This window comes from Eucyclogobius newberryi, unplaced genomic scaffold (assembly GCF_026437365.1).
Source record: "Eucyclogobius newberryi isolate DKJ021-1_F unplaced genomic scaffold, fEucNew1.0.hap1 SCAF_320, whole genome shotgun sequence".
NCBI lineage: Eukaryota > Metazoa > Chordata > Actinopteri > Gobiiformes > Gobiidae > Eucyclogobius > Eucyclogobius newberryi.
In genome coordinates, this window is record NW_027315969.1 from 10,945 (window position 1) to 80,520 (window position 69,576).

General features: G+C 42.5%; 7 protein-coding genes across 7 annotated transcripts; 2 read left to right on the forward strand and 5 right to left on the reverse strand.

Moving 5' to 3' along the window:
* The first annotated feature begins 16,431 nt into the window (after positions 1 to 16,431).
* LOC140375535 (uncharacterized) lies at positions 16,432 to 19,570 on the forward strand. Its single transcript, XM_072461844.1, has 6 exons — positions 16,432 to 17,246; positions 17,361 to 17,644; positions 17,734 to 18,068; positions 18,284 to 18,703; positions 18,808 to 18,962; positions 19,074 to 19,570. The coding sequence occupies exons 1-6, from the start codon at positions 16,627 to 16,629 to the stop codon at positions 19,336 to 19,338; spliced, it is 2,079 nt and encodes a 692-aa protein (XP_072317945.1). The 5' UTR covers positions 16,432 to 16,626; the 3' UTR covers positions 19,339 to 19,570.
* Positions 19,571 to 31,398: 11,828 nt separating this feature from the next.
* LOC140375533 (histone H4) lies at positions 31,399 to 31,731 on the reverse strand. Its single transcript, XM_072461843.1, has one exon. It carries the CDS (start codon positions 31,725 to 31,727, stop codon positions 31,416 to 31,418), a length of 312 nt encoding a protein of 103 aa, XP_072317944.1. The 5' UTR covers positions 31,728 to 31,731; the 3' UTR covers positions 31,399 to 31,415.
* A 635-nt stretch (positions 31,732 to 32,366) lies between these two features.
* On the reverse strand, positions 32,367 to 32,826 carry LOC140375538 (histone H2B 1/2). The gene has a single exon (XM_072461848.1). The coding sequence runs from the start codon at positions 32,808 to 32,810 to the stop codon at positions 32,436 to 32,438; it is 375 nt and encodes a 124-aa protein (XP_072317949.1). The 5' UTR covers positions 32,811 to 32,826; the 3' UTR covers positions 32,367 to 32,435.
* Positions 32,827 to 34,566: 1,740 nt separating this feature from the next.
* On the reverse strand, positions 34,567 to 35,022 carry LOC140375531 (histone H2A-like). The gene has a single exon (XM_072461841.1). The coding sequence runs from the start codon at positions 34,989 to 34,991 to the stop codon at positions 34,614 to 34,616; it is 378 nt and encodes a 125-aa protein (XP_072317942.1). The 5' UTR covers positions 34,992 to 35,022; the 3' UTR covers positions 34,567 to 34,613.
* A 1,173-nt stretch (positions 35,023 to 36,195) lies between these two features.
* On the reverse strand, positions 36,196 to 36,631 carry LOC140375532 (histone H3). Its single transcript, XM_072461842.1, has one exon. It carries the CDS (start codon positions 36,620 to 36,622, stop codon positions 36,212 to 36,214), a length of 411 nt encoding a protein of 136 aa, XP_072317943.1. The 5' UTR covers positions 36,623 to 36,631; the 3' UTR covers positions 36,196 to 36,211.
* A 1,313-nt stretch (positions 36,632 to 37,944) lies between these two features.
* LOC140375537 (histone H1-like) lies at positions 37,945 to 38,639 on the reverse strand. Its single transcript, XM_072461846.1, has one exon. The coding sequence runs from the start codon at positions 38,572 to 38,574 to the stop codon at positions 37,960 to 37,962; it is 615 nt and encodes a 204-aa protein (XP_072317947.1). The 5' UTR covers positions 38,575 to 38,639; the 3' UTR covers positions 37,945 to 37,959.
* A 7,939-nt stretch (positions 38,640 to 46,578) lies between these two features.
* Positions 46,579 to 49,717, forward strand: LOC140375536 (uncharacterized). The gene is made up of 6 exons (XM_072461845.1): positions 46,579 to 47,393; positions 47,508 to 47,791; positions 47,881 to 48,215; positions 48,431 to 48,850; positions 48,955 to 49,109; positions 49,221 to 49,717. The coding sequence occupies exons 1-6, from the start codon at positions 46,774 to 46,776 to the stop codon at positions 49,483 to 49,485; spliced, it is 2,079 nt and encodes a 692-aa protein (XP_072317946.1). The 5' UTR covers positions 46,579 to 46,773; the 3' UTR covers positions 49,486 to 49,717.
* Positions 49,718 to 69,576: the final 19,859 nt, after the last annotated feature.

Genomic DNA, 69,576 nt, shown 5'->3' on the forward strand with positions numbered 1-69,576 from the left:
CTGGTTTAGTCCTGATTTAGTCCTGGTTTAGTCCTGGTTTAGTCCTGGTTTAGTCCTGGTTTAGACCTGGTTTTGACCTGGTTTAGTCCTGGTTTAGTCCTTGTTTAGACCTGGTTTAGTCCTGGTTTAGACCTGGTTTAGTCCTGGTTTAGACCTGGTTTAGTCCTGGTTTAGACCTGGTTTAGACCTGGTTTAGTCCTGGTTTAGTCCTGGTTTAGACCTGGTTTAGTCCTGGTTTAGACCTGGTTTAGTCCTGGTTTAGTCCTGGTTTCGAACTGGTTTAGTACTGGTTTAGTCCTGGTTTAGACCTGGTTTAGACCTGGTTTAGTCCTGGTTTAGTCCTGGTTTAGTCCTGGTTTAGTCCTGTTTAGACCTGGTTTAGTCCTTGTTTAGACCAGGTTTAGTCCTGGTTTTGACCTGGTTTAGTCCTGGTTTAGTCCTGGTTTAGAACTGGTTTAGTCCTGGTTTAGTCCTGGTTTAGTCCTGGTTTAGACCTGGTTTAGACCTGGTTTAGTCCTGGTTTAGTCCTGGTGTTTGACCTGGTTTAGTCCTGGTTTAGTCCTGGTTTAGTCCTGGTTTAGTCCTGGTTTAGACCTGGTTTAGTCCTGGTTTAGTCCTGGTTTAGTCCTGGTTTAGTCCTTGTTTAGACCTGGTTTAGACCTGGTTTAGACCTGGTTTTGACCTGGTTTAGTCCTGGTTTAGTCCTGGTTTAGACCTGGTTTAGACCTGGTTTAGTCCTGGTTTAGACCTGGTTTAGTCCTGGTTTAGTCCTTGTTTAGTCCTGGTTTTGACCTGGTTTAGTCCTGGTTTAGTCCTGGTTTAGAACTGGTTTAGTCCTGGTTTAGTCCTGGTTTAGTCCTGGTTTAGTCCTTGTTTAGTCCTGGTTTTGACCTGGTTTAGTCCTGGTTTAGACCTGGTTTTGACCTGGTTTAGTCCTGGTTTAGTCCTGGTTTAGTCCTGGTTTAGACCTGGTTTAGACCTGGTTTAGTCCTGGTTTAGTCCTGGTTTAGTCCTGGTTTTGACCTGGTTTAGTCCTGGTTTAGTCCTGGTTTAGTCCTGGTTTAGACCTGGTTTAGTCCTGGTTTAGACCTGGTTTAGTCCTGGTTTAGACCTGGTTTAGTCCTGGTTTAGACCTGGTTTAGTCCTGGTTTAGTCCTGGTTTAGACCTGGTTTTGACCTGGTTTAGTCCTGGTTTAGACCTGGTTTAGTCCTGGTTTAGTCCTGGTTTAGTCCTGGTTTAGTCCTGGTTTAGACCTGGTTTAGTCCTGGTTTAGACCGGGTTTAGTCCTTGTTTAGACCTGGTTTAGACCTGGTTTAGTCCTGGTTTAGTCCTGGTTTAGTCCTGATTTAGTCCTGGTTTAGTCCTGGTTTAGTCCTGGTTTAGTCCTGGTTTAGTCCTGGTTTAGACCTGGTTTTGACCTGGTTTAGTCCTGGTTTAGTCCTTGTTTAGACCTGGTTTAGTCCTGGTTTAGACCTGGTTTAGTCCTGGTTTAGACCTGGTTTAGTCCTGGTTTAGACCTGGTTTAGACCTGGTTTAGTCCTGGTTTAGTCCTGGTTTAGACCTGGTTTAGTCCTGGTTTAGACCTGGTTTAGTCCTGGTTTAGTCCTGGTTTCGAACTGGTTTAGTCCTGGTTTAGTCCTGGTTTAGACCTGGTTTAGACCTGGTTTAGTCCTGGTTTAGTCCTGGTTTAGTCCTGGTTTAGTCCTGGTTTAGACCTGGTTTAGTCCTTGTTTAGACCAGGTTTAGTCCTGGTTTTGACCTGGTTTAGTCCTGGTTTAGTCCTGGTTTAGAACTGGTTTAGTCCTGGTTTAGTCCTGGTTTAGTCCTGGTTTAGACCTGGTTTAGACCTGGTTTAGTCCTGGTTTAGTCCTGGTGTTTGACCTGGTTTAGTCCTGGTTTAGTCCTGGTTTAGTCCTGGTTTAGTCCTGGTTTAGACCTGGTTTAGTCCTGGTTTAGTCCTGGTTTAGTCCTGGTTTAGTCCTTGTTTAGACCTGGTTTAGACCTGGTTTAGACCTGGTTTTGACCTGGTTTAGTCCTGGTTTAGTCCTGGTTTAGACCTGGTTTAGACCTGGTTTAGTCCTGGTTTAGACCTGGTTTAGTCCTGGTTTAGTCCTTGTTTAGTCCTGGTTTTGACCTGGTTTAGTCCTGGTTTAGTCCTGGTTTAGAACTGGTTTAGTCCTGGTTTAGTCCTGGTTTAGTCCTGGTTTAGTCCTTGTTTAGTCCTGGTTTTGACCTGGTTTAGTCCTGGTTTAGACCTGGTTTTGACCTGGTTTAGTCCTGGTTTAGTCCTGGTTTAGACCTGGTTTAGACCTGGTTTAGACCTGGTTTAGTCCTGGTTTAGTCCTGGTTTAGTCCTGGTTTTGACCTGGTTTAGTCCTGGTTTAGTCCTGGTTTAGTCCTGGTTTAGTCCTGGTTTAGACCTGGTTTAGTCCTGGTTTAGACCTGGTTTAGTCCTGGTTTAGTCCTGGTTTAGTCCTGGTTTAGACCTGGTTTAGTCCTGGTTTAGTCCTGGTTTAGACCTGGTTTTGACCTGGTTTAGTCCTGGTTTAGACCTGGTTTAGTCCTGGTTTAGTCCTGGTTTAGTCCTGGTTTAGTCCTGGTTTAGACCTGGTTTAGTCCTGGTTTAGACCGGGTTTAGTCCTTGTTTAGACCTGGTTTAGACCTGGTTTAGTCCTGGTTTAGACCTGGTTTAGTCCTGGTTTAGACCTGGTTTAGGCCTGGTTTAGTCCTGGTTTAGTCCTGGTTTAGACCTGGTTTAGTCCGGGTTTAGACCTGGTTTAGTCCTGGTTTAGACCTGGTTTAGACCTGGTTTAGTCCTGGTTTATTCCTGGTTTAAACCTGGTTTAGTCCTGGTTTAGTCCTGGTTTAGTCCTGGTTTAGACCTGGTTTAGTCCTGGTTTAGACCTGGTTTAGACCTGGTTTAGTCCTGGTTTAGTCCTGGTTTAGTCCTGGTTTAGACCTGGTTTAGTCCTGGTTTAGTCCTGGTTTAGACCTGGTTTTGACCTGGTTTAGTCCTGGTTTAGACCTGGTTTAGTCCTGGTTTAGTCCTGGTTTAGTCCTGGTTTAGACCTGGTTTAGTCCTGGTTTAGACCGGGTTTAGTCCTTGTTTAGACCTGGTTTAGACCTGGTTTAGTCCTGGTTTAGACCTGGTTTAGTCCTGGTTTAGACCTGGTTTAGTCCTGGTTTAGACCGGGTTTAGTCCTTGTTTAGACCTGGTTTAGACCTGGTTTAGTCCTGGTTTAGACCTGGTTTAGTCCTGGTTTAGTCCTGGTTTAGTCCTGGTTTAGACCTGGTTTAGTCCTGGTTTAGACCTGGTTTAGTCCTGGTTTAGACCTGGTTTAGTCCTGGTTTAGTCCTGGTTTAGTCCTGGTTTAGACCTGGTTTAGTCCTGGTTTAGTCCTGGTTTAGACCTGGTTTTGACCTGGTTTAGTCCTGGTTTAGACCTGGTTTAGTCCTGGTTTAGTCCTGGTTTAGTCCTGGTTTAGTCCTGGTTTAGACCTGGTTTAGTCCTGGTTTAGACCGGGTTTAGTCCTTGTTTAGACCTGGTTTAGACCTGGTTTAGTCCTGGTTTAGACCTGGTTTAGTCCTGGTTTAGACCTGGTTTAGGCCTGGTTTAGTCCTGGTTTAGTCCTGGTTTAGACCTGGTTTAGTCCGGGTTTAGACCTGGTTTAGTCCTGGTTTAGACCTGGTTTAGACCTGGTTTAGTCCTGGTTTATTCCTGGTTTAAACCTGGTTTAGTCCTGGTTTAGTCCTGGTTTAGTCCTGGTTTAGACCTGGTTTAGTCCTGGTTTAGACCTGGTTTAGTCCTGGTTTAGTCCTGGTTTAGTCCTGGTTTAGACCTGGTTTAGTCCTGGTTTAGTCCTGGTTTAGACCTGGTTTTGACCTGGTTTAGTCCTGGTTTAGACCTGGTTTAGTCCTGGTTTAGTCCTGGTTTAGTCCTGGTTTAGACCTGGTTTAGTCCTGGTTTAGACCGGGTTTAGTCCTTGTTTAGACCTGGTTTAGACCTGGTTTAGTCCTGGTTTAGACCTGGTTTAGTCCTGGTTTAGACCTGGTTTAGGCCTGGTTTAGTCCTGGTTTAGTCCTGGTTTAGACCTGGTTTAGTCCGGGTTTAGACCTGGTTTAGTCCTGGTTTAGTCCTGGTTTATTCCTGGTTTAAACCTGGTTTAGTCCTTGTTTAGTCCTTGTTTAGACCTGGTTTAGTCCTGGTTTAGTCCTGGTTTAGACCTGGTTTATTCCTTGTTTAGTCCTGGTTTAGTCCTGGTTTAGTCCTGGTTTAGACCTGGTTTAGTCCTGGTTTATTGCTGGTTTAGACCTGGTTTTGACCTGGTTTAGTCCTGGTTTAGACCTGGTTTATACCTGGTTTAGTCCTGGTTTAGTCCTGGTTTAGACCTGGTTTAGTCCTGGTTTAGTCCTGGTTTAGTCCTGGTTTAGACCTGGTTTAGTCCTGGTTTAGTCCTGGTTTAGTCCTGGTTTGGACCTGGTTTAGACCTGGTTTAGTCCTGTTTTAGTCCTGGTTTAGTCCTGGTTTAGACCTGGTTTAGTCCTGGTTTAGACCTGGTTTAGACCTGGTTTGGACCTGGTTTAGTCCCTGTTTAGTCCTTGTTTAGACCTGGTATAGTCCTGGTTTAGTCCTGGTTTAGACCTGGTTTAGTCCTGGTTTAGTCCTGGTTTAGCCCTGGTTTAGACCTGATTTAGTCCTGGTTTAGACCTGGTTTAGTCCTGATTTATTCCTGGTTTAGACCTGGTTTAGACCTGGTTTAGACCTGCTTTAGTCCTGGTTCAGTCCTAGTTTAGACCTGGTTTAGTCCTGGTTTATTGCTGGTTTAGACCTGGTTTTGACCTGGTTTAGTCCTGGTTTAGTCCTGGTTTAGACCTGGTTTAGTCCTGGTTTAGACCTGGTTTAGACCTGGTTTAGACCTGGTTTAGTCCTGGTTTAGTCCTGGTTTAGACCTGGTTTAGACCTGGTTTAGTCCTGGTTTAGTCCAGGTTTAGTCCTGGTTTAGACCTGGTTTAGTCCTGGTTTAGACCTGGTTTAGTCCTGGTTTAGAACTGGTTTAGTCCTGGTTTAGTCCTGGTTTAGACCTGGTTTAGTCCTGGTTTAGACCTGGTTTAGACCTGGTTTAGTCCTGGTTTATTCCTGGTTTAGTCCTGGTTTAGACCTGGTTTAGTCCTTGTTTAGTCCTGGTTTAGTCCTGGTTTAGTCCTGATTTAGTCCTGGTTTAGTCCTGGTTTAGTCCTGGTTTAGACCTGGTTTAGTCCTGGTTTAGACCTGGTTTAGTCCTGGTTTAGTCCTGGTTTAGACCTGGTTTAGTCCTGGTTTAGACCTGGTTTAGACCTGGTTTTGACCTTGTTTAGACCTGGTTTAGTCCTGGTTTAGTCCTGGTTTAGACCTGGTTTAGTCCTGGTTTAGACCTGGTTTAGTCCTGGTTTAGTCCTGGTTTCGAACTGGTTTAGTCCTGGTTTAGTCCTGGTTTAGACCTGGTTTAGACCTGGTTTAGTCCTGGTTTAGTCCTGGTTTAGTCCTGGTTTAGTCCTGTTTAGACCTGGTTTAGTCCTTGTTTAGACCAGGTTTAGTCCTGGTTTAGTTCTGGTTTAGACGTGGTTTAGTCCTGGTTTAGTCCTGGTTTAGAACTGGTTTAGTCCTGGTTTAGTCCTGGTTTAGTCCTGGTTTAGTCCTGGTTTAGTCCTGGTTTAGTCCTGGTTTAGACTTGGTTTAGTCCTGGTTTAGTCCTGGTTTAGTCCTGGTTTAGACCTGGTTTTGACCTGGTTTTGACCTGGTTTAGACCTGGTTTTGACCTGGTTTAGTCCTGGTTTAGACCTGGTTTAGTCCTGGTTTAGTCCTGGTTTAGTCCTGGTTTAGACCTGGTTTAGTCCTTGTTTAGACCTGGTTTAGTCCTGGTTTAGTCCTGGTTTAGACCTGGTTTAGTCCTGGTTTAGACCTGGTTTAGACCTGGTTTAGACCTGGTTTTGACCTGGTTTAGTCCTGGTTTAGTCCTGGTTTAGTCCTGGTTTAGACCTGGTTTAGACCTGGTTTAGACCTGGTTTAGTCCTGGTTTAGTCCTGGTTTAGTCCTGGTTTAGACCTGGTTTAGTCCTGGTTTAGACCTGGTTTAGTCCTGGTTTGGACCTGGTTTATACCTGGTTTAGTCCTGGTTTAGTCCTGGTTTAGACCTGCTTTAGTCCTGGTTTAGTCCTGGTTTAGACCTGGTTTAGACCTGGTTTAGACCTGGTTTAGTCCTGGTTTAGACCTGCTTTAGTCCTGGTTTAGACCTGGTTTAGACCTGGTTTAGACCTGGTTTAGTCCTGGTTTAGTCCTGGTTTAGTCCTGGTTTAGTTCTGGTTTAGTCCTGGTTTAGTCCTGGTTTAGACCTGCTTTAGTCCTGGTTTAGTCCTGGTTTAGTCCTGGTTTAGACCTGGTTTAGTCCTGGTTTAGACCTGGTTTAGACCTGGTTTAGTCCTGGTTTTGACCTGGTTTAGAGCTCCTTCTGAACATCACTCACATGGAAGTACAAGGCCTGTGATGTGGCTCTCTGTCATTTTGGACAGAAACTGTTGTAGCACAAATAGAAAAACGCCTGTGGATTTAGCAACTTTTTATTGTAAATAGTTGTTTATTGCTTGTATATATCACAAGAATACTTTTATATGTTCATATTTGCACCTTGTGGTTCACTTTGAACCTTTTTAAACGCTTGGTTGAGCATGTTTGAGGGTTTTACAATGAAAAAAACATAATTTTTCTAGACTTTGTGTTTTCTGTGTGTGTTTAGGTCCAGTATGTTGAAATAGTATGTCAAAGTGAAAAACTAACTGAACATATTGATGAGGTTGTGCTGGAAAAAAGATACCCAACATTGGTCTGGTAAACATTTCTTAATGTAGTATATCAGGGCAAAATTGAAGGTACCCAAGAACGGCCAAAAAAGCTTCGGACCCCGAAGGGTTAAAGTATATTTAGCAACGGTAACTGAAAAAATACACTAAATGTCAGGAAAACTATTTAATGACAACAATGAAGAAGCACTGCAGACATACAAACCGTGTAAGAGAAGGCAGGTAAATAACACAACAGTTATGTTAAAACAACACAACAGTTATGTTAAAATAACACAACAGTTATGTTAAAACAACACAACAGTTATGTTAAAATAACACAACAGTTATGTTAAAATAACACAACAGTTATGTTAAAATAACACAACAGTTATGTTAAAATAACACAACAGTTATGTTAAAATAACACAACAGTTATGTTAAAATAACACAACAGTTAAGTTAAAATAACACAACAGTTATGTTAAAATAACACAACAGTTATGTTAAAATAACACAACAGTTATGTTAAAATAACACAACAGTTATGTTAAAATAACACAACAGTTATGTTAAAATAACACAACAGTTATCCTTAACACAGACAATAACAGTAGAGAACAAACCTGGAAGTGTGAGCTAAAGCTGGTACATTCTACATCACAATTATCTCTAACACAGATACTGTACTGCTCTCAGATCTGCTCTCTACGCGTTGAATAGTTGTGTATTTGAAACGCAGATCAAGACAGCTTACAATGATTTACAATTGTGGTGTGAAAAGTTCGAATGAAACTGAAAAACAAACATAAATAAGTCTACATTAGCATCATAAGTGTATCGACAAATACACCAGGAAGTAGCCAGCGCCACAAAATGCTAAACATGATGCTTATTATGTCGTAAATACGTGTGAATAAAGTTATGGTCGGCACCAGATCATCATGCATGGATCTATTATAATATCTGGATAGGGCGTGGCTCGCTGCAGCATGTCGCAGACTCCCCCAGTGGCCATTTTGTATTGTTTTATTTTGTACATAATATTTGGCCCACGATTTGAGAAAGAGTTTGGTTTGATGGAAACTGTGGCTCATGCAACTTATTCTATATTTTCAAGGCCTGAGGCGAAACTTAACCTCCTTAAACGCTCCACGTGTGTTTGTGTTTAATGGTGAGTCAGTTCAGGTGTAAAGAGAACTACAGAGAACTACAGAGAACTACAGAGAACTACAGAGGACTACAGAGGACTACAGATGACTACAGAGAACTACAGAGAACTACAGAGAACTACAGAGAACTACAGATGACTACAGAGAACTACAGAGAACTACAGAGAACTACAGATGACTACAGAGAACTACAGAGAACTACAGATGACTACAGAGAACTACAGAGAACTACAGAGAACTACAGAGAACTACAGATGACTACAGAGAACTACAGAGAACTACAGAGAACTACAGAGGACTACAGAGGACTACAGAGAACTACAGAGAACTACAGAGAACTACAAATGACTACAGAGAACTACAGAGGACTACAGAGGACTACAGAGAACTACAGAGGACTACAGAGAACTACAGAGGACTACAGAGGACTACAGAGGACTACAGAGAACTACAGATAACTACAGAGAACTACAGAGGACTACAGAGGACTACAGAGAACTACAGAGGACTACAGAGGACTACAGAGAACTACAGAGAACTACAGATGACTACAGAGAACTACAGAGGACTACAGAGGACTACAGATGACTACAGAGAACTACAGAGAACTACAGAGAACTACAGAGGAATACAGAGAACTACAGAGAACTACAGAGGACTACAGAGAACTACAGAGGACTACAGAGGACTACAGAGAACTACAAAGGACTACAGATGATACAGAGAACTACAGAGAACTACAGAGGACTACAGATGACTACAGAGAACTACAGAGAACTACAGAGAACTACAGATGACTACAGAGAACTACAGAGAACTACATATGACTACAGAGAACTACAGATGACTACAGAGAACTACAGAGGACTAGAGAGAACTACAGAGAACTACAGAGAACTACAGAGAACTACAGAGGACTACAGAGAACTACAGAGAACTACAGATGACTACAGATGACTACAGATAACTACAGAGAACTACATATGACTACAGAGAACTACAGAGGACTACAGATGACTACAGAGAACTACAGAGGACTACAGAGAACTACAGAGAACTACAGAGGACTACAGAGAACTACAGAGGACTACAGATGACTACAGAGGACTACAGAGAACTACAGAGAACTACAGATGACTACAGAGAACTACAGAGGACTACAGATGACTACAGAGAACTACAGAGGACTACAGATGACTACAGAGAACTACAGAGGACTACAGATGACTACAGAGAACTACAGATGACTACAGAGAACTACAGAGAACTACAGAGGACTACAGAGGACTACAGATGACTACAGAGAACTACAGAGGACTACAGATGACTACAGAGAACTACAGAGGACTAGAGAGGACTACAGATGACTACAGAGAACTACAGAGAACTACAGATGACTACAGAGAACTACAGAGGACTACAGATGACTACAGAGAACTACAGATGACTACAGAGAACTACAGAGAACTACAGATGACTACAGAGAACTACAGAGGACTACAGATGACTACAGAGAACTACAGAGAACTACAGAGAACTACAGAGGACTACAGAGGACTACAGAGAACTACAGAGAACTACAGAGGACTACAGAGAACTACAGAGAACTACAGATGACTACAGAGAACTACAGAGAACTACAGAGAACTACACAGAAGTGGAAATGTTACTTAGTACTTTTAAAAGGTTTTTTTAGATCTTGAGAAGTTTATTTTGTTAATTCAAATACAATATTTAACTATATTTAACAATAGACTAAATGTTTATCTCTGTAGATCAACTCTGAAGTTGTGATGCTCATAAACTGAAGCTCAGAGTTGGTGAAATGACACTTGTTTTTCTAAATACATTTCAGTTTATGAGAACAAACGTGTTTGTAATTTCTTTTAATTGATCCAGTAATTGCTTGAAAAACAGCGTAGGCTTTATAAAGCTATTTATTTCTTATATTTTGCATTGTTTTATTTTTTACGTTGTGTTCGGCCCGCGACCCAATTGAGTTTGACCCCCCTGGTCTAGACCAATCAGAGCGCGTGTAGGTGACGTGAACGGGCGAGGTGCCGTGGGTGAGCCCAAATGCCTCGAATAACCTACAGGCGTAAAACTATGATCCATGAGTTTAATAACTGAACATATCATCAAACTGATGACCACCACGGGCCTGAGGGCCGTGGGTCTGAGGGCCTCTGAGGGCCTCTGAGGGCCGTGGGTCTGAGGGCCTCTGAGGGCCTCTGAGGGCCGTGGATCTGAGGGCCGTGGGTCTGAGGGCCGTGTAATAAATGCTATGGAAATGGAATGTTTTGCCAGGTATAAACTAATCGATGTTACGTCCCGTGCTCCACACTCTCTGCTCGCCCGTCCTCAGGTCTTTTACTCGGCTCCCTGAGCTTGGACTATACAGGCCTCTAGTGGCCGGTTGTAAACTCTGCATCCTCACAGTCTGCAAACATATAAACATGATCGATTGACGGACTCAGGCCCGTATCCAACGGCCAGTCTCAGGTTCATAACGTTTGGGCGGGTTCATACTTCCCAACTTATTTACCATCCCGGGGGGAGATAATGCATAAAGAAGCAGAAGATTGTTTTGAGCAGAGGGGGTTGTCTGGGCTGTGACAGCTCTGGATGTGGACTAAAGACAACAGAAAGATGTTACAATGTCTTGGACTCATTTTGGGCCCAAAATCAAGTTATGATTTTGTTCTAATACATTTAGTTGACCAGTACATTCAATATTACCTCCAAGTGCCCATTTTCAGGTTCACTGCTAAAGTTGGTCTTTTCATTTTGTAAATGTCCAGTTACTTCAGTTCAGTCCATTTCATCCATATAATCACCATATAAATGATAAAGGGCTGTGATTTCAGGTACTCTTGAGTCTTGTTTTGTCTTTATATCCAGAAGTTAAAACTGTCTATATCCAGTTAAATCCCATATTATCTTCACTCTCTGGTGGTGGATGTGATCACTGGTCATTTATCTGTGAATTTAAGTCACAGATAGAGCTCCCATTTATATATTTATATATATATATATATATATATATATATATATATATATATATATATATATATATATATATATATATATATATATATATATATATATATATATATATATATATATATATATATATATATATATATATATATATATATATATATATATATATATATATATATATATATATATATATATATATATATATATATATATATATATATATATATATATATATATATATAAAATACAATATATATCTGAGACAGTTCATAGCCACGCTGTAGATCTAAGGTTTTATTCTACTTTTTCCAGTTTTAATAATTTAGGATCAAACGAGGTGTAACCATGAGAAAAGATAATGCTCTTCTGCACATGTGTGTGGCTCTTAAAAGAGCCGTTGTTGTTGTTGTCGTGTTCAGTCAAGTGTCGTTTAACCTCCGAAGCCGTACAGAGTGCGGCCCTGTCTCTTCAGGGCGTACACCACGTCCATGGCGGTCACGGTCTTCCTCTTGGCGTGCTCGGTGTAGGTGACGGCGTCACGGATCACGTTCTCCAGGAAAACCTTGAGCACTCCGCGGGTCTCCTCGTAGATCAGACCGGAGATACGCTTCACGCCGCCGCGGCGAGCCAGACGGCGGATAGCGGGCTTGGTGATGCCCTGGATGTTGTCACGGAGAACTTTGCGGTGGCGCTTGGCGCCTCCTTTACCGAGTCCTTTTCCTCCTTTGCGTTTTTAAACAACTTTATTAAAGTTTCACATGTTTACATAAATTTACAGTGTATACAAAATTTCAGAAGTACATATCTATATACAAATACAATTATAAATTCAAGATGTCCCAGGAAAAGGACGTGTTGAGTGTCCTTCGTCTCTTGAGTTCAGTGATTATCTGTCTGAATACAGTTGAACTGTTAATAAAAGTTTGTTGAAAGATACACTTTGTCCGTGTTTTCCAGATCTGAATTGTACAGATGGAGATGATGAGCTGAAAAAGTTCTGTTCGCTTTGGGGTGAAGGATTCCTGTAAGTGAGCGTACACCACGGAGCAGTAATTCAAGTGGAAATTGAGTCCTATTGTTTTTAGACGGTCCCATATTTCCTTAGTTCTATAACAGTCCATGAGAAGGTGCTCCAGAGTCTCTTCCTCTTCACAATTGGGCATGGGACATAATTTAGTTGTCACATAACAGCTCCACGACACAACAGCTCGCACAGGGAGTCTGTTCACTGCCATTAGCCACCTTTTGTCTCTGATGCTTTGATCAGAGCATTTATTTAGTCGTTTTATTACATTTATAGATTGATTTTCGGTTAATTGTTTAAAAATCAGCATGTCCCCAAAAAGTGTTTCTATTATTAAATTGTACAGCATTTTAGAAGTTAATCCATTAAAATCCAGTTTATGTTTGTCAGTAAAATCACCGTATAGAAGTTTGTAAACGGGGCCTTTACGTGCCCTCCCAATCCGCCTTTTCCACAGTTTGAGGTCCCCCACCCAAGGAGCACCTCGGGCAATGGCCAGAGAAGTGTTTTTTATGAAGGTTATTGTAAATTTAACTTCCAAATTAGTTGCTCCTAAACCGCCGACACTTTTATCTTTAAATAATAAATGTCGTTTTGTCACTTCACGAGTCGTGCCCCAGATGAAGTTTACACACAGTTTAGTTAGATGTTGTACAGTTTGTTTTGGAGGAGGAAAGATTGTAGCTAGGAATATTAGTTTTGAGAGAATAAACATTTTAATTATATTTATTCTTAGTTGGTAAGTCGTCTTTTTGTTTTCCCATTTTTTAAATTCTTCTTTCGTTTGATCAGTTTTTAGTTTCCAGTTTCTGTCAGAGCTGTTGTTGCATATGATTAGTCCTAATACTCTGATTTCTTCTTGAGGGTTTATGTTTATAATGACTTTTCTGTTTTCCTCTCCGATCCAGACGGCTTCAGTTTTATTGAGATTTAGTTTCGCGCCTGAAGCATTTTCATAGATTTTAAGAATTGAGTTTAAGTGTTCTACTTCCGTTTGGTTTTGAATAATCACAGTGATGTCATCTGCATAGGCCATGGCTTTAACTTTAAACGAGTCATGAAGATCTATTCCTTCGATATTTGTACATTTATTGATAGTGGATATTAGTGGATTAATGGCTATAATGTAAAGTGCTGCACTCAGAGGACATCCCTGTTTTACCCCACGACACACATTGAACGATTTAGTTAAAACACCATTTACGTTAATACATACAGTGGATTTAAAGTACAAACATTTGATCATATTAATAAATTCTGTGGGAAAACCATATCTAGACAATACGTTCCATAAATATTCCTGTGACACAAAATCAAAGGCTTTTTTTTGGTCTAGGCCTAAAACATAAAAATTCTGGTCTTCCTTATTTAAATTCAAAACTTCTCTTAAAGTGCATAGATTGTCCCACATGACTCGCCCTTTAATCGCACACGTTTGTTCCTTTTCAATTATTTCTTCGAGTACATCGTTCATTCTCGTTACAATAATTTTTGCCAGTATTTTATAATCAGTATTCATAATTGTTAAGTGCCTGTAGTTACTGATATCACATTTATCTCCTTTTTTATACAATAAATTCATGACCCCTTCGTAGAGAGTGTCCCCCAAACAGCCCCGGGACAGACCCTCATTATACACACGAGTTAAAAGTTCACTTATATCATTTACAAATAATTGATAAAATTCGGAGGAAAGTCCATCTGGACCAGGACATTTTCCTCGATTTAGTTGTAAAATTGCCTGTTTGACTTCTGACTCTTGTATTTCTTGAGTGAGCGGGTTGACGTCCAGGTGGCTGTACGTGGGGACGTCTCTTAATATTGTTTGAACATCGAAATCATTTGGGTTTATTCTTTTGTAGTTTTCTGCACATATTAGTTTTATTGTTTCACGTTTTTCTTTCTCTTCTGAAATAATGGAGCCATTTGGGGCTTGGACAGAAGCAATAAATTTATCTTTTAATTCTTTGGTGTAATTTAAAACAGCTTGATCAATATTTCCGTTATTGTCAATATTTGTTGTTTTAGTTATGTTAAATAATAATTCAGAATTAATATGTTTAATATGAGATTTTATTTCTTTGATCTTAGTTATATCATCATCATTATTATCAGGATTGTGTTTCAGATTTATGTACTCAGTAATTAAATTATCATAATATGCATTTTTTATTTTGTTTAATTCTTTACTTTGATTTTTAAGAAAACGTTTAATCTTGATTTAAACATTTCCCAGAGAGAGATGTAGGAGTTGGTTAAACATTTTAAAGAGATTATTCTATGGATTTCTAGTTTTATTTCATTTATTGCATGTACATTTTGAAAACATTGATTATTAACTTTCCAGTATCCTTTCTGTTCAGACGGGCCGTGAGTGAGTGACGTCTGGACGATCAAGTGGTCAGAGAATTCAGTTAATATTGTTTTGTAGTTAAAAGCTTTAATATTTGAAGAAGTATAAATACGATCAATTGGAGTTTTGGTTTTGGTGTCGAAACGTGTAAAAATCAATATTATTGGGGTACAGTGCTCTGTAAACATCAATTAAATCTTCAGTGACATCTTTTAAAAGTTTTCCCTCTTTGGTCATTTGTGTTGGAGTGTTTGCTATTCTGTCTTTCACGTCTGTCACAGTATTAAAATTACCACATAAAATTACATTATAACTAACAAGTAAACATTCTTTTAACTTCCGGAATAATGTACATTTGCTATTTCTTGCCTGTGCAGTGTAAACATTGATAATTCTATATTTGTTATTTCTATAAAAACAGTCTACCAACAGGAGCCTTCCAGGCATTAGGACCCTTTGTTTTATCATTTCAACGTCATCATTTTTAAAAAATATCCCAACACCATCAGCACTTTCCTCCCCAATGGACACAACAGATTTCCCTTTTTTCCAAAGATTATTGACATCTTCCACGTCATTTGGAGTTTTTAGGCGCAACTCTTGTAAACACAATACATCATAGTTTGTTTTTAACAGGAAGTCTATTTTAGGTTGTCTGTATTTGGTCGACTGGATCCCTCTCAGGTTCCATGTGGCCTCTGAGGCGGAGCTGATCTCAGAGCTCGGGCTCTCACTCGCACTCTCGTATTGCTGCTCATGATCACTTTCAGAAATACTTAGTGAAGACTCCTCACCTTCACCCTGGGGGTCGTGGGAGTCGTCTGAGGATGGTAACGGGGGCATATTTGAGTGCGTAGAGTCGGAGTCATCAATTATTAGTGGTTCAGAGTGTAAATCCTGCTCCGGACAGTTGGAGGGCGGGTCAGGAGGCCGGCTTGGAGATGGTTGTATTTACGTTGGCTCCAGGAGGGAGCTTAGTAGAAGCGGGTCGGGAGCTGGTCTCCGGCGGCTTGGTTTTACCAGGCTGCGCACCGATCACAGGCGGCGGTTTTTTAGGCCGGGCACTGCGTTCAGGCGAATTCACGGTGCCACTGGTCGCAGTCGGCGGCTGTTCGGACCGGTTACTGCGCACAGTGGAGGCGCCTCGAGAGAGCCCTGGCTGGCGCTGCACCTCCGAGCCTCTAGAGGGCGGCAGAGGCGGGCGGGGGTCAGGGTGCTCAGATGTGGAGCTGGGCTTAGGTCTGGGTTGTTTGCTGTGGAGTGGCTTTGTAACAGGCTGCTCTGTGGTCAGATTGGATGGCTGGACTGTTGCGGCTTGTGCATAAGACATCCGGGTGTTATCAGTGTCTGCTTGTGTATTTGTGGACGGTGCTCTGGACTTATTGTAGTGTGAGCTGGGGCAGGTGAAATATGTGTGACCATGTTCCCCACACAGGGAGCACAGAGCTTCAGACTCACAGTCCTTGGCCTTGTGTCCATTATTCCCACATCTCCAGCACTTCACCAGTGGACATTGTCTCACCTGATGGTCGAGGGACTGACAGATGAAGCAGGAGTTGATCTGTCCGGGGTAGATGATGCGGCCGTTGTAGGGACCGAGTGAGATGGAGTTAGGAATATTAACATACTGTCCATTAGTCTTTCAACAGTTTAACTTTATATTTACGTATTCCGTAACATATGCCAAATTTATCCACAGAATTTTGGGCGCACCCAGAACTGTCCAGGGTTCTGACTGAACATTTCCTCCTTTGCCGCGTCCACTCATGTTTACTGTTTCGTAGTAGAAGAGTCGGATGTGGCACCAGTGGCCGCTCTATGGGATTTAAACTGCTTTTCCGAACGTAGGTGAAGACAGTCTGTGGCGGGGCAGTTCTTCCACCAATAGGAACGGGCGAAGGGGAGATGTCCCGGAACAAACAATACTTTTGCTTTTTTCGACAATGCACTGTTCACAGCATAAATTAACTTCACATTAATATTAATATGCTGAACTGTGTTACCGGCCTGGCTGACCCTTTAAGAGAGAGCGGGGCATTGTGGGTAACCGGAAGTGTGCTGTTGTTTTTGGTCGTGTTTTTCGGCGCGCGTATTACTATCACAGTGTACGCCTCATTATAAACGTGTTACCTAATTTCCATATGAACTGCTGCAGCGCTTTTGTTATTTTTCGACCAATCAGCTGCACAAAGCGATACACATGGCTACTTATTCTGGCTCACGCTCTGGCTTTAGCACTACTATAGAAGCATTGAACCGAGATGGATCAAGCAAGCTGTATTGCAGAGGAGCTCAAACGTGGTTCTCACAGCACAACTCTGTGGGAGTACTTCTGCGACAAGCCGGATGCTTCAGGTTATCCAGATGGTAATCTAACTTCTGAATCTGAAGATGAGTGCACGGATGATGAGAGCGATTTCATCAAACTGGAGAACATCCCTAATCTACAGCTGACCTTAGACGACGACGAAGACGAGGAAGAAACTTTCGGCCTCGCAGCAGAGGCGCTGGAGCGTGACATATCAGACGCTATCTCTACTGTAACATTTGAAGGGGAGAAAGACGAAATGGAGAAAATCCGTAACTTTGACTGCAAATGCTACGCAAGAAGAAAGGAGGAGTCTCTCCTCGGGAGACATTCGTGTAGCGACAGACTTTCCCCAGAGCTTATGTACAACCTAAGGAGTGATTCTTTAGCAGCCGCAAAAGAGTGGCAGGACATGCGAATCATTGGACATCTTGAGGCAAACAGACGTACAGTAGCTACTTCGGAGATGACCACATCCACCAACAAGCCTCAGGTGAAAAGAAAGTGCCCCCGGACCACGTATTTCATCGGAGGCAATGAAGTCTGCAGAAATACTTTCCTGTTCCTCATGGCGTAAGTAGTCATAAGATACATTGCAATCCCTGCTACATGCTAAAATGATATGCACATCTAAACTATGCTGTTGGCATGACTCATTATGTGAAACTTCTTTGTTTTCCTTTTCAGAATTGGCAAAGACACCCTGACTGATATAACTAAACACTATGAGGACAATGGGGCGAGACCACGGTTTTTGAGGAAGAAGCGCTCTCAGCCACATAAAGCCAGGTTCATCAGCCGCAAAGTAATCCACACAGTTGTGGATTTCATCAAAAACTATGCAGAAGTCCATTCCATCATGTTGCCGGGCCGACATCCGGGCCATAAGGACTGGCATGTGAAGTTGCTCCCAACCCATGTGACTAAGGCCTCAGTTTGGCGTCTCTACATGAAGTCTGCTAAGGAGCTTGGTAAGTGTAAAACATTATTTCAGTGATTTTCATGAGTTAATGATTAGCAATTACAGTTTAATTAACCATAAGCAACATCTGTTTTTCAGGTGAGCCTGTAGTTTGTAAATCAAGCTTCAGATCACTGTGGAACCAGCTTCTCCCACACATCAGAAGCTGCAGGCCACGTGCAGATCTCTGTTGGCGGTGTCAGAGCAACAACGAGCAGCTGATACAAAGTGCAAACTTTCCAGATGAAAGAAAATCTGAAGTGGTCCAGAAGCAAGTGCATCATCTTGCCCTTGTGCAAAATGAGAGGACTTTCTACAACTCTTTGATTGCTGCCTGCAGACAGACAACAGAATCTAATGTGCTGTCTTTCGGACCCTCACCGCCAGCAAGCAAAGACATCAGGATGCATTACAGCTTCGACTTTGCACAGCAGGTACTATTTATCACACATCATTTACTTCACTTTATTAAATGTCCCCTAGAAGGGTGATTTTGTCACTGTACAATAAAAGTGCTCAGAGAATAAGTCGCAGAATAATAGTGCAAATGCAGAATCACAACTATATTAGACAGTTACTGTATGAATAAACACAAATGTCTTAATCAAATGTCACATGTCTTAATCTAATCTCTCTCTGTCTTCTACAGATGCACTTTCCCTCAAACCCTCTGCAGCCGGGGCCAATGTATTTCCTGTCTCCACGACAATGTGGCCTTTTTGGTGTCTCCTGTGAAGGGATGCAGAAGCAGGTCAATTTCCTGATCGATGAAGGCATGTCGTCAAGTAAGGGAAGCAATGAAGTCATAAGCTACATGCATCATTTCTTCAACAACTTTGGTGTTGGAGAAAAATACGTGGATCTTCATTGTGACAACTGCAGTGGCCAAAACAAAAACAGTTTCATGTTGTGGTATGCTGCCTGGCGTGTTGGACACAAGCTTCACCACACAATGGACATCCACTTCCCCATTGCTGGACACACCAAATTCTCCCCTGATTGTGGCTTTGGACTTATCAAGCGAGCATACATGAAGACCAGGGTCGACACTCTGGAAGACATCGCTCAGGTTAGTTTATATTATTTGACTACTATAATGTGTAAACATTAGCCTGGCAAAACTTATTTTTCTTCTGTTCTCATTTTTTTTACATTTGTCGCTCTTGTCATCAGGTAGTGGAAAACAGCTCTCCTGAGTCTCACCTCAATATCCCACAGCTTGTTGGAACGGCGGATGGCAAAGTGTTTGTCAAGAACTTGGACTGGCAGAAGCATCTGAGTCCCTTCTTCAGACGGCTTCCAAAGATCAAGAGTTATCAGCACTTCAGGTGTTTATATTGAAACTCTCATATTGTGTTCATATAAAATTAATTGGTTAATGATGGTGTTTTATGATAAATAGTTTGCTATTTCTTAAATGTCCTGTTAATTGTTTACAGCTTTGATGCCGAGAGACCAGGTGTGGTGCTTGCAAAAAGTCACTGTGAAGCAGAACCTGTGGAATTTCAGCTACTGCGCAATTCAGCTGATCTGCCTCCGGTTGACTGTCTTCCTGTCCTGGTCCCACCTGGACTGAACTTTGACAGGCAGACCTATCTGCATGAAAAAATCAGGCCTTTCTGTGCTGACCAGGCTAAAGACATCACATGCCCAGCTCCAAGAGTCACTACAGAGAAGAATATGCGGAAGAGGATGCGGATGTGATCTCTGATGTAATTGGACTCTCCTTCACAACCTCTTGCTTGCTATGTTAGCCCTTATGCACAGCCTCTCCCTCCAACAGCCTGGACTAAATTCACTTTACTCTAGTTCTGACTTATTGTGTTGCCTCCAAAGTCTACTGACTTAAAACTGCACTGTGTATTAATGCATGTTATTCAATCAAAGCATTTCCATTTTAATAAAGTACCTTGTAATTCTGATTCAAGTCCTAATGAAAATAACACTACATCAATATTAACAACACTACAATTCTTGAGTCTTCAGTGACACCTGTAGAGGGAAGAACTACAGATACCAGATGTCAGTGTGACTAATGACAGTAGTCACAGTTTACACTGACTAACTGTTCAAACCTATAATGTACTCACGGTCTTCAGAGGTGGAACAGACTTCTCTGGCCACTAGGAGTTTGAGTCTTTGGTAGTGACTGTGCTTGGATGAATGCCTCTGTATTTGTACTTTATCACCCAGAGAATCACTGGCTCTATCACTGCTGCCCTGGTCCTTTCACCTGCACAGAGCCTTTTGCTTGGAACATGTTGCAGAAAAACTGAACATGGACAGTATTCCTGTCCATTAGAGACGGCCTCGATCATGTCCAGAATATGAATAATCTGTGATCGATCAAGTTATTAATTTAAAGTAATCCCAAGGGACCCCTCAAATAAAGATGAAGAAATAGAATAAGAAGCTTTGTGTTACGTGTACGTGGCCCATTCTGAGCAGTATATTTAGAGTCCTGTATATTCTATTTATTCTAGACTTAGTAATTTGAATTGAAAAAAAATAATTCTAGCTATTTTGATCAATTAAACAGTTCTCTAAAAAAACGTCAGTCAAATCCTCTGAGATCACTTTTAAAAGTTTACCTTCATCATTATCAATCTTATACATTCAAGTCTGCAGCGTGTGTGAAACTTACTCTGTTCTGCCACAAGAGGGCGACATCCACCAGACCCTCTGCAAATGTCCTCAATAAGACCACAAAATATGACAATCACCATTTGATTCGGCACAATTATCAAATCGCAAAGGCTGACATTATTTAGATGGAATTTTATCTTCAAACAACAAAATGTCTCAATCTACAGTCAAATCTGAATCTAACTTACTGCAGCGAAACAACAATAGAACAGACATTTCTGATTCAAACCACAAGGAGGCGCAGACAGAAGGTGAAGATGTTTTTGATGAGCACGATCCAGATCTCATGTTTTAGACCTAAACTGTCTCTTCTGCTGTAAACATATTCTAAATTATATGTGTGAGTGAATTCAGCAAATTCAAAGTCGACAAAAAATATCCCTTTTTCCCTCCAATAAAGGGATAAAACAATCAACTTCATTAAATACATTTTAATTGTTTCGGATTTGAGTGACACTATTGAATCACTGAAAATGTGCAGTATAGAAATAAACACATGGCATAAGAAAAAAAAAACTTTTTGGCGTACAGCTCCTACCAATAAATCCACCTTTACAAAATATATATAAACTAGATATTGTGCAATGGTTGAAGCCATTGAGAGTGTCTGCATTCTTGCATAAAAGTACTACATGTGTAGTAAAGACTTTATTCTTGTTCGGCTCGAGCCATGGAATGAGCATTGAGGATGAGGAGGAAGAGGATGTTATAACGTGCTTTGAACTCATGGGCTTTGAAACACCAAAGTAATGGAAGGCGATGTAACGCTTGGAAACCAACCGCCATAAAACAACAACAACAACAAAACTGAAAGGATCAGGATCATTGCTAAAGCTACAGGAAGATTCCTTGGAACAAAAGAGCTGGATTGGGCAGAAATAAAAAACAGGCTAAAGGTGCTAAATGGGAGTCGGAGTGATGGAGGTTCTACTTTTGGGGAGTCAGAGTGATCAGAGTGAAGAACTGGGCGTGGTCTCCTGTCCTCGCCCAGTCTCGTAGATGCACGGCTGCCAAGCAACGACATCAGTGGAAATATCAAAGCCTAAAGAATAAAGCTGTGGCAGAAGCACCGAACGTCAAAGGAGAGGAAGATGAAGGAGTCAGTCCTGGAATAAAGCCGGTCGGACTCTGACAAATGAAGTCGAAAGAATAAAGTCTGGCGGTGATGCAACACTTGGATACCAACCGCCAAAAAAACAACAACAACAACAACATGTAGTTTAGTTGTGACACGTGTGTCAGAGTACTACATGAGTTGTTGAACATTTTCAATATTTGCTGATATATATTCGGCCTGCCGCCCGTCCATGTTTTCTGCTGCGTTTTGTGACATACCAAACGACGCTCAGTAATTCACAGATTGCGTAGTTTGCGACTCAAATAGTAGTTTGTCCTGACAAATTGCAAGATCGTGCTGAACGCAGACCTGAGCAGGGAGAAAGAGAGAGCCTCTGTGACCCGGCTGCACCCCCTCCTCCCTGTAGAGACGCTTAGCATTAGCAATTTACTTTTGCAAATACTGAAAAATATTCTGGTATGTAAAAAATGTCTAAAGCAACAGCCCCTAAGACGGTGAAAGTGTGAAGGAGCTGAAACGCGTCAAAAAACCTACAATGAACATATAGTGTCTGTTTATGATAATCATAATAATATGATAATCATAAGCAGACACTCATTATAATACATTTGTGACATATTCCAGTGTCATTCTGAACGAGGTCGTAAAACGTGCGGATATTTATATTTTTTATGAAAGAAACTTGAGCCGGTCGAAGTGTTTAGCGTCGCGTCTGTAAAGATTCCACCTGTCACATATAAAGTGTTAAACATGTGTCACATATAAAGTGTTAAACACGTGTCACATATAAAGTGTTAAACATGTGTCACATATAAAGTGTTAAACATGTGTCACATATAAAGTGTTAAACATGTGTCACATATAAAGTGTTAAACATGTGTCACATATAAAGTGTTAAACACGTGTCACATATAAAGTGTTAAACATGTGTCACATATAAAGTGTTTAACACTTTATATGTGACACATGTTTAACATGTGTCACATATAAAGTGTTAAACATGTGTCACATATAAACTGTTAAACACGTGTCACATATAAAGTGTTAAACATGTGTCACATATAAAGTGTTAAACACGTGTCACATATAAAGTGTTAAACACGTGTCACATATAAAGTGTTAAACACGTGTCACATATAAAGTGTTAAACATGTGTCACATATAAAGTGTTAAACACGTGTCACATATAAAGTGTTAAACATGTGTCACATATAAAGTGTTAAACATGCCCCGTGTGGTGAGGAGGTGCTCTGCTGAGAGCGAGGAGACTCTGAGGGACTGCTTCAGCACCACTGTCTGGACTGAGCTCTATGGCCCACATGGGGAGGACATCAGCACCATCACAGAGCATCAGGACTACATCAACTTCTGTTTTGAGAACACTGTTCCCTCCGGACGGTGTTTTCCATACAACAAGCCGCGGAACATGAGCCTGAAGCTGAGGGTGGTACCACAGGTCTGAAGACCTCTTGTCTGGTACCTGTGCCCAAGACACCACACGCCAAAGACCTCAACAGCTTCAGGCCGGTGGGTCTCACGTCCTGATGAAGACACTGGATCTGGTCCTGGACCACCTCCGCTCCACCGTGAGCCCAGCCATGGACCCGCTGCAGTTTGCATATCGGCCTGACATCGGAGTGGAGGACGCCGTCATCTCCTGCTGCACCGCTCTCTCTCTCACCTGGAGAAGCCTGGCAGCTCTGTGAGGATCCTGTTCTTTCATCTCTCCAGCGCCTTCAACACCATCAGCTCCTGAGGGACAAGCTGGAGACGGCTGGTGTGGAGTACGACCTGCAGAGTGGATCCTGGACGACCTCACAGACCGACCCCAGTTTGTGAGAGCCCGGGACTGTGTGTCTGACACTCGGACCTGCAGTGTGGGACCTGCAGTGTGGGGGCCCTGCAGTGTGGGGGCGCCCCAGGGCACCATCCTTGCGCCCTTTCTCTTCACCCTCTACACTGCAGACCTCAGACACGACACGGACAGCTGTGTCCTGCAGAAGTTCTCTGACCACTCTGCCATCATCGGACTCATCACGGACGATGATGATGTGGAGGACAGAGGACTGGAGCAGGACTTTGTGGACTGGTGTCAGCGGAACCACCTCCTCATCAACGCGGGGAAGACCAAGGAGATGGTGGTGGACTTCCACAGAGGCCACGCCCCCCTCACCAGAGAACATCCAGGGACGGGACATTGAGAGAGTGACTCATACAAGGACCTGGTGTTCATCTGAACCACAAACTGGACTGGACTCATAACACAGACTGTACAGGAAGAGCCAGAGTGGGCTCTACCTCCTGAGGAGACTCAGGTCTTTTGGAGTGACAGGGCCACTCCTGACAGGGCCACTCCTGAAGACCTTCTCTGACTCTGTGGTGCATCAGCTCCTGTAGGTGTGGTCTGCTGGAGCAGCAGCATCACAGAGAGGGAGAGGAAGAAGCTGGACAAAGCTCCGTCCTGGGCTGTCCTTTGGACTCGGTGCAGGAGGTGGGGGACAGAAGGGTCCTGGCTAAACTCACATCTATGCTGGACCATGAGTGTCGCCCCCTGCAGGACACTCTGCCCCCTGCAGGACACTCTGTCCACTCTGGAGAGCACCTTCAGTGACTGATCCACCCTCGCTGTGTGAAGGAGACGTTTCACAGTCTGTCCTTCTGCTGCTGTCACACTCTTCAACACACACTGTCATACCCATGTGCAATACTGTCATACCCATGTGCAATACTGTCATACACATGTGCAATACTGTCATACCCATGTGCAATACTGTCACACCCATGTGCAATACTGTCATACCCATGTGCAATACTGTCACACCCATGTGCAATACTGTCATACCCATGTGCAATACGGTCACACCCATGTGCAATACGGTCACACCCATGTGCAATACTGTCATACTCATGTGCAATACTGTCACACCCATGTGCAATACTGTCATACCCATGTGCAATACTGTCAGACCCATGTGCAATACTGTCACACCCATGTGCAATACTGTCATACCCATGTGCAATACTGTCACACCCATGTGCAATACTGACATACTCATGTGCAATACTGTCATACCCATGTGCAATACTGTCACACCCATGTGCAATACTATCATACCCATGTGCAATCCTGTCATACCCATGTCCAATCCTGTCATACCCATGTGCAATACTGTCACACCCATGTGCAATACTGACATACTCATGTGCAATACTGTCATACCCATGTGCAATACTGTCACACCCATGTGCAATACTATCATACCCATGTGCAATCCTGTCATACCCATGTCCAATCCTGTCATACCCATGTGCAATACTGACATACCCATGTGCAATACTGTCATACCCATGTGCAATACTGTCATACCCATGTGCAATACTGTCATACCCATGTGCAATGCTGTCATACCCATGTGCAATACTGTCATACCCATGTGCATATAACTGATGTAAATAAGAGTGTTTACTTTACCATTATTATTAGTATTATTTGTCTAATGCCAGCTATTATTATTATTATTATTATTATTATTATTGAGATTTTTTATAAGAGATCTTCTACTGAGAGTGTTTTTCAAACTTTCTATAAGTTATTTGTTCTTTTCTTCTGTATCTACCTCTGTATCTACCTGCGTTGCATCAATGGAATTTCCCCATGTGGGACAATAAAGGATTATCTTATCTTATCTTATCTTATCTTATCTTATTTTATCTTTATTTTTATTTTCTTCCCTCCATTCCCTATTAAGATATGAGAGGACCTGTTTACAGGAGTTTTGTTAATAAGAGTTTTTTTTTTTTTCTTTATAAGAATTCTTCTATTAAGAGTGTTTTTTTTTAACTTCCTATAAGTTTTCTGTTCTTTACCCCTGTATCTACTGCGTTGCAACATCAAAATTTCCCCATGTGTGGACAATAAAGGCTTATCTTACCTTATCTTATGTGGGACAGAGCATGAAAGACTGTGGCATGTTTACAGCGTCATGAACATGCTCCGCCCACCAACTCACACTCATGAACATGCTCCGCCCACCAACTCACTCATGAACATGCTCCGCCCACCAACTCACACTCATGAACATGCTCCGCCCACCAACTCACTCATGAACATGCTCCGCCCACCAACTCACACTCATGAACATGCTCCGCCCACCAACTCACACTCATGAACATGCTCCGCCCACCAACTCACTCATGAACATGCTCCGCCCACCAACTCACACTCATGAACATGCTCCGCCCACCAACTCACTCATGAACATGCTCCGCCCACCAACTCACACTCATGAACATGCTCCGCCCACCAACTCACACTCATGAACATGCTCCGCCCACCAACTCACACTCATGAACATGCTACGTCTGAGTAAAGTTTTGTGTAAATCCACCTAATAAAACCGAAGTAATGATCATTTCAATTCCATTAAAAATGTGCGGAAAAATATGCACTCTTTTATGCGCGCGTTGCATTTATTATAATAACTTTGTCGTCTTTTGTGAGAAAAAGGATCTGAAAAAAACGTTAGCTTGTGCTAACCCGGATGTTCAGGACGCACACGAGTAATGTAAACATTAGTCACATGACAAATAGTCAAAGAGGAAGAACGAACGAGAGGAATCATGCTGTTTTTGAGTAGTTTTGAAGAGTTTTAGTATTTCAAGTATTTCATTGCCAGTAATATAGTTGTTGTGAAGCAAAATGAGGGGCACACTTCATGTTGATCAAGTTTAGACCTGGTTTAGACCTGGTTTAGACCTGGTTTAGACCTGCTTTAGTCCTGGTTTAGACCTGGTTTAGTCCTGGTTTAGTCCTGGTTTAGTCCTGGTTTAGACCTGGTTTAGACCTGGTTTAGACCTGGTTTAGTCCTGGTTTAGACCTGGTTTAGTCCTGGTTTAGACCTGGTTTAGACCTGGTTTAGACCTGGTTTAGTCCTGGTTTAGTCCTGGTTTAGTCCTGGTTTAGACCTGGTTTAGTCCTGGTTTAGTCCTGGTTTAGTCCTGGTTTAGACCTGGTTTAGACCTGGTTTAGACCTGGTTTAGTCCTGGTTTAGACCTGGTTTAGTCCTGGTTTAGACCTGGTTTAGACCTGGTTTAGACCTGGTTTAGTCCTGGTTTAGTCCTGGTTTAGTCCTGGTTTAGACCTGGTTTAGTCCTGGTTTAGTCCTGGTTTAGTCCTGGTTTAGTCCTGGTTTAGTCCTGGTTTAGAGCTCCTTCTGAACATCACTCACATGGAAGTACAAGGCCTGTGATGTGGCTCTCTGTCATTTTGGACAGAAACTGTTGTAGCACAAATAGAAAAACGCCTGTGGATTTAGCAACTTTTTATTGTAAATAGTTGTTTATTGCTTGTATATATCACAAGAATACTTTTATATGTTCATATTTGCACCTTGTGGTTCACTTTGAACCTTTTTAAACGCTTGGTTGAGCATGTTTGAGGGTTTTATAATGAAAAAAACATAATTTTTCTAGACTTTGTGTTTTCTGTGTGTGTTTAGGTCCAGTATGTTGAAATAGTATGTCAAAGTGAAAAACTAACTGAACATATTGATGAGGTTGTGCTGGAAAAAAGATACCCAACATTGGTCTGGTAAACATTTCTTAATGTAGTATATCAGGGCAAAATTGAAGGTACCCAAGAACGGCCAAAAAAGCTTCGGACCCCGAAGGGTTAAAGTATATTTAGCAACGTTAACTGAAGAAATACACTAAATGTCAGGAAAACTATTTAATGACAACAATGAAGAAGCACTGCAGACATACAAACCGTGTAAGAGAAGGCAGGTAAATAACACAACAGTTATGGTAAAATAACACAACAGTTATGTTAAAATAACACAACAGTTATGTTAAAATAACACAACAGTTATGTTAAAATAACACAACAGTTATGTTAAAATAACACAACAGTTATGTTAAAATAACACAACAGTTGTGTTAAAATAACACAACAGTTATCCTTAACACAGACAATAACAGTAGAGAACAAACCTGGAAGTGTGAGCTAAAGCTGGTACATTCTACATCACAATTATCTCTAACACAGATACTGTACTGCTCTCAGATCTGCTCTCTACGCGTTGAATAGTTGTGTATTTGAAACGCAGATCAAGACAGCTTACAATGATTTACAATTGTGGTGTGAAAAGTTCGAATGAAACTGAAAAACAAACATAAATAAGTCTACATTAGCATCATAAGTGTATCGACAAATACACCAGGAAGTAGCCAGCGCCACAAAATGCTAAACATGATGCTTATTATGTCGTAAATACGTGTGAATAAAGTTATGGTCGGCACCAGATCATCATGCATGGATCTATTATAATATCTGGATAGGGCGTGGCTCGCTGCAGCATGTCGCAGACTCCCCCAGTGGCCATTTTGTATTGTTTTATTTTGTACATAATATTTGGCCCACGATTTGAAAAAGAGTTTGGTTTGATGGAAACTGTGGCTCATGCAACTTATTCTATATTTTCAAGGCCTGAGGCGAAACTTAACCTCCTTAAACGCTCCACGTGTGTTTGTGTTTAATGGTGAGTCAGTTCAGGTGTAAAGAGAACTACAGAGAACTACAGAGAACTACAGATGACTACAGAGAACTACAGAGAACTACAGAGAACTACAGATGACTACAGAGAACTACAGAGAACTACAGAGAACTACAGAGAACTACAGATGACTACAGAGAACTACAGAGGACTACAGAGGACTACAGAGAACTACAGAGGACTACAGAGAACTACAGAGGACTACAGAGGACTACAGAGGACTACAGAGAACTACAGAGAACTACAGAGAACTACAGATGACTACAGAGAACTACAGATAACTACAGAGAACTACAGAGAACTACAGATGACTACAGAGAACTACAGAGGACTACAGAGGACTACAGAGAACTACAGAGGACTACAGAGAACTACAGATAACTACAGAGAACTACAGAGGACTACAGAGAACTACAGAGGACTACAGAGGACTACAGAGAACTACAGAGAACTACAGATGACTACAGAGAACTACAGAGGACTACAGAGGACTACAGATGACTACAGAGAACTACAGAGAACTACAGAGAACTACAGAGAACTACAGAGGAATACAGAGAACTACAGAGAACTACAGAGGACTACAGAGAACTACAGAGGACTACAGAGGACTACAGAGAACTACAAAGGACTACAGATGATACAGAGAACTACAGAGAACTACAGAGGACTACAGATGACTACAGAGAACTACAGAGAACTACAGAGGACTACAGAGAACTACAGAGGACTACAGAGAACTACAGAGAACTACAGAGAACTACAGAGGACTACAGAGAACTACAGAGAACTACAGAGAACTACAGAGGACTACAGAGAACTACAGAGAACTACAGATGACTACAGAGAACTACAGAGAACTACAGAGAACTACAGATAACTACATATGACTACAGAGAACTACAGAGGACTACAGAGAACTACAGAGGACTACAGAGGACTACAGAGAACTACAGAGGACTACAGAGAACTACAGAGAACTACATAGGACTACAGATGACTACAGCGAACTACAGAGGACTACAGAGAACTACAGAGGACTACAGAGAACTACAGAGAACTACAGAGAACTACAGAGAACTACAGATGACTACAGAGAACTACAGAGAACTACAGAGAACTACATATGACTACAGAGAACTACAGATGACTACAGAGAACTACAGAGGACTAGAGAGAACTACAGAGAACTACAGAGAACTACAGCGAACTACAGAGGACTACAGAGAACTACAGAGAACTACAGAGAACTACAGATGACTACAGATAACTACAGAGAACTACATATGACTACAGAGAACTACAGAGGACTACAGATGACTACAGAGAACTACAGAGGACTACAGAGAACTACAGAGAACTACAGAGGACTACAGAGAACTACAGAGGACTACAGATGACTACAGAGGACTACAGAGAACTACAGAGAACTACAGATGACTACAGAGAACTACAGAGGACTACAGATGACTACAGAGAACTACAGATGACTACAGAGAACTACAGAGAACTACAGAGGACTACAGAGGACTACAGATGACTACAGAGAACTACAGAGGACTACAGATGACTACAGAGAACTACAGAGGACTAGAGAGGACTACAGATGACTACAGAGAACTACAGAGAACTACAGATGACTACAGAGAACTACAGAGGACTACAGATGACTACAGAGAACTACAGATGACTACAGAGAACTACAGAGAACTACAGATGACTACAGAGAACTACAGAGGACTACAGATGACTACAGAGAACTACAGAGAACTACAGAGAACTACAGAGGACTACAGAGGACTACAGATGACTACAGAGAACTACAGAGAACTACAGAGGACTACAGAGAACTACAGAGAACTACAGATGACTACAGAGAACTACAGAGAACTACAGAGAACTACACAGAAGTGGAAATGTTACTTAGTACTTTTAAAAGGTTTTTTTAGATCTTGAGAAGTTTATTTTGTTAATTCAAATACAATATTTAACTATATTTAACAATAGACTAAATGTTTATCTCTGTAGATCAACTCTGAAGTTGTGATGCTCATAAACTGAAGCTCAGAGTTGGTGAAATGACACTTGTTTTTCTAAATACATTTCAGTTTATGAGAACAAACGTGTTTGTAATTTCTTTTAATTGAGCCAGTAATTGCTTGAAAAACAGCGTAGGCTTTATAAAGCTATTTATTTCTTATATTTTGTATTGTTTTATTTTTTACGTTGTGTTCGGCCCGCGACCCAATTGAGTTTGACCCCCCTGGTCTAGACCAATCAGAGCGCGTGTAGGTGACGTGAACGGGCGAGGTGCCGTGGGTGAGCCCAAATGCCTCGAATAACCTACAGGCGTAAAACTATGATCCATGAGTTTAATAACTGAACATATCATCAAACTGATGACCACCACGGGCCTGAGGGCCGTGGGTCTGAGGGCCTCTGAGGGCCTCTGAGGGCCGTGGGTCTGAGGGCCTCTGCGGGCCGTGGGTCTGAGGGCCTCTGAGGGCCTCTGAGGGCCGTGGATCTGAGGGCCGTGGGTCTGAGGGCCGTGTAATAAATGCTATGGAAATGGAATGTTTTGCCAGGTATAAACTAATCGATGTTACGTCCCGTGCTCCACACTCTCTGCTCGCCCGTCCTCAGGTCTTTTACTCGGCTCCCTGAGCTTGGACTATACAGGCCTCTAGTGGCCGGTTGTAAACTCTGCATCCTCACAGTCTGCAAACATATAAACATGATCGATTGACGGACTCAGGCCCGTATCCAACGGCCAGTCTCAGGTTCATAACGTTTGGGCGGGTTCATACTTCCCAACTTATTTACCATCCCGGGGGGAGATAATGCATAAAGAAGCAGAAGATTGTTTTGAGCAGAGGGGGTTGTCTGGGCTGTGACAGCTCTGGATGTGGACTAAAGACAACAGAAAGATGTTACAATGTCTTGGACTCATTTTGGGCCCAAAATCAAGTTATGATTTTGTTCTAATACATTTAGTTGACCAGTACATTCAATATTACCTCCAAGTGCCCATTTTCAGGTTCACTGCTAAAGTTGGTCTTTTCATTTTGTAAATGTCCAGTTACTTCAGTTCAGTCCATTTCATCCATATAATCACCATATAAATGATAAAGGGCTGTGATTTCAGGTACTCTTGAGTCTTGTTTTGTCTTTATATCCAGAAGTTAAAACTGTCTAAATCCAGTTAAATCCCATATTATCTTCACTCTCTGGTGGTGGATGTGATCACTGGTCATTTATCTGTGAATTTAAGTCACAGATAGAGCTCCCATTTATATATATATATATATATATATAAAATACAACATATATCTGAGACAGTTCATAGCCACGCTGTAGATCTACGGTTTTATTCTACTTTTTCCAGTTTTAATAATTTAGGATCAAACGAGGTGTAACCATGAGAAAAGATAATGCTCTTCTGCACATGTGTGTGGCTCTTAAAAGAGCCGTTGTTGTTGTTGTCGTGTTCAGTCAAGTGTCGTTTAACCTCCGAAGCCGTACAGAGTGCGGCCCTGTCTCTTCAGGGCGTACACCACGTCCATGGCGGTCACGGTCTTCCTCTTGGCGTGCTCGGTGTAGGTGACGGCGTCACGGATCACGTTCTCCAGGAAAACCTTGAGCACTCCGCGGGTCTCCTCGTAGATCAGACCGGAGATACGCTTCACGCCGCCGCGGCGAGCCAGACGGCGGATAGCGGGCTTGGTGATGCCCTGGATGTTGTCACGGAGAACTTTGCGGTGGCGCTTGGCGCCTCCTTTACCGAGTCCTTTTCCTCCTTTGCCGCGTCCACTCATGTTTACTGTTTCTTGGTGGAAGAGTCAGATGTGGCTCTAACGGCCGCTCCAATGGTGTTTATCCTGCTTTTGCGGACGCAGGTGAAGACAGTCTGTGGGCGTGGCCGTTCTTCCACCAATAGGAACGTGCCTCCCAAAGGTCGTTTACGCAGAACAATACTTTTGCTTTTTTTAGTCTTAAAAGAAAAAAACGTACACATTTCTCACGATATTAACAAACTGAAAAACGATGCCCTTTCACTTAAATGAAAATACTGTTCATTCACAGCATACAATTAACTCCACAATAAAGTGCGTAAGTGCTCATCTTTCCACTTTTGAAACATTTCACAAAAATCTAAGTATATACATTATTAATAATATGGGCCTACATTAAATATGCTCATCTACGAGGTTGTAACATTTGTGAATGAATACTTAACATTTCCATTTACAATAGAGTATAACACTCCAGTAACTAACTTTACATATTTAGTTTACTGCTTTATTCAGAGCATGATTCATTTCAAGTCCGTCAAACAATCTTTGAATTTAACCAGACGTTGCAAATTTAGAGCGGTTTAACCAACCTAATTTTACTCTGGGTGGAGACCTCTTATCTAATTATATATATATACATATATAAAAGCAAGTGGTAGACGTTCATCTTTGTCAGATGTGGGTGGCCCTGAGAAGGGCCGTTGTTGAAAGGTTGGAGCACACTGGGGTTTACTTGGAGCTGGTGTACTTGGTCACGGCCTTGGTGCCCTCGGACACGGCGTGCTTGGCCAGCTCTCCGGGCAGCAGGAGGCGCACGGCGGTCTGGATCTCTCTGGAGGTGATGGTGGAGCGCTTGTTGTAGTGCGCCAGGCGGGAGGCCTCTCCGCCGATCCTCTCGAAGATGTCGTTGACGAAAGAGTTCATGATGCCCATGGCCTTGGAGGAGATGCCGGTGTCGGGGTGGACCTGCTTCAGCACCTTGTACACGTAGATGGCGTAGCTCTCCTTCCTGGACTTTCTCCTCTTCTTGCCGCCTTTCCCAGCGGTCTTGGTCACGGCTTTCTTGGAGCCCTTCTTGGGCGCGGCCTTGGCGGGTTCAGGCATCGTGAGCTGTTCTGAGGACAGACGGACGAATGACTTGAGAGCGCGCCGCCCCGCGGTTTAAAGCAAGCCTCATGCAGATGAGCTGTGCTGTTCCTCGAAGCTGATTGGTGGATTATAAGAAGTGGTGTTTTCTCTTTTACAATTCCTCTGGGAAATATTGAAATAAAGAACTAAAGGATTTCTAAAATATCTAAATAAAAAAAAAGAAAAGAAAATCTCAGATGAAACTACTAAATTCAGAACTATCATTTAATAAAACCAAAAGTACACATATTGATAATAATGCTCAATTCTTACTAAATCACAAGAAATAATTACAAGGTAAATTCATAGCTTCAATCCAGTTGTTTGTAAATACAAAATATTATGCATTCCCTTTTTCATATATTTTACATTGTATGTTGCACCTTTGATGCCAAAGCATTTCCCAGTCTGTGAATTCTGTAATTGACCCTAACCCTTTCTTAGTTAGAACACGTGTTTATTTTGTTTTCTGATACAGTAAATGTATTTTCAAAGCAGTTGATCTCATCACTGATGGTACTTTACTGTGTATTAAACAACTCTCACAGAAGTGCTTGTGGGATCTACAAACTTTAACTAATATTATAGTTGTTTTTACTATTGAATAAACACTAAAATCTAAAGTTTAGCCCAATTATCAAAACCTTACAGTCAAGGAGCAAAACTGGGCCTCAGATCTGCACCACTGTAACACAATAAGTCAGTTCACACTTTGTGCAAAACAACACACACAGTGATTTACAACACTGAACACACTTGTATGTATTTAAGACACAGAAGTTTATCAAAATGTCACTTCTTTGCAATGCTAAAGCACTGACTGTCAAATGACCACACCCATGTGCCAAATGACCACACCCATGAGCCAAATGACCACACCCATCTGGTGTGTAACTGGTGTGTAACTGGAGTGTATCTGGTGTGTAACTGGTGTATAACTGGAGTGTATCTGGTGTGTAACTGGTGTGTATCTGGTGTGTAACTGGTGTGTAACTGGAGTGTATCTGGTGTGTAACTGGTGTGTATCTGGAGTGTAACTGGTGTGTATCTGGTGTGTAACTGGTGTGTATCTGGTGTGTAACTGGTGTGTAACTTGTGTGTATCTGGTGTGTAACTGGTGTGTATCTGGTGTGTAAAAAAATATGGTTTTGATCAATTAGTGAAGAGTTTTTACAAGAGTGGTTCATTTTGCAAAGGAGCTAAGGTGTTTTGCTAATTGGGTTTGTGGTTGTGCTAATTGTGTGTAGGGTTTTGCTAAATGAAACAAAACAATCAAAATTGTGTTTATTTAATCGTAAAAAAATGTAATATATATATATATATATATAAAAATGGGAGCTTTGTCTGTGACTTGAATTCACAGTTAAATGACCGTCAGTGATCAAATCCACCACTAGAGAGCGAAGATAATATGGCATTTAACTGGATTTAGACAAGTTTTAACTTTTGGATAGACAAAGCAAAACAAGACTCAAGAGTACCTGAAATCACAGCATTTTATAATTTATATGGTTTAATTCAATTTGGTTGTTGGAATATTTAACAGGCTTTTAGTTTTGGGATTTGACCAATTCATCACTGTTAGTTTTGACCAGTGAGACGTTTGACAATTATTTTCTTTGCCATGTTTGACATATTCTCACCCATTTATAAGTCACTAAAATGTGGACAAGTTGACCTGCAAACAAGTTTCAGTTAGAAATCAGGCAACAGTTTTGTTTCCTACTCTGGAGTGGGTGGCTCTTAAAAGAGCCGTTGTGTTGTTATCCGGGTCTGGCTTTACTTGGCCTTCTCGGTCTTCTTGGGCAGGAGCACGGCCTGGATGTTGGGCAGCACGCCTCCCTGGGCGATGGTCACTCCTCCCAGCAGCTTGTTCAGCTCCTCGTCGTTGCGGACGGCCAGCTGCAGGTGGCGGGGGATGATCCTGGTCTTCTTGTTGTCTCTGGCGGCGTTACCGGCCAACTCCAGGATCTCAGCGGTCAGGTACTCGAGCACCGCGGCCAGGTAGACGGGAGCTCCGGCTCCGACGCGCTGGGCGTAGTTACCCTTCCTCAGCAGCCTGTGCACACGGCCCACGGGGAACTGCAGCCCGGCTCTGGAGGAGCGGCTCTTTGCCTTTGCTCTGGCTTTACCGGCGCCCTTTCCTCTTCCAGACATGTTTGTAGTATCAGATGATTTCACACGAGGGAGAAACTGTTCTCTGTGGCCGCTCACAGGCGGTATATATAGCAGCAGTGCTGACTTCTGATTGGTCGGCTGAGCGTTAGTTTGATTCTCCAATCAGAGCACGGACATCCTCTCCGCTTTACCAAAGTAACAATACATGAAACAATACATTCAAGTTCACGACTGTACATTTAGGACAAGAGAACTTACAATGGGGAACAACACTGTGGCTATAACACTACTACTAAATTGTAATGTTGATAATTGTATCCTGTAGCAGATTAGAATTGTTTTTCGTTTTGAGTTTATAAAAGTTGTTTTATCATTGTACATTTTTGTTTCATTTATTTTTTACTTTTGTTAAGAATATAAGGTTTTTCTTTTTTTCCTTTTGTAAGGGCTCCTCTATTTGCACATGAATTGCAATTACTGTGAAATGCATGTGCAGTCTATGTGCTGTCGTGACACATATGCATGTGCAATTACTGTCGTGATCACATGCAATGGTATTTATGTATTTATTTATTTGTCTATGGGAGTTTTTATTTATTTATAGGAGATCTTCTACTGAAAGTGTTTTTCAGACTTCCTATAAGTGATCTGTATCTACCAACGTTGCACCAATGAAATTTCCCCATGTGGGACAATAAAGGAATATCTTAACTATTAAAAGTGTAAGTTATCTGATGTCTCACTTCTGTACCTATGTTGTAACACTGACATTTCCCCACTGTGTGGATTATTAAAGGTTTATCTTAATCTTATGTTCGTGAATTCAGTTCATTGGCAATGGCAAAAAAAAAAAATGTCTTATAAATATATGATATAACATACGTGTTAGGCTGAATTAACTTTAGGAAGTATTAGAAAAAAAACTTCTTATAGAACAAAACTCCTCTCATATCTTAATAGGGAATGGAGGAAAACCATAAATAAAAGTAAAGTAAAACTAGCTAGAATAAGACTAAATACTAATACAGTTACGTACACTCTTATTTACATCAGTTATAGGCACATGAACTTGGCCTTAATTGCTTGAGAGTATAATTGCACATGAACATGACAGTTTCACATAATTGAGTTGGTATTTAATATGTTTTTTAAAGGTGGCCCTATTTAGGATTCCAAGCAATGTTCTGGTCAAGTGTGGCTCTTAGAATGTGTTGGTGGCTCTTAAAAGAGCCGTTGCTTTGGGTTCACTCGGGGTCAGTTTAAGCCCTCTCTCCGCGGATGCGTCGGGCCAGCTGGATGTCCTTGGGCATGATGGTCACTCTCTTGGCGTGGATGGCGCACAGGTTGGTGTCCTCGAACAGACCCACCAGGTAGGCCTCGCTGGCCTCCTGCAGAGCCATGACGGCAGAGCTCTGGAAGCGCAGGTCGGTCTTGAAGTCCTGGGCGATCTCCCTGACGAGGCGCTGGAAGGGCAGCTTGCGGATGAGCAGCTCGGTGGACTTCTGGTAGCGGCGGATCTCCCTCAGGGCCACGGTGCCGGGCCTGTAACGGTGAGGCTTCTTGACGCCGCCGGTGGCCGGGGCGCTCTTGCGGGCCGCCTTGGTGGCGAGCTGCTTCCTGGGAGCCTTTCCTCCGGTGGATTTACGCGCTGTCTGCTTCGTTCTGGCCATTTTCTCTGCTCTTGGGTCTGTGTCAAACCTGAAACTCTTTGCTCTCTCAGCCAGCGGCAGCGGGCTTTATACAACCAGGGCGAAGCCGATTGGCTGAGCTGGGCTCGCGCTCTGAATTCAAACATTAACCACGCCTCTGTCCCACGCGCCCCGTGTTCTGTCCCTTTCATTCTATAACTTCATAAATAACGTGATCAGATTTTAGTTTGAGTTTCTTCAAGGCTTTTGAAACTGTAACAGTTCATTTTGAGTTGTCCTCATCAAACATATTAAACACTTTGTTCGTCAAAAACGTCACAATGCGTCCATGTTTCAGGATCACATAGAATAATAAATTGTAGTGATATAAGATCACAAGCCTTTATTTGTCCCACAATGTGGAAATTCCACTGTTGCAACACAAAGTAGGTACAGAAGTGAAAAATAACGGATGAAAACAACTCGAAAAGCTCTTATAAAAAAAGCTCTTATACTATATAATAACAATAGTGACACTCTTATTTACAGCTGTTTCATGGACAGAGAATATTGAAAACATAATAATAAAAAATACAAAATATATACTATTTTTATAAATGTATAAAAACGTGAAACTGATGAAATAAAGCAAGACAACGTGCCTATTGCACTGCCTTGTAAAGTACTATAGTATTGTATTATAATTCTGTTCTTCTGTGGGTGAGTCTCACAGAAGAACCGTTTTGTGTCAATGTTGTGCTATTTACGTTCACAGAAATGACCAGCACAATCAAAAAGGAGCAGAGAAGAAAACAAATATATAAAAACAACAACAAAACAAGATGGTTTTGAACACATTTTGTTTAAGACAACTTGTTTAACGTTTCTCATTTACGACATGCCACACTTCAATGGTTCAGTCATTTTTTTTCCCTTTTCAAATTAATATGATTTTGTTGTTGCTTTAAACTGATAAATATAGAGAGCTTAGGTGATGTTTTTGAGTGACAATCCAATGAGTCCCAAAGTTTTACCCGAGCCACAGATATTGTCATTGTGGCGCCCCCTGCAATCCCTGTAATTGTCTTCAATGAATATGGTCTATGGTTTGGAAGTTCTTTTTGAGGTCGATATAAAGTGCTAGAGCGCTGTTTATTTTCAATTGCTGTGGTGATATGTTCTGTTTTCTGTGGAAGTGCTAAAGATGTAGGTCGTTCTTTCCTGAAACCAAACTGACTCTCCCAGTAATAAACATAATGTGTTTCATGATTACTGTGATTGTGATTCTGCAACATTGATATTCAAGGGAAGAGCTGCTCTTTAGAGAGAGTGGTGGCTCTTAAAAGAGCCTTTTGAGGGTCGTGGTGGTCGCTGTGACTTTACTTCTTGGCCTTCCTTGCCGGGGCCTTCTTTGCGGGGGCCTTCTTCGCGGGGCTCTTCTTCACTGCCTTGGCGGCCTTCTTGGGCGCAGCTTTCTTGGGGCTCTTGGCGGGCTTCTTGGCTGCCACTTTCTTGGGGCTCTTGGCGGGCTTCTTCGCCGCTTTCTTGGCCGGGGACTTGGCCTTCTTGGCGGGCGCCTTCTTCACCACCTTCTTCTTGGGGGAAGCTGCCTTCTTCGCCGCCGCCGCGGGCTTCTTGGCTTTAACGGGGCTCTTCTTCTTCGCTGCGGTCTTGGGCTTGGCCTCCTTCGTGGCCAGTTTGAAGGAGCCGGAGGCCCCCGTGCCCTTGGTCTGGCTCACGGTGCCTGAGGCCACCATCTTCTTCAGAGTGGTGTTGATGCGCTTGTTGGCTTTCGCCACATCGACGCCCTTTGCCGCCAGCGCCTTCTTCACCGCGGCCACGGAAGTGCCCTTGCGCTCCTTGGACTCGGCGATGGCGTCGGTGATCAGCTTCGTGAGGCTGGGGCCCGCGTCCTTCTTCTTGGCCGCGGCCTTCTTCTTGGGGGCCTTGGCTTTGGCCGGAGCCGGGGCTGCTGCGGGAGCGGTCTCTGCCATGATTCGTGTCGGTTAGATCTGTGTCTGGAGCCGGGGCGCGCGCGGAGGATCCTTATAACGGACATGAGAACCGTAGAGACTCAACCCTCTCTGCTGAGCGGCGCCGGCTCCGCTTTGTGTTTTCTCTTCGCAGTTTAGAGTTAAAAATACAGTAACGTGACTAATTTTTTGCAAACTATTTGACACGAATCTTTAGAACAAAGTCACATCTAGTTGTCTAATGCAGTCATAGACTGACAGAGTCTTGTGTTTTTAAGAACGAGCCATCAAACCCTGGCCATGTCCACACCAGCGAGACACTCGGCATCGACTTTTTCCTACATTTAGCTTTAAAGTGGACTAAACTTTGATACATAAGAAACTATTTGTATTTAGACAAACAAAAGAGATGTCAAGGAGTAAACACACAAACTAAACTTGTAGTGTGGCTTCAGTGTTTAGTTGTAATTAACTGAGTTTGTGGCGGTAGTAAACACAAAGCTGAGGAGCCTTTCTGTGTCAGTCTGCGCTGGGGCAATGGTATAATTCTGTTCATGTACATAACTATATGTGTTTACACGAGTGTGATGTGTGGAAACTGTGTGGAGAAAGGTTTTGGAACAAATTAAGGAATATCAGAAATCAACATGTACATTTCAAACCATGGCGACTTGGTTAATTGCTGAATTTGTGTTAGAAGGATATAATGTATTTGATGTACACAGGCATTGTAAGTACAAGCACAATATTGTAGGTAAATCACTGATGGCTCAGTTATACATTAAGTAATGGAACGTTTGCCTTAAAAACAGATGACAGTCAAAGTATACGTCCATGCCCGGGCACATTTTATACATGAGTTACCAACGGTGCATGACAAATTAAGTATTAAGATGTAAAGTGAGATCTTCAGTTTTGGATTAAAACCCAAACCAACACAAATAAGTGGAGATTGTGCTATAATATAATAGGATCATATATTTTACAAACAGTTATGATACGACCATAAGTGATCATATGTTAATGATCATTTCCTGGTGTCAAATTGTCAAAATAAAAAAAAACAAAAAGTGTTAAAAATATATACCGCTCCATTGTCTAAGGACAGCTGTAACAATCGAGGCCTTTTAAACAGAAGTATTAAATATTGATTGAAGGTGTTTTTGATGATGATCCAAATGAAGCCAACGTGGCTTTTATAATTGTCCAATTCTGGTTTATCATCAAAAAGACAAAGGCATAAGAAAAACTTAGATGACGCTTGAAAGTGAATATAAACTTTAAAAAAACTAAGTTCCTCAATATTAAAAAAGCAGCAACAACTTTATGTGTTCACTGCCATCAGCCTAAGGTCAGGAAACGTATTTAGACGCTTGATTACGTTTGTAGCTCCTCAGAAACAACGCTGCACATGGATCTCGAGATATTTATTAGCCTTTTTGATAGTAAAACGCCGTGAAAATTACAGACAGAACAAAAACAGTACATTTAGACACTCCCCATAATCATTGTTAAACACAGTATAATACAAACAGCTCAGGTCTTTTACGTGCTGGTACCATATAAGTGCATTTCATGCTGTTTATGACTTGATATAGTTAACATGACACAAATTCGCAATCACATCATTTTTTCATACAAAAGGTTCCTTGATCATTGGGCTGGGCTATTGCTTGTGCTGCCTTCAGCGTGGCACTGGTTCTGCCTTTCCTGCATGTGCGTGATAATCAATCCCATCTATGAAACAAAAATGCATTAACTATTTACTGACAGTTACAACGTTTATAGATGAATTTTTCAGCACCATAAATTGCCTCTATTATTAGTTTGTATAGCATTTCAAAAGTTAAGCCTCTGTAAATCCAGTTTATGTTAATGAGTAAAATCACCATATATAAGTTTGTCCCTGCCCACCATCTTTTTCCAGAGTTTGAGGTTCCCCACCCAAGGAGTTCTTAAAGTTTCATGTCTAAATTAATTAATGTAGAAAAATATTCAGTTGTAGTCATCTAGACTCGGATGAGTCGAAACGTATCAGAGTCAGAACTACAATGGAACACTCCTGGACGAATGAGGGACACACCCACATGTTTCTGATTTTGATGAAATGTACAGCCACATTTTGCTTGTTTTGGCAGAGGACGGATTGAACATAACAAATTAGTTTTGAAAACAAAAATAAAATATAATTATTCTTAATTGCAAATTTATTTGTCCGTTTTCCCATTTATTAAATAATTTTGTATCGTGTCATTTACAGTTCCTGAGGTCTTTGTTTTCCTCTGATCCAGACGCTTCAGTTTTGAATTTAAGCATTTTCATAACTAAACTGCAGATAAGCAACAATATTCATATTATAGACTTGTTGGAGGTAATGCAATATTTTACTTAAGACATTAAATTTATAAAGAATTATATACTATGTTTCCCCTGTAAAGCAGGATTAGTGTCTCATTCGGACCAGAAGGTTTCTCTTCATGTTCTGTGTGTGGCTCTTAGATCCATTAATAAGCAGAAGATTTAAGATGAGATAAGATATTCCGTTATTGTCCCACATGGGGAAATTTCATTGATGCAACGCAGGAAGAAACAGAGGAAGAGAACAGATCACTTATAGGAAGTTTGAAAAGCACTGAAAAAATAAAGATAAAAATAAATACCATTGCATTTGATGTTAGAGAACTGAGATGACTTTGTAAAGTTTACCTTCATCATACACAAGATGGCGACATCAACCAGATCGTCTGCTGACGGTTTTAGTGAATTCAGTAAAGTAGCTTTGTTAAGCACAAAACACTCAGTTTTTGTCAAGTGAGAAACGACTCGCGCGTGATTTAGAGAATGGTTTAATGACACGATTATTTCTAGATTTGCTTTTAAGAGATTCGGTTACATTGATGTGACAATTCTGCGGGTGGAAACGCGAAAGTCTAGAAGTTGCTCTTCTGCACATGTGTGTGGCTCTTAAAAGAGCCGTTGTTGCTGTTGTTGTCGTGTTCAGTCAAGTGTCGTTTAACCTCCGAAGCCGTACAGAGTGCGGCCCTGTCTCTTCAGGGCGTACACCACGTCCATGGCGGTCACGGTCTTCCTCTTGGCGTGCTCGGTGTAGGTGACGGCGTCACGGATCACGTTCTCCAGGAAAACCTTGAGCACTCCGCGGGTCTCCTCGTAGATCAGACCGGAGATACGCTTCACGCCGCCGCGGCGAGCCAGACGGCGGATAGCGGGCTTGGTGATGCCCTGGATGTTGTCACGGAGAACTTTGCGGTGGCGCTTGGCGCCTCCTTTACCGAGTCCTTTTCCTCCTTTGCGTTTTTAAACAACTTTATTAAAGTTTCACATGTTTACATAAATTTACAGTGTATACAAAATTTCAGAAGTACATATCTATATACAAATACAATTATAAATTCAAGATGTCCCAGGAAAAGGACGTGTTGAGTGTCCTTCGTCTCTTGAGTTCAGTGATTATCTGTCTGAATACAGTTGAACTGTTAATAAAAGTTTGTTGAAAGATACACTTTGTCCGTGTTTTCCATATCTGAATTGTACAGATGGAGATGATGAGCTGAAAAAGTTCTGTTCGCTTTGGGGTGAAGGATTCCTGTAAGTGAGCGTACACCACGGAGCAGTAATTCAAGTGGAAATTGAGTCCTATTGTTTTTAGACGGTCCCATATTTCCTTAGTTCTATAACAGTCCATGAGAAGGTGCTCCAGAGTCTCTTCCTCTTCACAATTGGGCATGGGACATAATTTAGTTGTCACATAACAGCTCCACGACACAACAGCTCGCACAGGGAGTCTGTTCACTGCCATTAGCCACCTTTTGTCTCTGATGCTTTGATCAGAGCATTTATTTAGTCGTTTTATTACATTTATAGATTGATTTTCGGTTAATTGTTTAAAAATCAGCATGTCCCCAAAAAGTGTTTCTATTATTAAATTGTACAGCATTTTAGAAGTTAATCCATTAAAATCCAGTTTATGTTTGTCAGTAAAATCACCGTATAGAAGTTTGTAAACGGGGCCTTTACGTGCCCTCCCAATCCGCCTTTTCCACAGTTTGAGGTCCCCCACCCAAGGAGCCCCTCGGGCAATGGCCAGAGAAGTGTTTTTTATGAAGGTTATTGTAAATTTAACTTCCAAATTAGTTGCTCCTAAACCGCCGATACTTTTATCTTTAAATAATAAATGTCGTTTTGTCACTTCACGAGTCGTGCCCCAGATGAAGTTTACACACAGTTTAGTTAGATGTTGTACAGTTTGTTTTGGAGGAGGAAAGATTGTACCTAGGAATATTAGTTTTGAGAGAATAAACATTTTAATTATATTTATTCTTAGTTGGTAAGTCGTCTTTTTGTTTTCCCATTTTTTAAATTCTTCTTTCGTTTGATCAGTTTTTAGTTTCCAGTTTCTGTCAGAGCTGTTGTTGCATATGATTAGTCCTAATACTCTGATTTCTTCTTGAGGGTTTATGTTTATAATGACTTTTCTGTTTTCCTCTCCGATCCAGACGGCTTCAGTTTTATTGAGATTTAGTTTCGCGCCTGAAGCATTTTCATAGATTTTAAGAATTGAGTTTAAGTGTTCTACTTCCGTTTGGTTTTGAATAATCACAGTGATGTCATCTGCATAGGCCATGGCTTTAACTTTAAACGAGTCATGAAGATCTATTCCTTCGATATTTGTACATTTATTGATAGTGGATATTAGTGGATTAATGGCTATAATGTAAAGTGCTGCACTCAGAGGACATCCCTGTTTTACCCCACGACACACATTGAACGATTTAGTTAAAACACCATTTACGTTAATACATACAATGGATTTAAAGTACAAACATTTGATCATATTAATAAATTCTGTGGGAAAACCATATCTAGACAATACGTTCCATAAATATTCCTGTGACACAAAATCAAAGGCTTTTTTTTGGTCTAGGCCTAAAACATAAAAATTCTGGTCTTCCTTATTTAAATTCAAAACTTCTCTTAAAGTGCATAGATTGTCCCACATGACTCGCCCTTTAATCGCACACGTTTGTTCCTTTTCAATTATTTCTTCGAGTACATCGTTCATTCTCGTTACAATAATTTTTGCCAGTATTTTATAATCAGTATTCATAATTGTTAAGTGCCTGTAGTTACTGATATCACATTTATCTCCTTTTTTATACAATAAATTCATGACCCCTTCGTAGAGAGTGTCCCCCAAACAGCCCCGGGACAGACCCTCATTATACACACGAGTTAAAAGTTCACTTATATCATTTACAAATAATTGATAAAATTCGGAGGAAAGTCCATCTGGACCAGGACATTTTCCTCGATTTAGTTGTAAAATTGCCTGTTTGACTTCTGACTCTTGTATTTCTTGAGTGAGCGGGTTGAAGTCCAGGTGGCTGTACGTGGGGACGTCTCTTAATATTGTTTGAACATCGAAATCATTTGGGTTTATTCTTTTGTAGTTTTCTGCACATATTAGTTTTATTGTTTCACGTTTTTCTTTCTCTTCTGAAATAATGGAGCCATTTGGGGCTTGGACAGAAGCAATAAATTTATCTTTTAATTCTTTGGTGTAATTTAAAACAGCTTGATCAATATTTCCGTTATTGTCAATATTTGTTGTTTTAGTTATGTTAAATAATAATTCAGAATTAATATGTTTAATATGAGATTTTATTTCTTTGATCTTAGTTATATCATCATCATTATTATCAGGATTGTGTTTCAGATTTATGTACTCAGTAATTAAATTATCATAATATGCATTTTTTATTTTGTTTAATTCTTTACTTTGATTTTTAAGAAAACGTTTAATCTTGATTTAAACATTTCCCAGAGAGAGATGTAGGAGTTGGTTAAACATTTTAAAGAGATTATTCTATGGATTTCTAGTTTTATTTCATTTATTGCATGTACATTTTGAAAACATTGATTATTAACTTTCCAGTATCCTTTCTGTTCAGACGGGCCGTGAGTGAGTGACGTCTGGACGATCAAGTGGTCAGAGAATTCAGTTAATATTGTTTTGTAGTTAAAAGCTTTAATATTTGAAGAAGTATGAATACGATCAATTCGAGTTTTGGTTTTGGTGTCGAAACGTGTAAAAATCAATATTATTGGGGTACAGTGCTCTGTAAACATCAATTAAATCTTCAGTGACATCTTTTAAAAGTTTTCCCTCTTTGGTCATTTGTGTTGGAGTGTTTGCTATTCTGTCTTTCACGTCTGTCACAGTATTAAAATCACCACATAAAATTACATTATAACTAACAAGTAAACATTCTTTTAACTTCCGGAATAATGTACATTTGCTATTTCTTGCCTGTGCAGTGTAAACATTGATAATTCTATATTTGTTATTTCTATAAAAACAGTCTACCAACAGGAGCCTTCCAGGCATTAGGACCCTTTGTTTTATCATTTCAACGTCATCATTTTTAAAAAATATCCCAACACCATCAGCACTTTCCTCCCCAATGGACACAACAGATTTCCCTTTTTTCCAAAGATTATTGACATCTTCCACGTCATTTGGAGTTTTTAGGCGCAACTCTTGTAAACACAATACATCATAGTTTGTTTTTAACAGGAAGTCTATTTTAGGTTGTCTGTATTTGGTCGACTGGATCCCTCTCAGGTTCCATGTGGCCTCTGAGGCGGAGCTGATCTCAGAGCTCGGGCTCTCACTCGCACTCTCGTATTGCTGCTCATGATCACTTTCAGAAATACTTAGTGAAGACTCCTCACCTTCACCCTGGGGGTCGTGGGAGTCGTCTGAGGATGGTAACGGGGGCATATTTGAGTGCGTAGAGTCGGAGTCATCAATTATTAGTGGTTCAGAGTGTAAATCCTGCTCCGGACAGTTGGAGGGCGGGTCAGGAGGCCGGCTTGGAGATGGTTGTATTTACGTTGGCTCCAGGAGGGAGCTTAGTAGAAGCGGGTCGGGAGCTGGTCTCCGGCGGCTTGGTTTTACCAGGCTGCGCACCGATCACAGGCGGCGGTTTTTTAGGCCGGGCACTGCGTTCAGGCGAATTCACGGTGCCACTGGTCGCAGTCGGCGGCTGTTCGGACCGGTTACTGCGCACAGTGGAGGCGCCTCGAGAGAGCCCTGGCTGGCGCTGCACCTCCGAGCCTCTAGAGGGCGGCAGAGGCGGGCGGGGGTCAGGGTGCTCAGATGTGGAGCTGGGCTTAGGTCTGGGTTGTTTGCTGTGGAGTGGCTTTGTAACAGGCTGCTCTGTGGTCAGATTGGATGGCTGGACTGTTGCGGCTTGTGCATAAGACATCCGGGTGTTATCAGTGTCTGCTTGTGTATTTGTGGACGGTGCTCTGGACTTATTGTAGTGTGAGCTGGGGCAGGTGAAATATGTGTGACCATGTTCCCCACACAGGGAGCACAGAGCTTCAGACTCACAGTCCTTGGCCTTGTGTCCATTATTCCCACATCTCCAGCACTTCACCAGTGGACATTGTCTCACCTGATGGTCGAGGGACTGACAGATGAAGCAGGAGTTGATCTGTCCGGGGTAGATGATGCGGCCGTTGTAGGGACCGAGTGAGATGGAGTTAGGAATATTAACATACTGTCCATTAGTCTTTCAACAGTTTAACTTTATATTTACGTATTCCGTAACATATGCCAAATTTATCCACAGAATTTTGGGCGCACCCAGAACTGTCCAGGGTTCTGACTGAACATTTCCTCCTTTGCCGCGTCCACTCATGTTTACTGTTTCGTAGTAGAAGAGTCGGATGTGGCACCAGTGGCCGCTCTATGGGATTTAAACTGCTTTTCCGAACGTAGGTGAAGACAGTCTGTGGCGGGGCAGTTCTTCCACCAATAGGAACGGGCGAAGGGGAGATGTCCCGGAACAAACAATACTTTTGCTTTTTTCGACAATGCACTGTTCACAGCATAAATTAACTTCACATTAATATTAATATGCTGAACTGTGTTACCGGCCTGGCTGACCCTTTAAGAGAGAGCGGGGCATTGTGGGTAACCGGAAGTGTGCTGTTGTTTTTGGTCGTGTTTTTCGGCGCGCGTATTACTATCACAGTGTACGCCTCATTATAAACGTGTTACCTAATTTCCATATGAACTGCTGCAGCGCTTTTGTTATTTTTCGACCAATCAGCTGCACAAAGCGATACACATGGCTACTTATTCTGGCTCACGCTCTGGCTTTAGCACTACTATAGAAGCATTGAACCGAGATGGATCAAGCAAGCTGTATTGCAGAGGAGCTCAAACGTGGTTCTCACAGCACAACTCTGTGGGAGTACTTCTGCGACAAGCCGGATGCTTCAGGTTATCCAGATGGTAATCTAACTTCTGAATCTGAAGATGAGTGCACGGATGATGAGAGCGATTTCATCAAACTGGAGAACATCCCTAATCTACAGCTGACCTTAGACGACGACGAAGACGAGGAAGAAACTTTCGGCCTCGCAGCAGAGGAGCTGGAGCGTGACATATCAGACGCTATCTCTACTGTAACATTTGAAGGGGAGAAAGACGAAATGGAGAAAATCCGTAACTTTGACTGCAAATGCTACGCAAGAAGAAAGGAGGAGTCTCTCCTCGGGAGACATTCGTGTAGCGACAGACTTTCCCCAGAGCTTATGTACAACCTAAGGAGTGATTCTTTAGCAGCCGCAAAAGAGTGGCAGGACATGCGAATCATTGGACATCTTGAGGCAAACAGACGTACAGTAGCTACTTCGGAGATGACCACATCCACCAACAAGCCTCAGGTGAAAAGAAAGTGCCCCCGGACCACGTATTTCATCGGAGGCAATGAAGTCTGCAGAAATACTTTCCTGTTCCTCATGGCGTAAGTAGTCATAAGATACATTGCAATCCCTGCTACATGCTAAAATGATATGCACATCTAAACTATGCTGTTGGCATGACTCATTATGTGAAACTTCTTTGTTTTCCTTTTCAGAATTGGCAAAGACACCCTGACTGATATAACTAAACACTATGAGGACAATGGGGCGAGACCACGGTTTTTGAGGAAGAAGCGCTCTCAGCCACATAAAGCCAGGTTCATCAGCCGCAAAGTAATCCACACAGTTGTGGATTTCATCAAAAACTATGCAGAAGTCCATTCCATCATGTTGCCGGGCCGACATCCGGGCCATAAGGACTGGCATGTGAAGTTGCTCCCAACCCATGTGACTAAGGCCTCAGTTTGGCGTCTCTACATGAAGTCTGCTAAGGAGCTTGGTAAGTGTAAAACATTATTTCAGTGATTTTCATGAGTTAATGATTAGCAATTACAGTTTAATTAACCATAAGCAACATCTGTTTTTCAGGTGAGCCTGTAGTTTGTAAATCAAGCTTCAGATCACTGTGGAACCAGCTTCTCCCACACATCAGAAGCTGCAGGCCACGTGCAGATCTCTGTTGGCGGTGTCAGAGCAACAACGAGCAGCTGATACAAAGTGCAAACTTTCCAGATGAAAGAAAATCTGAAGTGGTCCAGAAGCAAGTGCATCATCTTGCCCTTGTGCAAAATGAGAGGACTTTCTACAACTCTTTGATTGCTGCCTGCAGACAGACAACAGAATCTAATGTGCTGTCTTTCGGACCCTCACCGCCAGCAAGCAAAGACATCAGGATGCATTACAGCTTCGACTTTGCACAGCAGGTACTATTTATCACACATCATTTACTTCACTTTATTAAATGTCCCCTAGAAGGGTGATTTTGTCACTGTACAATAAAAGTGCTCAGAGAATAAGTCGCAGAATAATAGTGCAAATGCAGAATCACAACTATATTAGACAGTTACTGTATGAATAAACACAAATGTCTTAATCAAATGTCACATGTCTTAATCTAATCTCTCTCTGTCTTCTACAGATGCACTTTCCCTCAAACCCTCTGCAGCCGGGGCCAATGTATTTCCTGTCTCCACGACAATGTGGCCTTTTTGGTGTCTCCTGTGAAGGGATGCAGAAGCAGGTCAATTTCCTGATCGATGAAGGCATGTCGTCAAGTAAGGGAAGCAATGAAGTCATAAGCTACATGCATCATTTCTTCAACAACTTTGGTGTTGGAGAAAAATACGTGGATCTTCATTGTGACAACTGCAGTGGCCAAAACAAAAACAGTTTCATGTTGTGGTATGCTGCCTGGCGTGTTGGACACAAGCTTCACCACACAATGGACATCCACTTCCCCATTGCTGGACACACCAAATTCTCCCCTGATTGTGGCTTTGGACTTATCAAGCGAGCATACATGAAGACCAGGGTCGACACTCTGGAAGACATCGCTCAGGTTAGTTTATATTATTTGACTACTATAATGTGTAAACATTAGCCTGGCAAAACTTATTTTTCTTCTGTTCTCATTTTTTTTACATTTGTCGCTCTTGTCATCAGGTAGTGGAAAACAGCTCTCCTGAGTCTCACCTCAATATCCCACAGCTTGTTGGAACGGCGGATGGCAAAGTGTTTGTCAAGAACTTGGACTGGCAGAAGCATCTGAGTCCCTTCTTCAGACGGCTTCCAAAGATCAAGAGTTATCAGCACTTCAGGTGTTTATATTGAAACTCTCATATTGTGTTCATATAAAATTAATTGGTTAATGATGGTGTTTTATGATAAATAGTTTGCTATTTCTTAAATGTCCTGTTAATTGTTTACAGCTTTGATGCCGAGAGACCAGGTGTGGTGCTTGCAAAAAGTCACTGTGAAGCAGAACCTGTGGAATTTCAGCTACTGCGCAATTCAGCTGATCTGCCTCCGGTTGACTGTCTTCCTGTCCTGGTCCCACCTGGACTGAACTTTGACAGGCAGACCTATCTGCATGAAAAAATCAGGCCTTTCTGTGCTGACCAGGCTAAAGACATCACATGCCCAGCTCCAAGAGTCACTACAGAGAAGAATATGCGGAAGAGGATGCGGATGTGATCTCTGATGTAATTGGACTCTCCTTCACAACCTCTTGCTTGCTATGTTAGCCCTTATGCACAGCCTCTCCCTCCAACAGCCTGGACTAAATTCACTTTACTCTAGTTCTGACTTATTGTGTTGCCTCCAAAGTCTACTGACTTAAAACTGCACTGTGTATTAATGCATGTTATTCAATCAAAGCATTTCCATTTTAATAAAGTACCTTGTAATTCTGATTCAAGTCCTAATGAAAATAACACTACATCAATATTAACAACACTACAATTCTTGAGTCTTCAGTGACACCTGTAGAGGGAAGAACTACAGATACCAGATGTCAGTGTGACTAATGACAGTAGTCACAGTTTACACTGACTAACTGTTCAAACCTATAATGTACTCACGGTCTTCAGAGGTGGAACAGACTTCTCTGGCCACTAGGAGTTTGAGTCTTTGGTAGTGACTGTGCTTGGATGAATGCCTCTGTATTTGTACTTTATCACCCAGAGAATCACTGGCTCTATCACTGCTGCCCTGGTTCTTTCACCTGCACAGAGCCTTTTGCTTGGAACATGTTGCAGAAAAACTGAACATGGACAGTATTCCTGTCCATTAGAGACGGCCTCGATCATGTCCAGAATATGAATAATCTGTGATCGATCAAGTTATTAATTTAAAGTAATCCCAAGGGACCCCTCAAATAAAGATGAAGAAATAGAATAAGAAGCTTTGTGTTACGTGTACGTGGCCCATTCTGAGCAGTATATTTAGAGTCCTGTATATTCTATGTATTCTAGACTTAGTAATTTGAATTGAAAAAAAATAATTCTAGCTATTTTGATCAATTAAACAGTTCTCTAAAAAAACGTCAGTCAAATCCTCTGAGATCACTTTTAAAAGTTTACCTTCATCATTATCAATCTTATACATTCAAGTCTGCAGCGTGTGTGAAACTTACTCTGTTCTGCCACAAGAGGGCGACATCCACCAGACCCTCTGCAAATGTCCTCAATAAGACCACAAAATATGACAATCACCATTTGATTCGGCACAATTATCAAATCGCAAAGGCTGACATTATTTAGATGGAATTTTATCTTCAAACAACAAAATGTCTCAATCTACAGTCAAATCTGAATCTAACTTACTGCAGCGAAACAACAATAGAACAGACATTTCTGATTCAAACCACAAGGAGGCGCAGACAGAAGGTGAAGATGTTTTTGAGGAGCACGATCCAGATCTCATGTTTTAGACCTAAACTGTCTCTTCTGCTGTAAACATATTCTAAATTATATGTGTGAGTGAATTCAGCAAATTCAAAGTCGACAAAAAATATCCCTTTTTCCCTCCAATAAAGGGATAAAACAATCAACTTCATTAAATACATTTTAATTGTTTCGGATTTGAGTGACACTATTGAATCACTGAAAATGTGCAGTATAGAAATAAACACATGGCATAAGAAAAAAAAAAACTTTTTGGCGTACAGCTCCTACCAATAAATCCACCTTTACAAAAATATATATAAACTAGATATTGTGCAATGGTTGAAGCCATTGAGAGTGTCTGCATTCTTGCATAAAAGTACTACATGTGTAGTAAAGACTTTATTCTTGTTCGGCTCGAGCCATGGAATGAGCATTGAGGATGAGGAGGAAGAGGATGTTATAACGTGCTTTGAACTCATGGGCTTTGAAACACCAAAGTAATGGAAGGCGATGTAACGCTTGGAAACCAACCGCCATAAAACAACAACAACAACAAAACTGAAAGGATCAGGATCATTGCTAAAGCTACAGGAAGATTCCTTGGAACAAAAGAGCTGGATTGGGCAGAAATAAAAAACAGGCTAAAGGTGCTAAATGGGAGTCGGAGTGATGGAGGTTCTACTTTTGGGGAGTCAGAGTGATCAGAGTGAAGAACTGGGCGTGGTCTCCTGTCCTCGCCCAGTCTCGTAGATGCACGGCTGCCAAGCAACGACATCAGTGGAAATATCAAAGCCTAAAGAATAAAGCTGTGGCAGAAGCACCGAACGTCAAAGGAGAGGAAGATGAAGGAGTCAGTCCTGGAATAAAGCCGGTCGGACTCTGACAAATGAAGTCGAAAGAATAAAGTCTGGCGGTGATGCAACACTTGGATACCAACCGCCATAAAAACAACAACAACAACAACATGTAGTTTAGTTGTGACACGTGTGTCAGAGTACTACATGAGTTGTTGAACATTTTCAATATTTGCTGATATATATTCAGCCTGCCGCCCGTCCATGTTTTCTGCTGCGTTTTGTGACATACCAAACGACGCTCAGTAATTCACAGATTGCGTAGTTTGCGACTCAAATAGTAGTTTGTCCTGACAAATTGCAAGATCGTGCTGAACGCAGACCTGAGCAGGGAGAAAGAGAGAGCCTCTGTGACCCGGCTGCACCCCCTCCTCCCTGTAGAGACGCTTAGCATTAGCAATTTACTTTTGCAAATACTGAAAAATATTCTGGTATGTAAAAAATGTCTAAAGCAACAGCCCCTAAGACGGTGAAAGTGTGAAGGAGCTGAAACGCGTCAAAAAACCTACAATGAACATATAGTGTCTGTTTATGATAATCATAATAATATGATAATCATAAGCAGACACTCATTATAATACATTTGTGACATATTCCAGTGTCATTCTGAACGAGGTCGTAAAACGTGCGGATATTTATATTTTTTATGAAAGAAACTTGAGCCGGTCGAAGTGTTTAGCGTCGCGTCTGTAAAGATTCCACCTGTCACATATAAAGTGTTAAACATGTGTCACATATAAAGTGTTAAACATGTGTCACATATAAAGTGTTAAACACGTGTCACATATAAAGTGTTAAACATGTGTCACATATAAAGTGTTAAACATGTGTCACATATAAAGTGTTAAACATGTGTCACATATAAAGTGTTAAACATGTGTCACATATAAAGTGTTAAACATGTGTCACATATAAAGTGTTAAACATGTGTCACATATAAAGTGTTAAACACGTGTCACATATAAAGTGTTAAACATGTGTCACATATAAAGTGTTTAACACTTTATATGTGACACATGTTTAACATGTGTCACATATAAAGTGTTAAACATGTGTCACATATAAAGTGTTAAACACGTGTCACATATAAAGTGTTAAACACGTGTCACATATAAAGTGTTAAACACGTGTCACATATAAAGTGTTAAACACGTGTCACATATAAAGTGTTAAACATGTGTCACATATAAAGTGTTAAACATGTGTCACATATAAAGTGTTAAACATGCCCCGTGTGGTGAGGAGGTGCTCTGCTGAGAGCGAGGAGACTCTGAGGGACTGCTTCAGCACCACTGTCTGGACTGAGCTCTATGGCCCACATGGGGAGGACATCAGCACCATCACAGAGCATCAGGACTACATCAACTTCTGTTTTGAGAACACTGTTCCCTCCGGACGGTGTTTTCCATACAACAAGCCGCGGAACATGAGCCTGAAGCTGAGGGTGGTACCACAGGTCTGAAGACCTCTTGTCTGGTACCTGTGCCCAAGACACCACACGCCAAAGACCTCAACAGCTTCAGGCCGGTGGGTCTCACGTCCTGATGAAGACACTGGAGCTGGTCCTGGACCACCTCCGCTCCACCGTGAGCCCAGCCATGGACCCGCTGCAGTTTGCATATCGGCCTGACATCGGAGTGGAGGACGCCGTCATCTCCTGCTGCACCGCTCTCTCTCTCACCTGGAGAAGCCTGGCAGCTCTGTGAGGATCCTGTTCTTTCATCTCTCCAGCGCCTTCAACACCATCAGCTCCTGAGGGACAAGCTGGAGACGGCTGGTGTGGAGTACGACCTGCAGAGTGGATCCTGGACGACCTCACAGACCGACCCCAGTTTGTGAGAGCCCGGGACTGTGTGTCTGACACTCGGACCTGCAGTGTGGGACCTGCAGTGTGGGGGCCCTGCAGTGTGGGGGCGCCCCAGGGCACCATCCTTGCGCCCTTTCTCTTCACCCTCTACACTGCAGACCTCAGACACGACACGGACAGCTGTGTCCTGCAGAAGTTCTCTGACCACTCTGCCATCATCGGACTCATCACGGACGATGATGATGTGGAGGACAGAGGACTGGAGCAGGACTTTGTGGACTGGTGTCAGCGGAACCACCTCCTCATCAACGCGGGGAAGACCAAGGAGATGGTGGTGGACTTCCACAGAGGCCACGCCCCCCTCACCAGAGAACATCCAGGGACGGGACATTGAGAGAGTGACTCATACAAGGACCTGGTGTTCATCTGAACCACAAACTGGACTGGACTCATAACACAGACTGTACAGGAAGAGCCAGAGTGGGCTCTACCTCCTGAGGAGACTCAGGTCTTTTGGAGTGACAGGGCCACTCCTGACAGGGCCACTCCTGAAGACCTTCTCTGACTCTGTGGTGCATCAGCTCCTGTAGGTGTGGTCTGCTGGAGCAGCAGCATCACAGAGAGGGAGAGGAAGAAGCTGGACAAAGCTCCGTCCTGGGCTGTCCTTTGGACTCGGTGCAGGAGGTGGGGGACAGAAGGGTCCTGGCTAAACTCACATCTATGCTGGACCATGAGTGTCGCCCCCTGCAGGACACTCTGCCCCCTGCAGGACACTCTGTCCACTCTGGAGAGCACCTTCAGTGACTGATCCACCCTCGCTGTGTGAAGGAGACGTTTCACAGTCTGTCCTTCTGCTGCTGTCACACTCTTCAACACACACTGTCATACCCATGTGCAATACTGTCATACCCATGTGCAATACTGTCATACACATGTGCAATACTGTCATACCCATGTGCAATACTGTCACACCCATGTGCAATACTGTCATACCCATGTGCAATACTGTCACACCCATGTGCAATACTGTCATACCCATGTGCAATACGGTCACACCCATGTGCAATACGGTCACACCCATGTGCAATACTGTCATACTCATGTGCAATACTGTCACACCCATGTGCAATACTGTCATACCCATGTGCAATACTGTCATACCCATGTGCAATACTGTCACACCCATGTGCAATACTGTCATACCCATGTGCAATACTGTCACACCCATGTGCAATACTGACATACTCATGTGCAATACTGTCATACCCATGTGCAATACTGTCACACCCATGTGCAATACTATCATACCCATGTGCAATCCTGTCATACCCATGTCCAATCCTGTCATACCCATGTGCAATACTGACATACCCATGTGCAATACTGTCATACCCATGTGCAATACTGTCATACCCATGTGCAATACTGTCATACCCATGTGCAATGCTGTCATACCCATGTGCAATACTGTCATACCCATGTGCATATAACTGATGTAAATAAGAGTGTTTACTTTACCATTATTATTAGTATTATTTGTCTAATGCCAGCTATTATTATTATTATTATTATTATTATTATTGAGATTTTTTATAAGAGATCTTCTACTGAGAGTGTTTTTCAAACTTTCTATAAGTTATTTGTTCTTTTCTTCTGTATCTACCTCTGTATCTACCTGCGTTGCATCAATGGAATTTCCCCATGTGGGACAATAAAGGATTATCTTATCTTATCTTATCTTATCTTATTTTATCTTTATTTTTATTTTCTTCCCTCCATTCCCTATTAAGATATGAGAGGACCTGTTTACAGGAGTTTTGTTAATAAGAGTTTTTTTTTTTTTCTTTATAAGAATTCTTCTATTAAGAGTGTTTTTTTTAACTTCCTATAAGTTTTCTGTTCTTTACCCCTGTATCTACTGCGTTGCAACATCAAAATTTCCCCATGTGTGGACAATAAAGGCTTATCTTACCTTATCTTATGTGGGACAGAGCATGAAAGACTGTGGCATGTTTACAGCGTCATGAACATGCTCCGCCCACCAACTCACACTCATGAACATGCTCCGCCCACCAACTCACTCATGAACATGCTCCGCCCACCAACTCACACTCATGAACATGCTCCGCCCACCAACTCACACTCATGAACATGCTCCGCCCACCAACTCACACTCATGAACATGCTCCGCCCACCAACTCACACTCATGAACATGCTCCGCCCACCAACTCACACTCATGAACATGCTCCGCCCACCAACTCACACTCATGAACATGCTCCGCCCACCAACTCACACTCATGAACATGCTCCGCCCACCAACTCACACTCATGAACATGCTCCGCCCACCAACTCACACTCATGAACATGCTACGTCTGAGTAAAGTTTTGTGTAAATCCACCTAATAAAACCGAAGTAATGATCATTTCAATTCCATTAAAAATGTGCGGAAAAATATGCGCTCTTTTATGCGCGCGTTGCATTTATTATAATAACTTTGTCGTCTTTTGTGATAAAAAGGATCTGAAAAAAACGTTAGCTTGTGCTAACCCGGATGTTCAGGACGCACACGAGTAATGTAAACATTAGTCACATGACAAATAGTCAAAGAGGAAGAACGAACGAGAGGAATCATGCTGTTTTTGAGTAGTTTTGAAGAGTTTTAGTATTTCAAGTATTTCATTGCCAGTAATATAGTTGTTGTGAAGCAAAATGAGGGGCACACTTCATGTTGATCAAGTTTAGACCTGGTTTAGACCTGGTTTAGACCTGGTTTAGACCTGCTTTAGTCCTGGTTTAGACCTGGTTTAGTCCTGGTTTAGTCCTGGTTTAGTCCTGGTTTAGACCTGGTTTAGACCTGGTTTAGACCTGGTTTAGTCCTGGTTTAGACCTGGTTTAGTCCTGGTTTAGACCTGGTTTAGTCCTGGTTTAGTCCTGGTTTAGTCCTGGTTTAGACCTGGTTTAGTCCTGGTTTAGTCCTGGTTTAGTCCTGGTTTAGTCCTGGTTTAGACCTGGTTTAGACCTGGTTTAGACCTGGTTTAGTCCTGGTTTAGACCTGGTTTAGACCTGGTTTAGACCTGGTTTAGACCTGGTTTAGTCCTGGTTTAGTCCTGGTTTAGTCCTGGTTTAGACCTGGTTTAGTCCTGGTTTAGTCCTGGTTTAGACCTGGTTTGGACCTGGTTTAGTCCCTGTTTAGTCCTGGTTTAGACCTGGTATAGTCCTGGTTTAGTCCTGGTTTAGACCTGGTTTAGTCCTGGTTTAGTCCTGGTTTAGTCCTGGTTTAGTCCTGGTTTAGACCTGGTTTAGACCTGGTTTAGTCCTGGTTTAGACCTGGTTTTGTCCTGATTTAGTCCTGGTTTAGACCTGGTTTAGACCTGCTTTAGTCCTAGTTCAGTCCTAGTTTAGACCTGGTTTAGTCCTGGTTTATTGCTGGTTTAGACCTGGTTTTGACCTGGTTTAGTCCTGGTTTAGACCTGGTTTATACCTGGTTTAGTCCTGGTTTAGTCCTGGTTTAGTCCTGGTTTAGGCCTGGTTTAGTCCTGGTTTAGTCCTGGTTTAGTCCTGGTTTAGACCTGGTTTAGTCCTGGTTTAGTCCTGGTTTAGAACTGGTTTAGTCCTTGTTTAGTCCTGGTTTAGACCTGGTTTAGTCCTGGTTTAGACCTGGTTTAGTCCTGGTTTAGTCCTGGTTTAGTCCTGGTTTAGACCTGGTTTAGTCCTGGTTTAGTCCCTGTTTAGTCCTGGTTTAGACCTGGTATAGTCCTGGTTTAGTCCTGGTTTAGACCTGGTTTAGTCCTGGTTTAGTCCTGGTTTAGTCCTGGTTTAGACCTGGTTTAGTCCTGGTTTAGACCTGGTTTAGTCCTGATTTAGTCCTGGTTTAGACCTGGTTTAGACCTGGTTTAGACCTGGTTTAGACCTGCTTTAGTCCTGGTTCAGTCCTAGTTTAGACCTGGTTTAGTCCTGGTTTATTGCTGGTTTAGACCTGGTTTTGACCTGGTTTAGTCCTGGTTTAGTCCTGGTTTAGACCTGGTTTAGTCCTGGTTTAGTCCTGGTTTAGTCCTGGTTTTGACCTGGTTTAGTCATGGTTTAGACCTGGTTTAGACCTGGTTTAGTACTTGTTTAGACCTGGTTTAGTCCTAGTTTAGACCTGGTTTAGTCCTGGTTTTGACCTGGTTTAGACCTGGTTTTGACCTGGTTTAATCCTGGTTTAGTCCTGGTTTAGACCTGGTTTAGACCTGGTTTAGTCGTGGTTTAGACCTGGTTTAGTCCTGGTTTAGTCCTGGTTTAGACCTGGTTTAGTCCTGGTTTAGTCCTGGTTTAGTCCTGGTTTAGTCCTGGTTTAGACCTGGTTTGGACCTGGTTTTGTCCTGGTTTAGTCCTGGTTTAGACCTGGTTGAGTCCTGGTTTAGTCCTGGTTTAGTCCTGGTTTAGACCTGGTTTAGACCTGGTTTAGTCCTGGTTTATTCCTGGTTTAGACCTGGTTTAGTCCTGGTTTAGTCCTTGTTTAGACCTGGTTTAGTCCTGGTTTAGTCCTGGTTTAGACCTGGTTTAGTCCTGGTTTAGTCCTGGTTTAGTCCTGGTTTAGACCTGGTTTTGACCTGGTTTAGTCCTGGTTTAGTCCTGGTTTAGACCTGGTTTAGACCTGGTTTAGTCCTGGTTTAGTCCTGGTTTAGTCCTGGTTTAGTCCTGGTTTAGACCTGGTTTAGTCCTGGTTTAGACTTGGTTTAGTCCTTGTTTAGACCTGGTTTAGTCCTGGTTTAGTCCTGGTTTAGACCTGGTTTAGTCCTGGTTTAGACCTGGTTTAGTCCTGGTTAAGACCTGGTTTTGACCTGGTTTAGTCCTGGTTTAGTCCTGGTTTAGTCCTGGTTTAGTCCTGGTTTAGACCTGGTTTGGTCCTGGTTTAGTCCTGGTTTAGTCCTGGTTTAGTCCTGGTTTTGACCTGGTTTAGACCTGGTTTAGACCTGGTTTAGTCCTGGTTTAGACCTGGTTTAGTCCTGGTTTAGTCCTGGTTTAGAACTGGTTTAGTCCTGGTTTAGTCCTAGTTTAGTCCTGGTTTAGACCTGGTTTGGTCCTGGTTTAGTCCTGGTTTAGTCATGGTTTAGTCCTTGTTTAGTCCTGGTTTTGACCTGGTTTAGTCCTGGTTTAGTCCTGGTTTAGAACTGGTTTAGTCCTGGTTTAGTCCTGGTTTAGTCCTGGTTTAGACCTGGTTTAGACCTGGTTTAGTCCTGGTTTAGTCCTGGTTTAGACCTGGTTTAGTCCTGGTTTAGTCCTGGTTTAGTCCTGGTTTTGTCCTGGTTTAGACCTGGTTTAGACCTGGTTTAGTCCTGGTTTAGTCCTGGTTTAGTCCTGGTTTAGTCCAGGTTTAGTCCTGGTTTAGACCTGGTTTAGTCCTGGTTTAGTCCTGGTTTAGTCCTGGTTTAGACCTGGTTTAGTCCTGGTTTAGAACTGGTTTAGTCCTGGTTTAGTCCTGGTTTAGTCCTGGTTTAGACCTGGTTTAGTCCTGGTTTAGTCCTGGTTTAGTCCTGGTTTAGTCCTGGTTTAGACCTGGTTTAGTCCTGGTTTAGTCCTGGTTTAGACCTGGTTTAGTCCTGGTTTAGTCCTGGTTTAGTCCTGGTTTAGACCTGGTTTAGTCCTGGTTTAGACCTGGTTTAGTCCTTGTTTAGACCTGGTTTAGACCTGGTTTAGTCCTGGTTTAGACCTGGTTTAGTCCTGGTTTAGACCTGGTTTAGTCCTGGTTTAGTCCTGGTTTAGACCTGGTTTAGTCCTGGTTTAGACCTGGTTTAGACCTGGTTTAGTCCTGGTTTAGTCCTGGTTTAGACCTGGTTTAGTCCGGGTTTAGACCTGGTTTAGTCCTGGTTTAGACCTGGTTTAGACCTGGTTTAGTCCTTGTTTAGACCTGGTTTAGTCCTGGTTTAGTCCTTGTTTAGTCCTGGTTTAGACCTGGTTTAGACCTGGTTTAGTCCTTGTTTAGACCTGGTTTAGTCCTGGTTTAGTCCTTGTTTAGTCCTGGTTTAGTCCTGGTTTAGTCCTGGTTTAGACCTGGTTTAGTCCTGGTTTAGTCCTGGTTTAGTCCTGGTTTAGTCCTGGTTTAGACCTGGTTTAGTCCTGGTTTAGTCCTGGTTTAGACCTGGTTTAGTCCTGGTTTAGTCCTGGTTTAGACCTGGTTTAGTCCTGGTTTAGTCCTGGTTTAGACCTGGTTTAGACCTGGTTTAGTCCTGGTTTAGTCCTGGTTTAGTCCTGGTTTAGTCCTGGTTTGGACCTGGTTTAGACCTGGTTTAGTCCTGTTTTAGTCCTGGTTTAGTTCTGGTTTAGACCTGGTTTAGTCCTGGTTTAGACCTGGTTTAGACCTGGTTTGGACCTGGTTTAGTCCCTGTTTAGTCCTGGTTTAGACCTGGTATAGTCCTGGTTTGGACCTGGTTTAGTCCCTGTTTAGTCCTGGTTTAGACCTGGTATAGTCCTGGTTTAGTCCTGGTTTAGACCTGGTTTAGTCCTGGTTTAGTCCTGGTTTAGCCCTGGTTTAGACCTGGTTTAGTCCTGGTTTAGACCTGGTTTAGACCTGGTTTAGTCCTGGTTTAGACCTGGTTTAGTCCTGATTTATTCCTGGTTTAGACCTGGTTTAGACCTGGTTTAGACCTGCTTTATTCCTGGTTCAGTCCTAGTTTAGACCTGGTTTAGTCCTGGTTTATTGCTGGTTTAGACCTGGTTTTGACCTGGTTTAGTCCTGGTTTAGTCCTGGTTTAGACCTGGTTTATACCTGGTTTAGTCCTGGTTTAGTCCTGGTTTAGTCCTGGTTTAGACCTGGTTTAGTCCTGGTTTAGTCCAAGTTTAGTCCTGGTTTAGACCTGGTTTAGTCCTGGTTTAGACCTGGTTTAGACCTGGTTTAGTCCTGGTTTAGTCCTGGTTTAGTCCTGGTTTAGTCCTGGTTTAGACCTGGTTTAGTCCTGGTTTAGACCTGGTTTAGACCTGGTTTAGTCCTTGTTTAGACCTGGTTTAGGACTGGTTTAGTCCTGGTTTAGACCTGGTTTAGTCCTGGTTTAGACCTGGTTTAGTCCTGTTTAGACCTGGTTTAGACCTGGTTTTGACCTGGTTTAGTCCTGGTTTAGTCCTGGTTTAGACCTGGTTTAGACCTGGTTTAGTCCTGGTTTAGACCTGGTTTAGTCCTGGTTTAGACCTGGTTTAGTCCTGGTTTAGTCCTGGTTTAGACCTGGTTTAGTCCTGGTTTAGACCTGGTTTAGTCCTGGTTTAGACCTGGTTTAGACCTGGTTTAGTCCTGGTTTAGACCTGCTTTAGTCCTGGTTTAGTCCTGGTTTAGTCCTGGTTTAGACCTGGTTTAGTCCTGGTTTAGTCCTGGTTTAGACCTGGTTTAGTCCTGGTTTAGTCCTGGTTTAGACCTGGATTAGTCCGGGTTTAGACCTGGTTTAGTCCTGGTTTAGACCTGGTTTAGACCTGGTTTAGTCCTGGTTTAGTCCTGGTTTAGTCCTGGTTTAGACCTGGTTTAGTCCTGGTTTAGACCTGGTTTAGACCTGGTTTAGTCCTGGTTTAGTCCTGGTTTAGACCTGGTTTAGACCTGGTTTAGTCCTGTTTTAGTCCTGGTTTAGTCCTGATTTAGACCTGGTTTAGTCCTGGTTTAGTCCTGGTTTAGACCTGGTTTGGACCTGGTTTAGTCCCTGTTTAGTCCTGGTTTAGACCTGGTATAGTCCTGGTTTAGTCCTGGTTTAGACCTGGTTTAGTCCTGGTTTAGTCCTGGTTTAGTCCTGGTTTAGTCCTGGTTTAGACCTGGTTTAGACCTGGTTTAGTCCTGGTTTAGACCTGGTTTTGTCCTGATTTAGTCCTGGTTTAGACCTGGTTTAGACCTGCTTTAGTCCTAGTTCAGTCCTAGTTTAGACCTGGTTTAGTCCTGGTTTATTGCTGGTTTAGACCTGGTTTTGACCTGGTTTAGTCCTGGTTTAGACCTGGTTTATACCTGGTTTAGTCCTGGTTTAGTCCTGGTTTAGTCCTGGTTTAGGCCTGGTTTAGTCCTGGTTTAGTCCTGGTTTAGTCCTGGTTTAGACCTGGTTTAGTCCTGGTTTAGTCCTGGTTTAGAACTGGTTTAGTCCTTGTTTAGTCCTGGTTTAGTCCTGGTTTAGACCTGGTTTAGTCCTGGTTTAGACCTGGTTTAGTCCTGGTTTAGTCCTGGTTTAGTCCTGGTTTAGACCTGGTTTAGTCCTGGTTTAGTCCCTGTTTAGTCCTGGTTTAGACCTGGTATAGTCCTGGTTTAGTCCTGGTTTAGACCTGGTTTAGTCCTGGTTTAGTCCTGGTTTAGTCCTGGTTTAGACCTGGTTTAGTCCTGGTTTAGACCTGGTTTAGTCCTGATTTAGTCCTGGTTTAGACCTGGTTTAGACCTGGTTTAGACCTGGTTTAGACCTGCTTTAGTCCTGGTTCAGTCCTAGTTTAGACCTGGTTTAGTCCTGGTTTATTGCTGGTTTAGACCTGGTTTTGACCTGGTTTAGTCCTGGTTTAGTCCTGGTTTAGACCTGGTTTAGTCCTGGTTTAGTCCTGGTTTAGTCCTGGTTTTGACCTGGTTTAGTCATGGTTTAGTCCTGGTTTAGACCTGGTTTAGACCTGGTTTAGTACTTGTTTAGACCTGGTTTAGTCCTAGTTTAGACCTGGTTTAGTCCTGGTTTTGACCTGGTTTAGACCTGGTTTTGACCTGGTTTAATCCTGGTTTAGTCCTGGTTTAGACCTGGTTTAGACCTGGTTTAGTCGTGGTTTAGACCTGGTTTAGTCCTGGTTTAGTCCTGGTTTAGTCCTGGTTTAGTCCTGGTTTAGTCCTGGTTTAGTCCTGGTTTAGACCTGGTTTGGACCTGGTTTTGTCCTGGTTTAGTCCTGGTTTAGACCTGGTTGAGTCCTGGTTTAGTCCTGGTTTAGTCCTGGTTTAGACCTGGTTTAGACCTGGTTTAGTCCTGGTTTATTCCTGGTTTAGAACTGGTTTAGACCTGGTTTAGTCCTGGTTTAGTCCTTGTTTAGACCTGGTTTAGTCCTGGTTTAGTCCTGGTTTAGACCTGGTTTAGTCCTGGTTTAGTCCTGGTTTAGTCCTGGTTTAGACCTGGTTTTGACCTGGTTTAGTCCTGGTTTAGTCCTGGTTTAGACCTGGTTTAGACCTGGTTTAGTCCTGGTTTAGTCCTGGTTTAGTCCTGGTTTAGACCTGGTTTAGTCCTGGTTTAGACTTGGTTTAGTCCTTGTTTAGACCTGGTTTAGTCCTGGTTTAGTCCTGGTTTAGACCTGGTTTAGTCCTGGTTTAGACCTGGTTTAGTCCTGGTTAAGACCTGGTTTTGACCTGGTTTAGTCCTGGTTTAGTCCTGGTTTAGTCCTGGTTTAGTCCTGGTTTAGACCTGGTTTGGTCCTGGTTTAGTCCTGGTTTAGTCCTGGTTTAGTCCTGGTTTTGACCTGGTTTAGACCTGGTTTAGACCTGGTTTAGTCCTGGTTTAGACCTGGTTTAGTCCTGGTTTAGTCCTGGTTTAGAACTGGTTTAGTCCTGGTTTAGTCCTAGTTTAGTCCTGGTTTAGACCTGGTTTGGTCCTGGTTTAGTCCTGGTTTAGTCATGGTTTAGTCCTTGTTTAGTCCTGGTTTTGACCTGGTTTAGTCCTGGTTTAGTCCTGGTTTAGAACTGGTTTAGTCCTGGTTTAGTCCTGGTTTAGTCCTGGTTTAGACCTGGTTTAGACCTGGTTTAGTCCTGGTTTAGTCCTGGTTTAGACCTGGTTTAGTCCTGGTTTAGACCTGGTTTAGTCCTGGTTTAGTCCTGGTTTAGTCCTGGTTTAGTCCTGGTTTAGACCTGGTTTAGACCTGGTTTTAGTCCTGGTTTAGTCCTGGTTTAGTCCTGGTTTAGTCCAGGTTTAGTCCTGGTTTAGACCTGGTTTAGTCCTGGTTTAGTCCTGGTTTAGTCCTGGTTTAGACCTGGTTTAGTCCTGGTTTTAGAACTGGTTTAGTCCTGGTTTAGTCCTGGTTTAGTCCTGGTTTAGACCTGGTTTAGTCCTGGTTTAGTCCTGGTTTAGTCCTGGTTTAGTCCTGGTTTAGACCTGGTTTAGTCCTGGTTTAGTCCTGGTTTAGACCTGGTTTAGTCCTGGTTTAGTCCTGGTTTAGTCCTGGTTTAGTCCTGGTTTAGTCCTGGTTTAGACCTGGTTTAGTCCTGGTTTAGACCTGGTTTAGTCCTTGTTTAGACCTGGTTTAGACCTGGTTTAGTCCTGGTTTAGACCTGGTTTAGTCCTGGTTTAGACCTGGTTTAGTCCTGGTTTAGTCCTGGTTTAGACCTGGTTTAGTCCTGGTTTAGACCTGGTTTAGACCTGGTTTAGTCCTGGTTTAGTCCTGGTTTAGACCTGGTTTAGTCCGGGTTTAGACCTGGTTTAGTCCTGGTTTAGACCTGGTTTAGACCTGGTTTAGTCCTTGTTTAGACCTGGTTTAGTCCTGGTTTAGTCCTTGTATAGTCCTGGTTTAGACCTGGTTTAGACCTGGTTTAGTCCTTGTTTAGACCTGGTTTAGTCCTGGTTTAGTCCTTGTTTAGTCCTGGTTTAGTCCTGGTTTAGTCCTGGTTTAGACCTGGTTTAGTCCTGGTTTAGTCCTGGTTTAGTCCTGGTTTAGTCCTGGTTTAGACCTGGTTTAGTCCTGGTTTAGTCCTGGTTTAGACCTGGTTTAGTCCTGGTTTAGTCCTGGTTTAGACCTGGTTTAGACCTGGTTTAGTCCTGGTTTAGTCCTGGTTTAGTCCTGGTTTAGTCCTGGTTTGGACCTGGTTTAGACCTGTTTTAGTCCTGTTTTAGTCCTGGTTTAGTTCTGGTTTAGACCTGGTTTAGTCCTGGTTTAGACCTGGTTTAGACCTGGTTTGGACCTGGTTTAGTCCCTGTTTAGTCCTGGTTTAGACCTGGTATAGTCCTGGTTTGGACCTGGTTTAGTCCCTGTTTAGTCCTGGTTTAGACCTGGTATAGTCCTGGTTTAGTCCTGGTTTAGACCTGGTTTAGTCCTGGTTTAGTCCTGGTTTAGCCCTGGTTTAGACCTGGTTTAGTCCTGGTTTAGACCTGGTTTAGACCTGGTTTAGTCCTGGTTTAGACCTGGTTTAGTCCTGATTTATTCCTGGTTTAGACCTGGTTTAGACCTGGTTTAGACCTGCTTTAGTCCTGGTTCAGTCCTAGTTTAGACCTGGTTTAGTCCTGGTTTATTGCTGGTTTAGACCTGGTTTTGACCTGGTTTAGTCCTGGTTTAGTCCTGGTTTAGACCTGGTTTATACCTGGTTTAGTCCTGGTTTAGTCCTGGTTTAGTCCTGGTTTAGACCTGGTTTAGTCCTGGTTTAGTCCAAGTTTAGTCCTGGTTTAGACCTGGTTTAGTCCTGGTTTACTCCTGGTTTAGACCTGGTTTAGTCCTGGTTTAGTCCTGGTTTAGTCCTGGTTTAGTCCTGGTTTAGACCTGGTTTAGACCTGGTTTAGACCTGGTTTAGACCTGGTTTAGGACTGGTTTAGTCCTGGTTTAGGACTGGTTTAGTCCTGGTTTAGACCTGGTTTAGTCCTGGTTTAGACCTGGTTTAGTCCTGGTTTAGACCTGGTTTAGACCTGGTTTTGACCTGGTTTAGTCCTGGTTTAGTCCTGGTTTAGTCCTGGTTTAGACCTGGTTTAGTCCTGGTTTAGACCTGGTTTAGTCCTGGTTTAGTCCTGGTTTAGACCTGGTTTAGACCTGGTTTAGACCTGGTTTAGTCCTGGTTTAGTCCTGGTTTAGACCTGGTTTAGTCCGGGTTTAGACCTGGTTTAGTTCTGGTTTAGACCTGGTTTAGACCTGGTTTAGTCCTGGTTTATTCCTGGTTTAGACCTGGTTTAGTCCTTGTTTAGTCCTTGTTTAGACCTGGTTTAGTCCTGGTTTAGTCCTGGTTTAGACCTGGTTTAGTCCTTGTTTAGTCCTGGTTTAGTCCTGGTTTAGTCCTGGTTTAGTCCTGGTTTAGTCCTGATTCAGACCTGGTTTAGTCCTGGTTTATTGCTGGTTTAGACCTGGTTTTGACCTGGTTTAGTCCTGGTTTAGACCTGGTTTATACCTGGTTTAGTCCTGGTTTAGTCCTGGTTTAGACCTGGTTTAGTCCTGGTTTGGTCCTGGTTTAGTCCTGGTTTAGACCTGGTTTAGTCCTGGTTTAGACCTGGTTTAGTCCTGGTTTAGTCCTGGTTTAGTCCTGGTTTGGACCTGGTTTAGACCTGGTTTAGTCCTGGTTTAGTCCTGGTTTAGACCTGGTTTTGTCCTGGTTTAGACCTGGTTTAGATCTGGTTTGGACCTGGTTTAGTCCCTGTTTAGTCCTAGTTTAGACCTGGTTTTGACCTGGTTTAGTCCTGGTTTAGTCCTGGTTTAGACCTGGTTTGGACCTGGTTTAGTCCTGGTTTAGTCCTGGTTTAGTCCTGGTTTAGACCTGGTTTAGTCCTGGTTTAGTCCAGGTTTAGTCCTGGTTTAGACCTGGTTTAGTCCTGGTTTAGAACTGGTTTAGTCCTGGTTTAGTCCTGGTTTAGACCTGGTTTAGTCCTGGTTTAGACCTGGTTTAGTCCTGGTTTAGTCCTGGTTTAGTCCTGGTTTAGACCTGGTTTAGTCCTGGTTTAGTCCTGGTTTAGTCCTGGTTTAGACCTGGTTTAGTCCTGGTTTAGTCCTGGTTTAGACCTGGTTTAGTCCTGGTTTAGTCCTGGTTTAGACCTGGTTTAGTCCTGGTTTAGTCCTGGTTTAGACCTGGTTTAGACCTGGTTTAGTCCTGGTTTAGTCCTGGTTTAGTCCTGGTTTAGTCCTGGTTTGGACCTGGTTTAGACCTGGTTTAGTCCTGTTTTAGTCCTGGTTTAGTTCTGGTTTAGACCTGGTTTAGTCCTGGTTTAGACCTGGTTTAGACCTGGTTTGGACCTGGTTTAGTCCCTGTTTAGTCCTGGTTTAGACCTGGTATAGTCCTGGTTTGGACCTGGTTTAGTCCCTGTTTAGTCCTGGTTTAGACCTGGTATAGTCCTGGTTTAGTCCTGGTTTAGACCTGGTTTAGTCCTGGTTTAGTCCTGGTTTAGCCCTGGTTTAGACCTGGTTTAGTCCTGGTTTAGACCTGGTTTAGACCTGGTTTAGTCCTGGTTTAGACCTGGTTTAGTCCTGATTTATTCCTGGTTTAGACCTGGTTTAGACCTGGTTTAGACCTGCTTTAGTCCTGGTTCAGTCCTAGTTTAGACCTGGTTTAGTCCTGGTTTATTGCTGGTTTAGACCTGGTTTTGACCTGGTTTAGTCCTGGTTTAGTCCTGGTTTAGACCTGGTTTATACCTGGTTTAGTCCTGGTTTAGTCCTGGTTTAGTCCTGGTTTAGACCTGGTTTAGTCCTGGTTTAGTCCAAGTTTAGTCCTGGTTTAGACCTGGTTTAGTCCTGGTTTAGACCTGGTTTAGACCTGGTTTAGTCCTGGTTTAGTCCTGGTTTAGTCCTGGTTTAGTCCTGGTTTAGACCTGGTTTAGTCCTGGTTTAGACCTGGTTTAGACCTGGTTTAGTCCTTGTTTAGACCTGGTTTAGGACTGGTTTAGTCCTGGTTTAGACCTGGTTTAGTCCTGGTTTAGACCTGGTTTAGTCCTGGTTTAGACCTGGTTTAGACCTGGTTTTGACCTGGTTTAGTCCTGGTTTAGTCCTGGTTTAGACCTGGTTTAGACCTGGTTTAGTCCTGGTTTAGACCTGGTTTAGTCCTGGTTTAGACCTGGTTTAGTCCTGGTTTAGTCCTGGTTTAGACCTGGTTTAGACCTGGTTTAGACCTGGTTTAGTCCTGGTTTAGTCCTGGTTTAGACCTGGTTTAGTCCGGGTTTAGACCTGGTTTAGTTCTGGTTTAGACCTGGTTTAGACCTGGTTTAGTCCTGGTTTATTCCTGGTTTAGACCTGGTTTAGTCCTTGTTTAGTCCTTGTTTAGACCTGGTTTAGTCCTGGTTTAGTCCTGGTTTAGACCTGGTTTAGTCCTTGTTTAGTCCTGGTTTAGTCCTGGTTTAGTCCTGGTTTAGTCCTGGTTTAGTCCTGATTCAGACCTGGTTTAGTCCTGGTTTATTGCTGGTTTAGACCTGGTTTTGACCTGGTTTAGTCCTGGTTTAGACCTGGTTTATACCTGGTTTAGTCCTGGTTTAGTCCTGGTTTAGACCTGGTTTAGTCCTGGTTTGGTCCTGGTTTAGTCCTGGTTTAGACCTGGTTTAGTCCTGGTTTAGACCTGGTTTAGTCCTGTTTAGTCCTGGTTTAGTCCTGGTTTGGACCTGGTTTAGACCTGGTTTAGTCCTGGTTTAGTCCTGGTTTAGACCTGGTTTAGTCCTGGTTTAGACCTGGTTTAGATCTGGTTTGGACCTGGTTTAGTCCCTGTTTAGTCCTAGTTTAGACCTGGTTTTGACCTGGTTTAGTCCTGGTTTAGTCCTGGTTTAGACCTGGTTTATACCTGGTTTAGTCCTGGTTTAGTCCTGGTTTAGTCCTGGTTTAGACCTGGTTTAGTCCTGGTTTAGTCCAGGTTTAGTCCTGGTTTAGACCTGGTTTAGTCCTGGTTTAGAACTGGTTTAGTCCTGGTTTAGTCCTGGTTTAGACCTGGTTTAGTCCTGGTTTAGACCTGGTTTAGTCCTGGTTTAGACCTGGTTTAGACCTGGTTTAGTCCTGGTTTAGTCCTGGTTTTGACCTGGTTTATTCCTGGTTTAGACCTGGTTTAGACCTGGTTTAGTCCTGGTTTAGACCTGGTTTAGTCCTGGTTTAGTCCTGGTTTAGACCTGGTTTAGTCCTGGTTTAGTCCTGGTTTAGACCTGGTTTAGTCCTGGTTTAGACCTGGTTTAGACCTGGTTTAGTCCTGGTTTAGTCCTGGTTTAGACCTGGTTTAGTCCGGGTTTAGACCTGGTTTAGTTCTGGTTTAGACCTGGTTTAGACCTGGTTTAGTCCTGGTTTATTCCTGGTTTAGACCTGGTTTAGTCCTTGTTTAGTCCTTGTTTAGACCTGGTTTAGTCCTGGTTTAGTCCTGGTTTAGACCTGGTTTAGTCCTTGTTTAGTCCTGGTTTAGTCCTGGTTTAGTCCTGGTTTAGTCCTGGTTTAGACCTGGTTTAGTCCTGGTTTATTGCTGGTTTAGACCTGGTTTTGACCTGGTTTAGTCCTGGTTTAGACCTGGTTTATACCTGGTTTAGTCCTGGTTTAGTCCTGGTTTAGTCCTGGTTTAGACCTGGTTTAGTCCTGGTTTAGTCCTGGTTTAGTCCTGGTTTAGACCTGGTTTAGTCCTGGTTTAGACCTGGTTTAGTCCTGGTTTAGTCCTGGTTTAGTCCTGGTTTGGACCTGGTTTAGACCTGTTTTAGTCCTGTTTTAGTCCTGGTTTAGTCCTGGTTTAGACCTGGTTTAGTCCTGGTTTAGACCTGGTTTAGACCTGGTTTGGACCTGGTTTAGTCCCTGTTTAGTCCTAGTTTAGACCTGGTTTTGACCTGGTTTAGCCCTGGTTTAGTCCTGGTTTAGACCTGTTTTATACCTGGTTTAGTCCTGGTTTAGTCCTGGTTTAGTCCTGGTTTAGACCTGGTTTAGTCCTGGTTTAGTCCAGGTTTAGTCCTGGTTTAGACCTGGTTTAGTCCTGGTTTAGACCTGGTTTAGTCCTGGTTTAGAACTGGTTTAGTCCTGGTTTAGTCCTGGTTTAGTCCTGGTTTAGTCCTGGTTTAGACCTGGTTTAGTCCTGGTTTAGACCTGGTTTAGTCCTGGTTTAGTCCTGGTTTAGACCTGGTTTAGACCTGGTTTAGTCCTGGTTTAGTCCTGGTTTAGTCCTTGTTTAGACCTGGTTTAGTCCTTGTTTAGACCTGGTTTAGTCCTGGTTTAGTCCTTGTTTAGTCCTGGTTTAGTCCTGGTTTAGACCTGGTTTAGACCTGGTTTAGACCTGGTTTAGTCCTGGTTTAGTCCTGGTTTAGACCTGGTTTAGTCCGGGTTTAGACCTGGTTTAGTTCTGGTTTAGACCTGGTTTAGACCTGGTTTAGTCCTGGTTTATTCCTGGTTTAGACCTGGTTTAGTCCTTGTTTAGTCCTTGTTTAGACCTGGTTTAGTCCTGGTTTAGTCCTGGTTTAGACCTGGTTTAGTCCTTGTTTAGTCCTGGTTTAGTCCTGGTTTAGTCCTGGTTTAGTCCTGGTTTAGTCCTGATTCAGACCTGGTTTAGTCCTGGTTTATTGCTGGTTTAGACCTGGTTTTGACCTGGTTTAGTCCTGGTTTAGACCTGGTTTATACCTGGTTTAGTCCTGGTTTAGTCCTGGTTTAGACCT

What these genes read in the sequence shown, in the direction of transcription:
- LOC140375535 (XM_072461844.1), top strand. Translation starts at nt 16,627, where the DNA reads ATGGATCAAGCAAGCTGTATTGCAGAGGAGCTCAAACGTGGTTCTCAC. An exon ending in ACTTTCCTGTTCCTCATGGC is followed by an intron (nt 17,247 to 17,360) that starts GTAAGTAGTCAT and finishes TTTCCTTTTCAG; the next exon opens with AATTGGCAAAGACACCCTGA. An exon ending in GAAGTCTGCTAAGGAGCTTG is followed by an intron (nt 17,645 to 17,733) that starts GTAAGTGTAAAA and finishes TCTGTTTTTCAG; the next exon opens with GTGAGCCTGTAGTTTGTAAA.
- LOC140375533 (XM_072461843.1), bottom strand. Translation starts at nt 31,727, where the DNA reads ATGAGTGGACGCGGCAAAGGAGGAAAAGGACTCGGTAAAGGAGGCGCC.
- LOC140375538 (XM_072461848.1), bottom strand. Translation starts at nt 32,810, where the DNA reads ATGCCTGAACCCGCCAAGGCCGCGCCCAAGAAGGGCTCCAAGAAAGCC.
- LOC140375531 (XM_072461841.1), bottom strand. Translation starts at nt 34,991, where the DNA reads ATGTCTGGAAGAGGAAAGGGCGCCGGTAAAGCCAGAGCAAAGGCAAAG.
- LOC140375532 (XM_072461842.1), bottom strand. Translation starts at nt 36,622, where the DNA reads ATGGCCAGAACGAAGCAGACAGCGCGTAAATCCACCGGAGGAAAGGCT.
- LOC140375537 (XM_072461846.1), bottom strand. Translation starts at nt 38,574, where the DNA reads ATGGCAGAGACCGCTCCCGCAGCAGCCCCGGCTCCGGCCAAAGCCAAG.
- LOC140375536 (XM_072461845.1), top strand. Translation starts at nt 46,774, where the DNA reads ATGGATCAAGCAAGCTGTATTGCAGAGGAGCTCAAACGTGGTTCTCAC. An exon ending in ACTTTCCTGTTCCTCATGGC is followed by an intron (nt 47,394 to 47,507) that starts GTAAGTAGTCAT and finishes TTTCCTTTTCAG; the next exon opens with AATTGGCAAAGACACCCTGA. An exon ending in GAAGTCTGCTAAGGAGCTTG is followed by an intron (nt 47,792 to 47,880) that starts GTAAGTGTAAAA and finishes TCTGTTTTTCAG; the next exon opens with GTGAGCCTGTAGTTTGTAAA.